The 72089-nt window shown below is 39.4% G+C and overlaps 3 protein-coding genes across 5 annotated transcripts in view; 1 reads left to right on the top strand and 2 right to left on the bottom strand.

The window, feature by feature from the left end:
* Selenot (selenoprotein T) overlaps positions 1 to 9835 on the bottom strand; it is a 20167-nt gene extending 10332 nt beyond the window's left edge. Inside the window, exon 1 of the mRNA XM_052731324.1 lies at positions 9622 to 9835. Within this exon, the coding sequence (XP_052587284.1) occupies positions 9622 to 9758 (137 nt within the window). The 5' untranslated portion in view covers positions 9759 to 9835. The remainder of the gene's footprint in view (positions 1 to 9621) is intronic.
* A 13631-nt stretch (positions 9836 to 23466) lies between these two features.
* On the bottom strand, positions 23467 to 54384 carry Eif2a (eukaryotic translation initiation factor 2A). 3 transcript variants are annotated; one of them, XM_052730201.1, is made up of 14 exons: positions 54255 to 54384; positions 47377 to 47446; positions 40341 to 40415; positions 37495 to 37613; positions 35271 to 35370; positions 34660 to 34742; positions 33881 to 33954; positions 33607 to 33751; positions 33351 to 33467; positions 29586 to 30157; positions 26711 to 26824; positions 25801 to 25917; positions 24649 to 24714; positions 23467 to 23838 (listed from the first exon to the last, which is right to left on the bottom strand). In XM_052730201.1, the coding sequence occupies exons 1-14, from the start codon at positions 54280 to 54282 to the stop codon at positions 23773 to 23775; spliced, it is 1746 nt and encodes a 581-aa protein (XP_052586161.1). In that variant the 5' UTR covers positions 54283 to 54384; the 3' UTR covers positions 23467 to 23772. The 3 variants fall into 3 exon arrangements, with proteins under 3 accessions (XP_052586161.1, XP_052586162.1, XP_052586164.1); XM_052730202.1 differs by lacking the exon at positions 37495 to 37613 and having other exon boundaries at positions 54255 to 54369; XM_052730204.1 differs by lacking the exons at positions 37495 to 37613; positions 47377 to 47446 and having other exon boundaries at positions 54255 to 54297.
* A 112-nt stretch (positions 54385 to 54496) lies between these two features.
* Serp1 (stress associated endoplasmic reticulum protein 1) lies at positions 54497 to 58382 on the top strand. Its single transcript, XM_052730205.1, has 3 exons — positions 54497 to 54931; positions 55185 to 55260; positions 56476 to 58382. The coding sequence occupies exons 1-3, from the start codon at positions 54848 to 54850 to the stop codon at positions 56514 to 56516; spliced, it is 201 nt and encodes a 66-aa protein (XP_052586165.1). The 5' UTR covers positions 54497 to 54847; the 3' UTR covers positions 56517 to 58382.
* The last annotated feature ends 13707 nt before the right edge of the window (positions 58383 to 72089 follow it).

Genomic DNA, 72089 nt, shown 5'->3' with positions numbered 1-72089 from the left:
GAGCCAGATGGGAAACTAAATTTTGTGAGCCCATCAATACACATACCTGATTCCACAGTCAATTTCCTCAAAGGATGATAAAGCCAAGAATTTTCAGATTAGAAAGACTGACAAACACAAAAAATTTCATGGGCTAGTGAGATGGCTCAGCATGTAAAACTGCTTGCCACCCAAGCCTGATAGCCTGTGTTCAATCCCTGCACCCATGCTGAAGATAATCAACTCTCTAAGGTTGACCTTAGAGACCTCCACACATGTGCATGCATACCCCCCATAATAAACAAAATAAAAATCAAAAAAAAATAAAAATTATGTTTTAATTTTTCAACAGTACTACGGGAAGTACTAAGGGAGGGCTGCTAACTATGGACCGATGGATGGAGTTAGGAAATATGTTTTCCAACTAGCAACAGTGCAGGTCCATTAACTTTCTTTGTCACAGCATTCGCTCTGGTCTAATGAGGAGAACACCTGCACTATCCAACTACACCTGTATTTTCAAGATAACCATGTAAAAGTGACAGTGGGTATGTAGAAAAATGCTTATCACCATACTAGAAAAAAACAACAGTACTTTAAATGATTAAATTTCAGTCTCCTGAAGGAGTTTACAGTCTAGTTTGAGAGAGACAAATATATAGCAAAAACTGGGGAACAATTATAAGGAAACACACAAGCAAGCCCACAATGCAGTGCATAAATCAAACACGTGTTAAAGTGAGAATGTAGCTGTAATTTCACTATTATATACAACTTTCTACCACTCTTTTCCCAGGTCATAATCTATCTGGATTTAACCTTTTTTAGAAAATAATCTCTATTCTCTCCTCTTTATGAGCAAACTTGGCAATAATAAACATGGGCTCATGTACTAGCTTAACTGGACATTAGGGCTGAACGGAGTAGTGAAGTCACAACATGAAGACAACTCGACACAGACTACACAACTATCTTCCAAATGAACTAGTCAAGGTGAACGACTGAGTGACACATACCTAAGGGAGAGCCTGCCTGTGTGCAGCGGATGCTAAGTTTAACAAAAGAAGTTCTGTGGCCTCTGAAAGCAAGCACTGTGATTTCAGGACACAGAACAATGACAAAACATCTAGGCTTCGTTTTCATTCTTACAAGAACCACTATAGGAATCTTTAACCTATTTACTCTCCGATTCTTATTTTCTTCTACCAGTCAAAATTACCTAAAATATTAAACTACTACTATGCTGAGCAAGCACTGTGGTACAGAACAGCACCCTAATCTTTTTCTCTTTGGAGACAGGGTCTCATTAAATTGCTTAGGCTGTCTTCACACTTGCCTTCACACTGGGATGGTAAGTATGTTCTATCACACCTAGCCTGAAAATGTTTAAGATCAATTTTAGTTCATAAATTCTTATCCAAGTCCTGAAAACACAGAAATTCACATCAATGTAGCACACTAAACACTAACAATGACCATGACTAATGGCAAGATCTAGAAGAAAATCGCAAGGTAAACAGAAAGGCCAAAATAAGAAAAATTACCTGAACTTTGCTTCTGGAAAATTCCTATTTGAAAATTCACAGAGCTAGGTCTTAAGAGAGACTGGACAGTCATCCTTCACCTCTGCAAAGTGGAAAAGGAATCACCTACCATAAAGTGCCCCATCCCTAGGTTTCTATATCCCAACAGAGGGTTTTTTTAAAAAAAATATTTAATTATGTATATGGACACTCTGCATGTTCATCTGCACGCCAGAATAGGGCATCAGATCCCATTATAGATGTTTGTGAGCCACCATGTGGTTGCTGAGAATTGAACTCAGGTATTGTGGAATATTTGTTTGCATTGTACAGATGTGTCTTTGCCAAGGTGCTTTCTGATTGATTTAATAAAGAGCTGAATGGCCAATAGCTAGGCAGGAGGTATAGGTGGTACTTCTAGGCAGAGAAAGGGATGAAGAGTAATCTAGATGCACAGGAGACACTGGGAGATGCAGAATAAGTCAGAGGTACAGAATGAAAGAAAGGTAAAAAGTAATGTAGTAGAACGTAGGTTAAAAAATATGGGCTAAGAGCACTGGCTGCTCTTCCAGAGGTCCTGAGTTCAATTCCCAGCAACCACAAGGCTCAATACCAACTACAATGAGATCTGGTACCCTCTTCTGGTATGTAGGCATATATGCAGGCAGAACACTGTATACATAATAAATAAACAAATCTTTTTAAAAATATGGGCTAATTTAAGATATAAGAGCTAATCAGGAACAAGCCTAAGCTATAGGCTGAGCTTTCATAATTAATATAAGTCTCCATGTCATTATTTGGTAGCTGGCTGGCAGGACAAAGAAAGACTCTTTACATATGGTGTCCAACATGGGGCTCAAATATCCAAACACAGGGCCTGAGAACGCTTTAAAAAAGCTTTAAGTTAACAGATGCCATTAATCCCATCTCTAAGAAGGTCGAGACACAAAATGATATGGCTGGGTGGAGAAAGGCATATAAGGCAGGAGGAGACAGGAACTCAGTCCTTTCGCCTGAGGACTCAGGAACATTCAGTCTGAGGATTCGTGGAGACAGGATCTTCAGCTTTCAACTGAGGAGATGGCGTGGTGAGAAGTGGCTGTGGCTTGTTTCCTCTGATCTTTCAGCATTTACCCCAATATCTGGCTCCAGGTTTTTATTATAAGACCAATTAGGATTCACGCTACACCAGGAACTTGAAGACAAAGACTATTCAAATCACCAAAATACAATGTAACTGCAATGCTTTATGGGTCCATGCAATTATATAGTTTTTCATAGATTAACCTGAATAGTTTCCACCAATGAAATTGCTTCATTCAATGTGGGCAAGACAGTGTTGACATCTAAGGTCCATAACAGATGGTGCATGAAACATGAGAAAACTCGTGAGCAGTACGAAATGTGTTAAAAATGTAATCAAAGTTCTAGTCCTTAAAAGCTATTACTATAAACTATTTAGTATAATTAAGAAATGCAGGTTAGTAGTTAGTCATCTATAACCAATCAAACTTGTAGTCATGTTAGGTATGTTTTTAAGGTCACACAGAAATATATTTTAGATAGATAGATGATCTTCAAATACTTCCAAGACCTACAGAATATGGCATTTAAAATGTTTTCAATAACATAAGGCTTTTCATGACAGTAAGACTTGTCTGTTCCTGGCAGCACCAATTTACTTCAAAATAGGATGATGGGCATCAAAGAACCTCCATATGGAGTTTGATTTCAATGTGACAAAGCTAGCCATTTGGGCAAGATAGTGATCTTGCTCAACTGCTGACAGCATGCTGTCCAAACTAGACAAGCCGACACAAAAGAAAGTGACAGCTGAACTTTGCCAAGACAAGATAGAACAGTCCTTCAAAAATCCTGCTTTACAGAAAAGTGCATCAGATATTCTAGGCCTGTAGGGTGAAGATGGATACCCCAATGTTACAGAGAAACCTTGGGGTGACTGTCCAGGCATCCAGATGTCTCTGTCGTTTCTATAGTTTTGGAAGTTATTTGCTTTACATTTCCTGTTTACTTAGGTAATATCCTTCTTGGGTCTCTGATAGAGTTGAAGATGAGATAGTTATAGTTTCAGTTTTTCTTGTTACCAAATTAAAAAACTCACAAAAGAAGTATAAAGTTTTTGAGGTTGAAAAACATAAAGGTTTAAGTTGTTTATCTAAGAAAATGTTTTGAGGTCTAAAAAGATAGCTTTAGGATGGTATTACAAGTTATGACAGAAAATAGTTTATGTATAAAATTTTAAGTTCATCAAGGTAAGATGGATAATAGAGTATTTTCTCCAAGTACGCTAAATGCAAATGGACTAGACATTGTGAATGTAATTCTTACCTGATAATTGTTCTTATTGTATACAATTTTGCTATGATAAAGTTAAAAAAGTCTTTCCTTTTTAATTAGACAAAAAGGGAGAAACACTGTGGAATATTTGTTTACATTATAAAGATGTGCCTTTGCCAAGATGCCTTCTGATTTGTTTAATAAAGAGCTTAATTGCCAATAGCTAGGCAGGAGGTATAGGTGGGACTTCTGGGCAGAGAGAGAGAGAGGAAGAGGAATCTGGGTACACAGGAGACACTAGGAGATGCAGAACAAGTCAGAGGTACAGAATGAAAGAAAGGTAAAAAGCCCCGTAGCAGAACGTAGATTAAAAAAAATGGGTTAAGATATAAGAGCTACTCAGGAACAAGCCTAAGCAATAGGCTGAGCTTTCATAATTAATATAAGTCTCCATGTCATTATTTGGGAGCTGGCTGGCAGGACAGGGAAAGACTTGTTACACTCAGGACCTCTGGAAGAGCAAGCCAGAAGTCTTAGCCACTGAACCATCTCTCCAGCCCCAGACATTTAAAGAGAGAAATGCTGGTGAGATTGAAGCAGTATAGGCGCCTCAGGGTCTGAGGGGAACAGGAATGATGGCAGTGGTACAATGAAATCTGGAAGCTTGGTTAGGTGGCATGGAGGCAAAAGACATAGCATGCCCCACATACAACTACTCTGAGCTAGGCAGAGGCCGGCTGGGTAACAACCTACCAGACTGGAACCATCATCTACACTCCAGCAAAGGGCTGGAGAGGACAGGCATCACAGGACCAACTATAGCAGATCAGTACAGCTCTCTAATGGATAAGTTTTCATAGCCACTGTTTCTCTTTTTAAAAAAAAGGAATAAAAAGTAAAATACAAAACTGGGTCTGTGTGGTAGCTTTGATTCCAGCACTCCAGAAGCCGAGGCAGGTGCATCTGTGTGAGTTCAAGGCCAGCCTGATCTACATAGAGTTCCATGACAGGGAGTGATAGACTGGAAACCCTGTCTCAAAACAATGAAAAGAAAGAAAAGATCTCAAAGACTATAGGGAGTAAAGTCAAAATGAAAGAGCAGAAACAGTAACCAAAAGACTCAAAATAAGAGTCTACTCTAGAAGCTGACCTGCAGGCCGGAGAGACAGCTCAGAGAGCACACACCATACTCATCACTCCACAGCTCAGCATCTGGACAACTCCTACCTCGAGGCTTGCTTCTCTCCACTGTATTTGTGGAGTCCACTGGGGAGCTCAGTGGCAGGTGCTCATCTAGATCTAATACAAAATGGCACAGCATTTAAATACATCCTGCACACATCTTCCTGTATGCATGAAAGCATCTGTGGAGTACTTTAATACTCAACACAGTGGAATAGTTATGCATACTGCTATTTGGAGAATGCCAGTACAGTGCAATACACCACCCTCTGCAGATATTTTCAATCTGAGATTGGCAAAATCCATGGATATGGATGGATCTCACAGATACAGAGGGCCAACTGAAATTCACCACCTCATGATGCTAAATTACCTATCTCTTGAAGACCTCTCTAACCTCTTGGTATTTCCACTACTACCTTTTGTTCAGAGTTCCATCACCTCTCAGTTGGACAACTCTAAAAAGCCCCTTCCCTCCTAAACATATTCCCTTCCATTCTTGCCCTCTGAAAAAAAATATCTACAATAACACTAGGTGGCCTCTCTGAGGCTAGCTGAAACCTCAAGGATCTATGCTATGCATTCTTTAAAGTCAATAAGAGCCTTGGGCTTCTCATGCAAAGTGTATTTTCTTTCAATAAGGCCACGGTTTACAAAGCCCCACAGAAAGAGATCTCATCATTAGATTTCTGTTCAAGGGGTGAGGAGATGACTCCATTTTGAAAGTGCTTGTTGCCAAGCAAGCATAGAGACCTGAGTTCAATCCCTAGCACTAACAACAGCAAAAAAGCCAGGAGTGACGACGGTATATGCCAGGTCCCAAGACCTTGTCTCAAAAAACAAGATGGGGCTCCTGAGGAGGAATGACACCCCCCGACACACAAGTTCACTTCCTCAAGGAAACCTTCCTGATCTCAGACTGGCACTCTCCTATCAGCAGACTTTCCCTAACAACACTTAGCAGAACTGCAATTTTATGTGCTAGTTTGTTCTTGCCTATAAAAACCACAAGAGGACAGAAATAAATTCCAGGCACAACATAATATACCTGCAAAGAGTAGGTAAAACAGTAGTTTGTTAAGTATGCAAATACCAAGTGTCCACTAACCAACATGACCCACAATGTCTCCAATTCAGCATTTCACTCACTAATCTTGATCAGTATCAACACATAAATCAGTTTTGGCCTTTTTAAAAGGTTCTTAAATTATGTATTTTTGTGGAGAAGAGAAGAGTACAAGCAGGTGCCTCTGAGAGTAGGCATCAAACACCCTGGAGGTGGAGTTACTGGAAGTTGTGAACTGCCTGACACAGGTGCTGGAAACTTGGGGCTGCAAGCTCTTAACTGTTGAGCATCTCTACAGCTCCCTCAGTATTTGGTCAGTTTCTTTATACTATACTATGAAAGCAAAGGCTGAGACAGCATACATTTAAATAAAAATCTAGTTTCCTAATACCTGCTTCACTTATCTCATAAAACTGTAGGCAGGAGCTGGCTATCCTAGAATTATAGCAGTAGATAACTAAATTGCTAATTTGAAAAATCAGCATATTCCAATGTTCTGAAACCTTAACTTTATTTAATCTACTATTCTCAGTAATTTAACTGTCTAATGCTCAAGGGAGTATTAACTGTAAAAAGTTATAATCAGTCACCGCTTTAAACTGTAGGAACTGTAGATCTGAGTGGATGTTAAATCACATGTGAAAGAAAATAAAGACCCATTACGCCTATGGGCAGCTCCCAGAATACAATGACCATTAAGTCAAAGGAGGGAAAGTGAGACAGAACTTTAGGCCAAGGTCTGACTAGAGTTCTTCCTTTTTAACATTCTGTATTTAAACATCCAAATACTCAGCACGAAATCACTGACACCAAAAGCATGTAACTCTACTGCTCAATCAACTAACATAACGAACCAATACAGAGATAGAAGAGAACTCAGATACAGAGAACCAAATGGTACCATTTTTTGGAAGTTTCCTGGGTGGCCCTGTCTGGCGCACTGTGAAATCTTTAGCTATGGCCACAGCAGGTACTGAATGAACACTTGTTGGGAAGGCACAAGAGCACAGAAATCGGTCAGAAGCTTCGTCTCATTATTCATTCCGTTATGCAAGGTGTTGCCATTTTGTTCTACTAGCAACTGCAAAAGTGGTAACATCAGAAGGCAGGTATACTGAGCTACAACTAGTTACGAAAAAGTACTTACAATAAGTATAAAATACAAAAATCAATTGAAATGAACTTCTTTAGTACAGGTAAGCTGAAAAGAAAAGCCAGTTTTATGGCACTGCAATTTGGAAGGAAATTTAAGGTTTTTTTTTTCATGTGTTTATGCTCAGTTGTATTAGTTTCTTCTCCCTTCACAAACTTGCAAGTAAATGTTTAAAAGAGTCTGTTAAAACCAGAAGCCTACTATTCATTTACTATGAACAGATTAATCTCTAGGGGGAGAGCAGAAAGCTAAATTTAACAACTTGGTAGGGTATTATAATAAAGCTATTTCTTTTTTTTTTTTTTTTTTCGTTTTTCGAGACAGGGTTTCTCTGTGTAGCTTTGCGCCTTTCCTGGGACTCGCTTGGTAGCCCAGGCTGGCCTCGAACTCACAGAGATCCACCTGGCTCTGCCTCCCGAGTGCTGGGATTAAAGGCGTGCGCCACCACCGCCCGGCCAATAAAGCTATTTCTAATGTATATATTCTAAAACAACAAAGGGTTTACGATGACTGCAAAACAAACTTACTTGACATTTTTTTTTTTTTTGGTTTTTCGAGACAGGGTTTCTCTGTGTAGCTTTGCGCCTTTCCTGGAATTCGCTTTGGAGACCAGGCTGGCCTCGAACTCACAGAGATCCGCCTGGCTCTGCCTCCCGAGTGCTGGGATTAAAGGCGTGCGCCACCACCGCCCGGTTTACTTGACATTTTAAACAAGTCTGAATCTAAATTACAAAAAAACACTAATCATCAAAAATAGAACGAAAACAACTACGAGGTTTCTAAAACACTTTAGTGCCTGCTTGCCATTCCATTTGTTGCTGTTGTTGTGGGTGGGTTTCAGTCATTTTGTCTTTTGAGACAGGGACTGGGGAGGCTCAGGCTGGCTTTGATCTATGTAGCCAGGGATGATCTTAAGTATTTGATCCTTCTGTCTCTGTTGAGATTACAGTTATCACCAGTATGTTTATTCTTCACAGTTATCACCAGTATGTTTATTCTTTTGGAAATCTTAAGGGAAATGCACGTAGTAAAGCTGTAACAAGAATCCAAATAAATATTGTATCAGAGAGATTTGGAAACTGGACCTGAGTTCAACGCTCCAGACCAACATGGTGGAAGGAGAGAACCAACTCCTGCAAGTTGTCCTCTGATTTCTCCAGGGGCACTGTGACGGACCACACACACACAACACACACACACAACACACACACACACACACACACACACACACACACAACACACACACACACACACACACACACACACACACGTCAATATATTTATACACATAGATATTAAAAAACTCCAATGCAAGCAAAGGCACACACAAAAAAGTACTTTGAAAACATGTGAGTTCAAATAAGAGGTCAGGAGATAGAGAAATACTACATTGAGCTGAAAACTTAAATCTTTCTAGTTAAATCCCAACTATCACAGTTAATCATTAGCCATCTTTGTCAGCTGGTAAAACAGCTACCACTTTCTTAAAAAAAAGAAAAAAAAGTATGAGGGGCTGTGGGTGTAGAGGTCAGTGGAACAGCAGCGACCTGGGATGCGATAAATTCGTGCATAAAGTTCGCAGGGAATTTTGTTAGTAACCAGAAAGAAATCACCAAATTTTCACGCCAAACTTAAAGCCCCCCCCCCAAACTTATTTTCTGATTTTCAGGTTTAAATGATCTTTTAATTTAAATTTTTGCTTCGTCTTCAGCGATTTAGCGTAACAATTAAATAAAAATCTAAACTTAAGATTAAGTGGTACACGTTTTGAGAAGTTGGCTTTAAATGGATTCTGGCCAATAACAATATTGCAAAGTATCCAGATTCTGAAAATAATTACTAATCTGACATCCCATCCCGAGAAAACACCATCTTTTGAGGTTTCACTTTCTCCAGCCTCGTGATTTTTTTTTTTTAAATCGGCGCTCTTCAAAGCTTCCCCGACCTTAGTAAAATGGATCCCTGTCCTGCTTCAACAACAAAGTCAATGACTAAGTGGCGTCGAAAACTGACGGGTTCCCTTCCTTTTTCCTAGGAATGCACAAGACCTATCAAAGTAGAAGGCTGCCGGGGAGGCGTGCGGGAGCCGCGGAGCCGGAGTCGAGCCGCTGTTTTCAGAAGCGGCGGGCTCCACCTCGCGTCCCCGGAGCGCGGCCGCACAGCCGGGCCGGGCTACCGGCGCGCAGTGATGCGGAGCCCCGCCGCGCTGCCGCCCTCGCAGGCAGCCGCCTCGGGAAGGCCTGCAGCCCCAGCCCAGCACTCCAGAGGCGGCCGAGGGCAGAGGCGGCCTGAGGAAGCGCCCCGACGCCGGGCCGCCCATGCGGAAGGGCGTCGGTACCGCGCTCTCCTGTCGGGCAGCGAGCCGGCTAGGCCGCGAAGCCGGGGCAGGGCGGCCGGGGGTCGACGCACGTACTCACCAAATCTGGAACTTGAGCAGCGGCCCCGTGGCGTACTGCATCTTTAATCTCTTGCTGGGCATGCCGCCCAGGTTGGCAGAGGCCTCGCTGCGGACCACCGCCGACGCCGCCACCAGGAGAAGCAGCAGAAGCCTCATCTTACTTGAGACAGCCGCTCCGGCCGCCGTCAGACCGAGACTGCAGCCAGCCCAGAACCTAGCCACGAACTGCTCCCCACTGCGCAGGCGCGCTCCGCCAAGGTCGGCCCGGGAAGCCGGAGTGCGCCTGCGCAGCCGGCGCCCGCGCCCATTGTGGGAAGGAGAGCTGACCTGTTTCGCTGCCTTGATCCACCACCATCTTGGATGTGTGCGAACACTGGGAGGGTGCAAGGGAGAGAGGGAGAAATTTTGCTGGTGAGATATAAAGGGGGCCCGTAATTGTCTCACTTGGCAGATATGAGTTCTACATCCTTTTTTTGTTTGTTTGTTTTTAAAGACATTCTCATATAGCCCAGCGGGCTTTTATGAGCCAACTATAAGCCTTGAATGCCTGATTCTCCTGCCTCCAGCTCCCGAGTTTTAGGATTACAGCCTGTTTAGTATAACCAACATTATTAGGGGTTGAACAATTATTTGTACGTGCTAGACATGGACTGTACTGCTACTAAGCTACATCCCCCAGCTCTTCTACCTCCAAGCCTACGTTTAATGGCTTTTCCTTTACTCTTACAATATTGATCTCTCCTAAAAGAATATTTAAAACAAATTTTATTTTTCCTGTAAGGTGATTACACCTGCTCCAAGATGCAGCTTGATCATCATAGATAATTGGCTTCATTTTGGGGTGATGGTGGTGGTTTGTCCTACAAGGTTCTTGCTGCTTCTGATGTTGGCCCTTTATCATAAAGATGTTTATTGCTTAGTCCTGTCGCTCCTGAACTCCAAGGTATCTCCAAGTTAGGACCATTTCTGGAGGCCTTCCCGTGTCGTTGTAGGAGAACATCTTAGATAAAAATCATAATGTGAACAGTTCCTTTCTGCATATGTCAGAGAAAATAGCATTTCTAAAGCATCACCTTGCAGAATGTATACTGGTATAGGAAAGAAGTTGTTGGATATAAGATACTGATTGCTGGTAATAAAATTGTGGACATGCTGGGCGGTGGTGATACACGCCTTTAATTCCAGTATTCGTGAGGCAGAGGTAGGCCGATCTTTGTGAGTTCGAGGCCAGCCTGGTCTACAGAGTGAGTTCCAGGAAAACTACACAGAGAAACGCTGTCTCGGAAAAAACAAAAACAAAAACAAAAACAAACAAACAAAAAACCAACTGTGGACATTATCTTGATGAGGCATGGTGGCCCACGCTTTTCATCCCAGCATTCAGGAAGCAAAGGCAGGTGGATCTGGTCTACATAGTGAGTTCCAGGACAGCCAGAGCTACAGAGAAACATTATCTCAAAAAACAATAGCAACAAAAAATTGTGGACATTATCTGAAATTCATTGCTGGGCAACTTTCACAGAAACGATTGTTACATAATACTTAACGTTGGAATAGAAAATGTAATTCCATAAATCATAATTTAAAGGATATTTTAATAGTGGGGGAAATGCTTATCATTTCAGTGGGAAATGGAGGATATAGAATTCTATTTGGTGTATCCCTTTATGTGTCTAAACTTACTTACATCAGCCAACAGGCCAGCGTTTTGAGTGTGGCTATTTTGAGAGCAATGTTTGTATCTTCCTCCTTATTTTTTTCTATATCTCCCTCCTTCTCCCAAACAATAGATATATTTTTATATTATCACAAATATATTCGCAAGTATTTAAAATGAGGATGGGGTAGGGAACACAAAAGCATCCTTAGGAATCTAATAAAACCCTTTCTCCTAGTTTTGCTTTGATTTAAATGATTTGGGTCTGGATGGTTTGGTCTCTTTCAGAAAGAGTTTTAGTATGAGGTATTGTATGGGAGGCCTTGGCAGATTGGGCCAAGGTGCCCCAGTGGGTGAGGGAGACATGGAGCAGTGGAGAGTTATAATAACTGTCCACATGGAAAGTTTATTATGAAAGGGAGAGAGGATGGGGGGTGGGAGGGTGGGGGTGCTGCTACCTCTAGCAAGAGGTAGGAGAGAGAGAGGGAAGGGGAAGGAGTTTTTTTCTTAAAGGGGACTTTACATAAGATGACATCAGGACACTGGGCCGGACCCCAAGGGGCGGGTCCCCAAGGGGCAGTTCAGAATACTAACAGGTCCCTGGGTCTCTCTATGTAGCCCAGGCTGTCCCAAAATTTGAGACTCTCCTGCATCTCCTTCCCAAGTGATGGGATTATAGATGTGTACCACAGTAGCCAACTGTGTGTTGTTTTTTTTTTTTTTTCTTTTTGGTTGAGATAATGTCTGGCATAGCCTAGGCTGATTTCAAGCTACTTATATAGCTTAGCCTTGAACTGCTGGTCTTCTTGCCTTCAGTTCCCAGTTCTGGGATTAGGTGTGCACTGCAAGGTCAAGGAGAAGATAGTATGCTCGAGGGTCACCAGCCTTCGCTTCCCCATGGCCGAGACTGTCTAAAATAATTACACCCAGGGCTGGAGGGATGGCTCAGTGGTTAAGAGGACTGGCTGTCTTTCTAAAGGACCTGGTTTCCATTCTCAGCATCCACATGGTGGCTAACAATTTGGAACTCACTATTTGGACCAGGCTGGCCTCTAACTCAAAGAGATTCACCTGACTCTTCCTCCTGAGTGCTGCAGTTAGAGGCATATTCCACTATGCCTGGCTTTAATTTTTTTTTTTTACATTTATTTATGGTGTGTGTGTGTTGTGTACTTCTGTGCACCATGCAAGTGTGCAGATCAGAGAACAACATATGGGGATTGGTTCTCTCCTTCCACCTTGTGACTTCTTTGAGTTCAACACAGATTATCAGGCTTGGCAACAAGAGCCATTTCACAGCACAAACAAGGACAGCCTGGGACTGAGCACTTTATCAACAAAGCCATCTTCCTGGCCCCCATTTTCTTATTTTGGCACTGATGTTTAAATATTAAGGTTTGTTTATTTGAGACAGGGTACAACAATGTTGCTGGCTGTCCTGGAACTCTCTATGAAGACCAGGCTAGCCTCAAACTAACAGAGATGTACCTGTCTCTTCCTCCTGAGTGCGAGGATTAAATGCTCAGGCTAATAGTAAGGTTCTTTTTGTTTTGTTTTTTTGGGTTTTTTTTTTGCAGCATTTTCAGATTCATATCAAATTGAACACAAGAACATCACAGACTATCTATGAAACATCTCTTGGGACTTATGAAACTTTCTCTGAATAGTTTTTTGGGACATGAATACTACTTTTCTTTAACAGAGGATGAAAACAGTGTTCAATTAAGGCTTTCTTTTTTAGTGTGTGTGTATGTACGTTGGTATGTATGCTTTCTACTATCTGTTATCAGAGTCTTTCTTAATCCCATAAAGAGATCCTTACCATCATGATTTCATCTAGCACTAATTACCTCCCAAACTTTCCATTTGCAAACACTATCCTATTACAGACTGAGTTTCAATAATGAGTATTGAGACAATACAGTCAACCTACAGCACATGCAACACAAGGGTCTTCTACCAACTGAATTTACATGTGCTGATGTGCAAATGAACACTCCAAAAACAAACTTCAAGGGGACTAAGCAGATGCTGATGGAACACCCTTCCTGCCACCACCCCCAGCACATCCCCATTCCTAAGTCTGAGGTCCCAATACTGAGAAAGACATTTTACCTGGAACCACCAGTGCTCATACCTATGAGGACCCCAAATTTTCCTACAGGCCATACACAGCCACTAAATGTTCCTAAAGACGAGAGGAAGGAGGAAACCAAGGAACAAAACACCCAAACAACAAAGACAGGACCAGATATCAGCACCTAGAATTACAATCTTCCCAATTCCAGATGTCCAGACACCAGTATAAAAACAATCAACAACAGCCAGGACAATCTGTCTCCTCTAGAGCTCAGCAACCCTACCAGAGCAGGCCCTGAATATTCCAGCTTAGCTGAAGCACAAGAAAAAGACCAAAAAATAGGCTTTATGAGTATGATAGAGGCCGTAAAAAGGAAATGAATAAATCTCTTAAAAGAATTTATGAAAACACAAACAGTGGAAGAAAATAAATAAAACCACTGAAGACCTGAAAATGAAAATAGAATCAACAAAGAAAACCCAAACTGAGGAAAATAAAAAAATTAGGAACTCAACAGGAATCACAGAGTCAAGCTTGACCAACAGAATACAAGAAAGACAGAATCACAGACATTGAAGACACAATAAAAGAAATGAATACATAAGTCAAAGAAAACATCAAATCTAAAAAGCTCTGAGCATAAAACATCCAGAAAAATCTAGGACACTATGAAAAGATCAAATTAAGAATAATAGATCTACAGGAAGAAGAAGCATCAAAGGCACAGAAAATATTCACAACAAAATCATAGAAAATTTCCTAACCTAAAGAAGAAGATGCCTACAAAGGTACAAGAAGTACACAGAACACCAAATAGACTGGACCAGAAAAGACAGTCTCCTCAACACATAATACTCAAAACACTAAATGTACCAAACAAAGAACCAAAACTAAAAACTGCAAGGGAAAAAGACCAAGCAACATATAAGGTAGACCTATTAGAATTATGATTGACTTCTCAGTGGAAACTCTAAAACCCAGAAGGTCCTGGACAGATATCCTGCAGACTCTTAAAGAGACCACAAATGCCAGCCCAGACTAGTATGCCCAGCAAAAGTTCCAATCACTATAGAAAAAAAACACTCCACTATAAGACTAAATTTAAGCAATGTCTATCTACAAATCCAGCCCTATCTATATAAGATGCTAGAACTAAACTCCAACCCCAAACTAATGAGGTTAACTATACCTAAGAAGACACAAGAAATTAATAATCTCAGACCAGCGAAGTCCAAAGAACAGAAAACACACACACACACACACACACACACACACACACACACACACACACACACACACACACACACCAACAACATAACAGGAATCAACAATCATTGGTCATTGCTATCACTCAATATCAATGGTCTCATTTCCCCAATAAAAAGACACAGATTAACACAATGGATTCAGAAACAGGATCCATCCTTCTGCTGCAGTCAAGAAACACCTCAATATCAAGGATAGACCTCAAGGTAAAGGATTTGAAAAAAATATTCCTAATAAATGGACCTAAGAAACAAGCTGGTATAGCCATTTTAATATGTGACAAAATATACTTCAAACAAAAACTCATTGGAAGAGATAAGGAAGCAGTCATTAAAAGTCTCCTAACCGAGTTCCAGGACAGCCAGGACTACATAGAGAAACCTTGCCTTGGAAAAACCAAAACCAAACAAACAAAAAACAAAACAAAGCCGGGCGGCGGCGGCGGCGGCGGCGGCGGCGGCGGCGGCGGCGGCGGCGGCGGCGGCGGCGGCGGCGCACGCCTTTAATCCCAGCACTCGGGAGGCAGAGGCAGGTGGATCTCTGTGAGTTCGAGGCCAGCCTGGACTACAGAGCAAGATCCAGGAAAAGGCGCAAAGCTACACAGAGAAACCCTGTCTCAAAAAACCAAAAAAAAAAAAAAAAAAAAAAAACAACAATCAAAAACCCAACCCAGGGCCAGATGGTTTTAGTACAGAATTCTTCTAGAATTTCAAAGAAGTTTTAATGCCAATACACCTCAAATTATTTCACAAAATAGAAACAGAAGGAACATTGCCCAATTCATTTTATAAGGCCACAGGTACCTTGCTACCCAAACTACATAAAGACCCAACAAATGAAGAGAATTACAGACCAATTTCCCTTATAAACATAGAAGCAAAAATATTCAATAAAATACTTGCAAACTGAATCCAAGAACACATCAAAAAAGATCATCCACCATGACCAACTAGGCTTAATCCAAGAGATGCAGGGATGGCTCAACAGATGTAAATCAATAAATGTAATCTACCATATAAACAAACCAAAAGAAAAAAACCATATGATCATCTCATTATATGCAAAAAAGGCCTTTGACAAAAATCCAGTACCCCTTCATGATAAAAGTCCTGGAGAGATTAGATATAGAAGGAGTGTGCCTCAACATAATAAAGGCACTTTACGGCAAGTCCATAGCCAATATCAACTAAAATTGAGAGAAACTTGCCGGGCGGTGGTGGCGCACGCCTTTAATCCCAGCACTCGGGAGGCAGAGCCAGGCGGATCTCTGTGAGTTCGAGGCCAGCCTGGGCTACCAAGTGAGTTCCAGGAAAGGCGCAAAGCTACACAGAGAAACCCTGTCTCGAAAAACCAAAAAAAAAAAAAAAAATTGAGAGAAACTCAAAGCAATTCCACTAAAATCAGGAACAAGACAAGACTGTCCACTCTCTCCATACCTATTCAGTATAGAACTTGAAGATCTAGCTACAGCAATAAGACAACTGAAGAGATCAAAGGGATGCAAATTGGAAAGGAAGAAGTCAAAGTATCTTTATTTGCAGATGATATGATAGTATACAGAAGTGACCCTGAAAATTCTACTAGGGAACTCCTACAGCTAATAAACACTTTCAGCAAAGTAGCTAGATACAAAATTAACTAAAAAGATATAATCAGTATCCTTCTTATATACAAATGACAAATGGACTGAGAAAGAAATCAGGGAAACAACACCTTTCATGACAGACTCAAATAATATAAAAATATCTCAGGGGTAACTCTAAACAAGCAAGTGAAAGAATTGTATTATAAAAACTTCAAGTCTTTGAAGAAAGAAATTAAAGAAGATATCAGAAGATGAAAAGATCTCCTATGCTCATGGATTAGTAGCAAACATAGTAGTTAACACAGTAAAAATGGCCACTCTACCACAAGCAATCTACAGATTCAATGCAATCCCCATCAAGATATCAACACAATTCTTCACAGATCTTGAAAGGACAAATCTCAGCTTCAAAGGAAAAACAAAAACCCAGAATAGCTAAAACAATGCCCAGAATAATGAAATAACTGCTGGAGGTAGCACCATTCCTGAGTTCAAGTTGTAATACAAAGCTATAGTAATAAAAACAGCATGGTCCTGGCATAAAAAGACACACTGATCAATGGAATCAACTTGAAGACCCAGACATAAATCCACACACCTATGGACACCTGAAATATACACTAGAAAACACACAGGATTTTCAACAAATGGTGCTGGTCAAACTGGAGGTCTGCATGTAAAAGAATGCAAATAGACACATACTTATCACCCTGCCCCAAACTCAACTCCAGATGGTTCAAAGACCTCAACATAAAACCAGATACACTGAACCTGACAGAAGAGAAAGTGGGGAATAGTCTTGAACTCATTGGCACAAGAAAAGAATTTCTGATCAGAACACCATTAGCACAGGCACTAGGATCAACAATTAATAAATAGGACCTCATGAAACTGATAAGCTTCTGTAAGGCAAAGGGCACAGTCATTCAGATAAAATGGCAACCTACAGAATGGAAAAAGACTTTTTTATCAACTTCAATCCAATAGAGGACTAATATTCAAAATATATAAAGAACTCAAGAAACTAAATATCAAAAACTAATAATGATAATTCAAGCCTAAAGTAGTGTTGAAAGCCTTTAATCCCAGCACTAGGGAGGCAGAGGCAGGTGGACTGCTGTGAGTTCAAGGCCAGCCTGGTCTACATAGTAAGTTGCAGGACAGCCAGAGCTATACAGTAAGTAAGACACTGTCTTGAACCCCCACAAAAAAATACAAAAACCACAAATCTAAACAGAGAATTCTCATTAGAGGAAACTCAAATATCTGAGAAATAGGTAAACAAATGTTCAACATCCTTAGCCATCAGAGAAATGCAAATCAAATCAAAACTACTTTAAGATTTCATCTTACACCTGTCAGAATGGCTAAGATCGACAAAACAAGTGGCAGCTCATGCTGGTGAGGATGCAGAGTAAGAGGACTTACCCATTGCTGGGAGGAGTGCAAACTCATGCACCACTATGGAAATAAGAATGGAGGTTCATCAGAAAGATGGGAATCCATCTACCTCAAGACCAAACTATACCACTCTTCGGCATATACCCAAAGAATACGCCATCCTCTCACAGAGACTCTTGATCAACCATGTTCTTTGCTGCTCTATTCATAATAGTCAAAATTGGAAACTTTGGGAGACTGTGGGAGTCCAGCTCCTACCTTTCCCACCTTTTCTAGGGTTCTTATGAGGAGGAGAGAGGGATAAGAAATGACAGATAGAAAGAGAGACCTAGTTGACGAGAAGATAGAAACACAGTATAATTTCAGGAGGGCCTGGATCACTACCCAACAGCCTTTTCCGTTTATTCCAAAGGGCTTTTTATAACAATGCCAAGGGGCAGGGCAAAAGACCTCCCCCTTGCAAGATCAAAGCACACCACACAGCCAAGTGTAGACCCTTCCAAATACCTGGTAACCACACCCATGATCAAATCATCCCCTTATGCAGTCCTGCTTGGTAAAGCAAGCTCAGATCTATCTCTGACCCTGAGTTCTCACTAGGAAACCTCCAGATGTCCCTCAACAGAATGGATAAAGAAAATGTGGTACATTTATAATAGACTCAGTTGTTAAAAATGAAATCATGAAACTTGTAGACAAATAGAAATAGAAAAAAAATTATCCTGTGTGGCATCCCAGACCCCAAAAGACCAATATTTGATTTTATGTGGCTATTAGCTTTTAAGTCATTGGTAACCAAGCTATAATCCAGGGAACCACAGCGGGTAGGTGTAAGAGTATGGACTAAAAAGAACAGATTGCTCTTGTTAGGATAGGGAACTAGGATAGATGAACATGGGTGGATGGGGGTGGCTGAATGGGAGGATCAAGTGGGGAGTGGGTTATAGGAGAGAATAAGGGGAAGGACAGTAAAATTAGGAGGCATTTGAGGGGTAGTATAGAAATCTAATACAGTAGAAACTTCCTAAAATATATAAATGTATCAATTCCGCCTGAATGAAATCTTCAAACACTGGCAAAGATAGAGTCCCAACTGGCCAAATGAAGCTTCCAGTACTAGGATTGGGTTACATCTAATTGAGCTGTTGGCCAAAAAGTCCCCACAGGAATCCTCAAATAGCCTAGGGTGTTGCCAAGACTATGGGTTGCTCTCTACAAACTGACAGAAAGGCCCCATTGCTGAAGACATCACCTACACAACTCATTGAAGATGGAGAGGTTGAGCTGGTGCCCACATAGAACCCTAGGGTCTTGGGTACAGTAAGGTACTCTGCAGGCAACCAAAAGAGAAATATAAACACAAAACCAGCCACAAAATCTTTGATCTACAATGTATACTACCTGCAAGATATGCTAGGGCAATGGTGGCACAAATTTGTGGGAGTAATTAACCAGTCATTGACTAGATGGAACCCACACCCAACACTGCTTGAGTGACCAAGAACCTGACAGTACATAGCCCAGGGACCTAGGGTAAAACCTAATACTACTGGTCTTAAATTAAAAAAAAAAAAAAAAAAAGACAAAAAAAAGTGGTGATAAAATGACTCCTAATAACATTCTGCTATACTCATAGATCAGTGCCTTATTCAGCCATCATCAGAGAAGCTTCCTCCTGCAGCAGATGGGATACAAATACAAAGACCCACAGCCAGACATTACATAGAGCAAGAGACCTTGAAATACCCAGCCCTAAATGGGAGGTCTCCATCAAATAACTCCCCTCAGAGCTCAGGGAACCCTGGGGAAGTTGAGCAAGAAGAGTGTAAGAGCCAGAGAGGATGGCGAACACCAATAATAGAAAGCCATCTAAATCAACATGAGCAAAGCTTCTAGGAATTCACAGACTGAAGCAACATGCACTGGGTCTGCCCATGTCTAAACCAGTCCTGTGTTTATATTATGTTTATACACACACACACACACACACACACACACACACACACACACACACATATATAGAGATACATTGTCTAAACCAGTCCTCTGTGTTTATATTATGTTTATACACACACACACACATCTATCTATCTATCTATCTATCTATCTATCTATCTATCTACATATATATAGAGAGATACATTGTCTAAACCAGTCCTCTGGGTTTATATTATGTTTATACATATATATATATATATATATATATATAGAGAGAGAGAGAGAGAGAGAGAGAGAGAGATTGTCTAAACCAGTCCTCTGTGTTTATATATATATATATATATATATATATATATATATATATATATATATAACACTATTTGTTAGTGTTTTTATGGGATTCTTGTGCCTTTTCCTGGATTCTTTTCCTTCTATTGGTTTGTCTTGTCTAACTTCAATGTGATAATTTTTGTTTTATCTTATTATTTAAAAAAAAAAAATCTAGGCCGGGCGGTGGTGGCGCACGCCTTTAATCCCAGCACTCGGGAGGCAGAGCCAGGCGGATCTCTGTGAGTTCGAGGCCAGCCTGGACTACCAAGTGAGTTCCAGGAAAGGCGCAAAGCTACACAGAGAAACCCTGTCTCGAAAAACCAAAAAAAAAAAAAAAAAAAAAAAAAAATCAACAAATGAATGAAACTAGCCATTAGGATAAAGATTAACACCTGAAGTAGCATACCTGCTGGGAGAGGGAGATCAATTTTTCCAATGGAGTGACACTGGGTGTATCAACCATTCCAGGTCAATAGTTAACCAATACCTAATGAAGTACAGTTTTTTGTGTGCTTTTTTGGTTGTTGTTTTGTGGGTTTTTTTTGGTTTTGGGGTTGTTTTTTTTTTTTTGAGAAATAATTTAAAGTTGGGAGAGTAGGAAGGGGAGAGAATCTGGAAGGACTTGAGGAGGGGAAGAATGTGATCAAAATATATTTAAATTTTGAAATTGTTTTAAAAAATAAAAATATAGCTGGGCGGTGGTGGCGCACGCCTTTAATCCCAGCACTCAGGAGGCAGAGCCAGGCGGATCTCCGTGAGTTCGAGGCCAGCCTGGGCTACAGAGTGAGTTCCAGGAGAGGCGCAAAGCTAAACAGAGAAGCCCTGTCTCGAAAAAACCAAAAAAAATAAAATAAAATAAAAATAAAAATATAATAAAAAAGAAAAAAACAAAAAGAAAATCACTGGCACATAAATGCTTTTGCTTACAAATGACACACCTCAGTTCTAAGATTTCATTAGCTGAAGCAAATCACTTACACAGAACTGGTAAGGCATAATATGAGGTATAATTCTTCGATATGCCTAGGAGATGAAATATTTGGGATGGGCAAGATAGCTCAGTGTGTAAAGGTGCTTGCTGCCAAGCCTGATGACCTGAGTTTGATGCCCAGGAACCAATCTGTCCTGATTTCCACACACATGCCTGGCATGCATGCACACATATAAGCAAGTATAATAAAAAACTAATGAAGTACTTACTAGTAGAATAGTAATACCCCACATGAATATCACTATTCATTGAATGCTTGCAGCTCTTTACAGGCCACATCTTTTTTTATCCTAGGTCTTGGGTCTTGTTTTACAGAACTTACAAATGTACAAATAGACCTATAAATAAGGAAATTTCCAAATGACACATATATCCCTTTGTAACCTACACTATACCTGAAGAACTGTTGCATAAAACCTAAAAAAAAGAAGTGGGAAAGTTATTGCTTATAGTCCAGATCTGACTCTATGGTGTTGGTGGCTGAGTACGACAGGGAACAAGGCACCTGATACAGGTTTCTTCCGCTCTTCCTTCTCCACTACAGAACAGGAGAAAACTCACCCTATAATTTTGTTAAAATTAGCATAGCATGTCACAATCATTCCTATTATTTTACTATTCACAAACTGTGTTGGTTTGGATGAGAATGGCCCTCAGAGGCTCATACATTTGAATGTTTGGTTTCTGGCTGGAGGAATTGTTTGGGAAGGATTAGGTGTCACTGTGAGTGTGTTTTGAAGTTCCAAAAGCCCACAGGAAGCCCAGTCTCTGTGTCTTGGCCCACAATTTAGGATGAGATCTGTGCTGCTCACTGCTCCAGCACCATGCCTACCGGCTTGCTGCCATGCTCCCCACGATGATCATGGACGTACCCTCTGAAACGGTAAGCACACCCCCAAGTAAAATGCTTGCTTTTCTAAGTTGCCTTGCACATGGGGTTTCATCACACAGAAGAGCTACTCAGACACAAACTCTTGCCAGTTTGCCCAGCTTTGAATACTCATGCATCAACATATTTAGCTTAAATGGCTTTGAAACCCCACTTGATAAAAACTCTTAGTAACCTTGTCCTTTCTAGTATCTTACTAACTCAAAATACACATAATACAGAAATGACCACTACACCAAGCATCAATGAAACTAACTTTCCAAAATCGAAACAAACCTGATTCTAGTATATAGATTAGCACCTCTGCTTTGTTAGTAAGCACGTGTATACATGTGCCTGAGTTTCAAGACCTAAATATGCATCTGTGTGAATTTATTTAAATGCTACATTGTACAAGATAGATTATTATAAATTACAGGTGATAGAGAGCACTGATAGGGAATGAGTTCCAAAATAGCTTAAGAGACTGGGGGATTTACTGACCTTTTCCTTTCCTTTTCATAGTTTTTGACCTCAAACTTGTGATACTCCACCCCACACCCCTCAGCTCTGGGATTACAGGCAGATGACATTACACTTGGCACAGAACAGCTTTTGTATTCCATCATTTCTTTAAAATATACATGAACATATATATCTGGATGTGCATACACTTTGTACCTTTAAAACATAAATTGATGAATTTTGCTACAGAAAACAGGTGAGAAGTGTTTTTCATTTTATGCTTTTTTTTTTTAACTCCTTGAACTGTTAAAAATGTATATGCGTGTACTTTCTAAAGAAAGAGAAAAATTAGTACTCTCAAGTACTTGTTGCCAAGCCTGACAAACTGAGTTGATGCTGGGAACCCACATGAAAGGAAAGAACTGACTTCTGCAGGTGGTCTTCTGCCCTCCACATGTGAGCCATGGCACACGCCAACCCACCTAAACACAGCCACCTAAACAACCAATAAAGAAATGCTTAAAACAACAACAAAAATTTTCAGAAAATCAAATACAGAAATATTCAAAGGAAAAACACGCCACTAAAATATGAACAACTGACAAATTTGCCAAAACACACAAACATATCCCTAATAAAAAGAAACAGATGTAATCAATAACAAAAAAAGCATTTTCACTTTCTTAATTTGGCAAAAAATTCAAAGGCCTTGTTACAGTCAACATCAATAGAAGTAAAGAACTTTACTGGAGGACGAACAAATTATTGGAGTAATTTGGCAGTGTTTATAAAAGTAAAAGTGAACACAGTTGACGACCAACAGCCACTGCCCTCCAGACACCAGCAGTGTTCCACAGGAACCTAGTGCAGAGGCTCTGGAGACAGACTACTCATGTCCAACTCCATTTCCCAACACTAGCAGGGTTCTTTCTTTTTTAAGTATTTATTTTTATTTTAAGTGCATGGATGTTCCGCTTGCATGTATACCTGTGCATGCCTGGTACCTATGAAGGCCAGAGAAGGTGAGAGATTCCCTGGAACTAGAGTTATAGACATGGCTCCATGTGGGTGCTGGGACTCAAACCAGGATACTCTGGAAGAAGAGCCAGTGTCCTTATCTGAGCAGTCATCTCTCTAGCCCCTACAGATTTCTTAATTTTCTGGACTTAAGTTTCTCTAGTTATAAAACAGACATTATAGTAACATCCACTTCATAGTTATATTGTAAGAATAATACATCCTATAAATTTATAATAAAGAACTTCTTAATTTGAAGGCAAAAATACAATTTAAAATGTATTTATTTATATAGGAAATACTGTTACCTATTAAAAGACAAATGTCTGTCCATTTGTCAAGCTTATCTGAAAAAAATCATCTCTCTTTATCACATACTGACATGATACAGGATACAGATGTAAAAGTCAACTTAATAGACATCATTAAATAATCATACATATACAACCTTAGATAAATGGTTAAAAATACAGACTGATGTTAAAGGTGGCCATGTAGAGATTCCACGAACACCGTGGATTAACAGACTTGCTTATACTGTTTCCTGCTGACAATTTGCTTTCTATGAATCTTCAAATTCCCAATTCCAAATCTTCAAGCTCCTGGAGAAGGGCTTTCTCTTTCTGAATTTTCTCCAGCTACAAACATTTCAAACATTAAAGTTATTAAATAGAAAATAATTATTGGATCTATAACCTAACAGTAGAAAGGACAAAATGCAGAGATGGAATATTCTTACATTTTATCCAATCCACTGGCAAAGCCAGGTTAGAGAGCAATTCTCACTTGCTCCTGTTATAGTCAAGGTGCAGTGCATAGAGCTGTCAGACTGTCCCTTCCAGTGGGAGAGTTCCTGCATCTACTTGTGCTTAAAGTACTGAGACCACGGGGAGGAAGAGGCAGGTGGGACAGTGCAGCAGATGGGAGGAAACCTGTTAGCTACCTAACAATTGTCATTGTGTTTCCAGTGACAGCATTAGGATACCACTTAGGAACTGTGACTCATTCACCATGACCTAGGGCTGAGCTTCCCCTATCACAGACAAAACTTTAAGAGTATTCAAAAGAGGGGGCTGGAGAGATGGCTCAGTGGTTAAGAGCACTGACTGCTCTTCCAGAGGTCCTGAGTTCAATTCCCAGGAACTGCATGGTGGCTCACAACCATCTGTAATGAGATCTGGTGCCCTCTTCTGGCCTGCAAGGACACATGCAGACAGAACACTGTATACTTAATAAATAAAAAGTAAATCTAAAAAAAAAAAAAGAAAAAGAGTATTCAAAGGAAATTTAAAAAGTATTAAAAAGAATTTTGCAAACTGTTCCCCAGACAAGTTTTTCAGTTCTGTGCTTTTTTCTCGATTGAATGATTGCTTATACTAATCCTGGGGGTGAGCTGGGGGATGGGGGGTGCTAATGGCTATGAACCCAAATGGAAAGTGAACCCTTACCTGATTTTTCTCTAGCTGTTTCCCAGCGGCTGACTGCTCTTTCAGCTGCTCTATTGCTTTTAGTTTCTGTGAAATAAATACAGGGAAGAAGGAAGTAGAAGTTATTTTCTAGTGCAAATTATTTTATCAAAAGCAACCATACTACACTTCTTCAAAGATGGTCTGGTAAAAATGCTAGGACAAGCCAGGTGGTGGTGACTCACACCTTTAATCCCAGCACTCGGGAGGCAGAGGCAGGTGGATCTCTGTGAGATCCAGCGTGAGATCCAGGACAGCCAGGCTGTTATACAGAGAAATCCTGTCTTGAAAAACAAAAATAACAACAAGAAAAAAGAAGACTAAGATAAGTTTATTATTTTTAAAGTTAACTGTAAAATTGTATGTTAAAAGCATGGGATTGGGCAAAATAGGTTTTTCTAAGTTTTTGTTTGTTTGCTTGTTTTTCAACTTATTCTGTGTGTAGGTGTGTGCTGTGGAGCATACACGGAGGCAGAGGAACACTCTGGAGTCTGGTCTCCCTCTCCTTTCACCTCTCTCTGAGTTCTGGGCTTAGACTTGGATTGTCAGGTCTGCCTAGCAAGTATTTAACTGATGTGAGTGTACCGGTGCGGACTCACAAGTACAACACAGATTTCAGCATCTATTCCAACATTCCACTGTGGCAGGACAACGCCTCACCCCCAGGGCTGCCCCCACACACCATAAGTTCCCTTCTCTGTGTGTGTTCATTTTAAAAGCTGGAATAAAGTATTTGTTCCTATCTAACTCAAAGGGAGCTACTGAAAAGCTGAGATAAGTCTTCAGGGCTGGGGATGTAGCTCAGGAGAGGAGTACTTGCTTAGCATGCATGAGCCCTGGGTTCAATCTCCAGTCCACAGCATTGATAACAATAAAAAGCGCCTTTACTACAGATATCTAATGTTCCTTATAACTTCAAAATGGACAATATAAGCAGTTTCAGTCAGCAAAGCATTTGTGAATGGAACTGAACTGAGGACTCCTCTAAGTTACACTACTTTATGGAAAGAAAGCAACAGAGGGAACTGTCACCGACTTTCAGTCCCTGCTAAACACCGCTGTCCCCTCTTAATTATGCAGTTCCCACGTACAAGCCTTCTGATGCACATATCTATTTTTCACTCAGTCTCTCACCTTCTTTAGATTCTTAATTTTTTTGTCTACTTCAGGATCACCTGAAGCAGACTGGGTAATAGTATTCCGTGGAGAACTCTGTGGGACAGGAGTAGGAGCCAAATCACTTCTTGCTTCCTAAAGGAAAAACAAATTGAAACATCTATTTATTCTGTCTGTGTGTGAGACAGCTGAGTGGGTAAGGATGCTTGTTGCCAGGGTGACAACCTGAGTTCAATTGCTGGAACACACATGGAGGAGGCTGACCACAATACATGTGTGGTCAGAAGATAGCCTGCAGGAGCTGGTTCCTTCCTTCCACTGTGTGAGCCCAGGGATCAAACCTGAATGCATATATTTACTAACTATAGACTATATACTCACTGCGAAAGGGAAAAACTTCAAATTTTAGAAGAATATAATGCAATTCTACCTTTTGAAATGACATTATTGGGCCAGTGAGATGGCTCAGTAGGTAAAGATGTTTCTTGCCGCCAGGCAGTGGTGGCACACACCTTTAATCCCAGCACCTGGGAGGCAGAGGCAGGTGGATCTCTGTGAGTTTGAGACCAGCCTGGTCTACCAAAGTGAATTCCAGGACAGGCAGAGCTGTTATACAGAGAAACCCTGTCTCAAAAAACTGAAAGAAAAAAAGAAAGAAAGAAAGAAAGAAAGAAAGAAGAAAACAAAAAAACCTTTATTATCCCAGGTACCCCCATTGTGGTGAAAGACATTCACAGTTACCCACCATATAGATATAGATACTAATTAATGGAGAGGCACAAAGAAAGCTACCTGGCTATTTACATCTAATCCCCACTACATTTTCTCACATCACAATCACATCTTTAGGAATAAAACTGTTAAACGTCAGGGGTTTAACAATAAGTAGCTCTTGGCTTGATTTTGAAGAGCTCAGCACTCCAAATACCTGTTTTGCAGCTTTTTTAGCTTCATGCTTCCTTTGATTTTTAAGGGCTGTTTTTGATAATGGCTTGTCACTTCCTGGATGTGGTTTCATATTCTGGGGAGGTTCCTCTTCATGCTATGGAAAATGTAAAACAAGTACTTCTGAAATGGAGTCCAAGGTTTGAAAAGCACACAATAGCAAATTATGTTCTTTAATTAGTATAGGATGATTCTATCAGAATTATTTAAGCAAACTGGCAAGGCACATTTCAAATGTCTTACTAGAACAGAGTTCAATAAGGGTCTTTCTACTAGCTGATATATATCTTCTAGTTACATAAGCCCAGGCAAAATTCACTTTTGGCTTACAGAAATATGAAATTTGTCTCAGGGCCGCTAGAGACATGTAGTTCTTATGAAACTGAGTAACAACCGCTTCTCTGCGGTCTTTTTGATGTGATTAGCACCATTAGGAAGCAGTGACCTCATTTATTTTCTTCCCAACAAGAATCACGTGGCAGCTCTTTACTGGCAGAGTCTGAGGTTGAAAGGTTAAGTAAGCACTGTTGAAATGGACTATCGCAATAGGATTTGAGAGGCTTTAAGAATTTTTTAGTCAAGAAGGAAGGATACTGTTTTCTTTTTGTGCAAGCCAGGAGCAGGAAGTTTTATTCTTTGAAAGTGTTACCTAATTCTCTGGGTACCTTCTTACTAGTTTATTCAGCCCCTTTAAAAGGAACATTCCGGCCGGGCGGTGGTGGCGCACGCCTTTAATCCCAGCACTCGGGAGGCAGAGCCAGGCGGATCTCTGTGAGTTCGAGGCCAGTCTGGGCTACCAAGTGAGTTCCAGGAGAGGCGCAAAGCTACACAGAGAAACCCTGTCTCGAAAAACCAAAAAAAAAAAAAAAAAAAAGGAACATTCCTACTTTTCAGCTAGGGCACAGCTCTACTTTTCTAATAACCTCAAGAACATGTAGCTCATGCTCAGATGTCCTTTATTATTAATACTATCACAGAAACTCAGACCACTGAGCAATGCTCTCCTGAGCTCTGAAATAGTTTGAAAGTATATGTGACTCCAACCAATAGTTAGGAAAGGTGAGGAACTAATGGCCTGAGGACAATAAATACTACTTCTCCAAGACCATGTCTGCCTGCATGCTGCCCTGCTTCCTGACATGATAATAATGAACTAAACCTCTGAAACTTGTAAGCAACTAATGGCCTGAGGACAATAAATACTACTTCTCCAAGACCATGTCTGCCTGCATGCTGCCCTGCTTCCTGACATGATAATAATGGACTAAACCTCTGAAACTTGTAAGCAAGCTCCAATGAAATGCTTTCTTTTATAAGAGTTGCCATGGTCATGGTGTCTCTTCACAGCAAAAGAACACCAACTAAGACAGCATTTTAAAAACTGAGACAATTTCATATATGTATTCAGATCCATTGTGTCTTGAAAAATCAATGACTTTGGCAAATTGGACCCAAGATCACCTATGGAAAATCAATTATTGCTGAATGGCTAGCTGCTCACCATTTCCTCCTGCTCACTATTGCCTTATATCATCAGCCTCAACTAATTAGCATCTGAATTTAAGTCCTGGACCTATAAAGCTAATGTAGCATGTTGAGTTATCTTTCCCAGAAATGAAACTGAATCCAAAACAACAGACTGTTGCCAATGCCCTAAGTCACCCATCATGAATACATGGTAGGGTCTTACTGCGGAAGGCACTGCACACTTTGGCTGCAGGACATAGAGAAATCAATCTCAAACTGACCAGGAAGTATCTTCCCTAATGGCTAGCATTCATGGTGCCAGACAGTGTTTCGCAGACTGCTGGGGGAAGAACAGGCATCAATGGTCTTACCTAGTATTGGACCCTGCATGGTGCAATACTGACCTTCCAGGCAAGATGTGCCTACTATTGCAACAGTTACATGGTTACTGCTTTCTGATTGGATTTGAGGCTTGTTCTACAGAAGAGAATTTCATGCTTCCTACTATATATCCTGATCAAAAGTCCCAATATTATTATTTTGCTAAATAGTCATGTCAATTGCCTTCTAAACATTTATATTTATACCCCTAGGCCTGAGCTGCTTTCAATACTGGTTAGAGAAACTTCCTTTTTCACTGGGCAGAAGTCAAGGGAGAGATTCATTACTGGTCAAAGTGCTAAAAAAGCCCTAAAAAGGAGAAGGAATCAACCTCCCACCCCAACACCAAAGCTCAGACAACATTACAGAAGAGGAGTTGCAAAGAACGTAAGAGCTGGAGGATGGGGAGGAGTGCAGTAAAACGCTGTCTTCTGGTTAGGATACGGTTATTGAACTCAGGAACTCATAGCAGCTGGGCTTACCTGCACTCGATCAAGCCAGCCAAATTCTGACATAGATTTGACAGACGATTCCTAGGCCACAGCACTTACTGAAGAATTACTGGTAAGTGACTGTTGTTGGGGAAGGCACAATTACTGCTTTTGAGGATACGGCCATCATTAGGACACAGCCATTTGTCAATAGATGGCCCCATACTATGTTCACATAGACAGTGCTAAATGGACTTAGAAGGTTATTTTTTTAAAAAAAAACATGAAGTTGGGAGAGGAATATGAGGATAGTTGGATGGGAAGATAGAGTAGATATGATCATATTTCATTGCATATGTGTATGAAATTCAAGAATAAAAAAATTGTTTTTAAACTGTAAGCCCCCTTAAATTAACCTTTGAGCCAGCTTAATATATGAGCTGCTCAGCATCTTCACCTTCTGTGGGTCTTAGGAGAGCTCTCTGGAGTATATTCTAAGTAGGTACTAAGCAACACAAGCATGGGAAAAAGGTCTACAGAGTTTCACACAAAATCACTTTCCTGTGTGCTATTACTTACCAGCTTGGAATTGGTGACGGGTTTATTTCTTAAGGCTGGAGGTCTATAAGCTGTTGCAACTTTAGGTTCCTCACTAGGTACTTCACTTGGAACTGCTTGGTACTTGATTGTTTTTGCTGGAAATAGTCCATCCAAAAATGGCTGCCAAGAAACCTGCCATAATTCTCCATTTGATGGCACATCATACTTATGCAAGAGAGAGCCAGTATAATGCCAAATCTTATACCCATTATTAACACGTAACCTGGGAGCACATGTGGCTGTTAAAATATGCTCACCATCTGGGCACCAGGCAAAATACGTAGAATCAGAAGCCACTGGTTTAGAAATTAGTTTGTAGTTTTTAACATCCCATACTTCCATTTGTCCCCGAAGATTTCCAAATCCAGCCAGTACTAATATATGTCCATGAGGGCTATAGTAGGCTGCATTGCGAGGGCCAGTCCCAAAGTCAAACACAGGATCACATTTCAGGTTGAAAACTGTCGCTTTTGCGGGCATAAAACCATAAACAGCACAAAACTCAGTAGAGCTAGAATTCCAAACTACATCATAAATTGGGCCATTTTTTGCTAGAAAAAAATGTAAGATACAAATCAACAGTAAAAAAAATTATATGAATATTAGCATAAGATATAAATATATAATACTCATAAGCATGTCAAACATTTTTTTTCAAACTTCAAAAATTAAATATTCTTGTGTGATATACTATGAGTATTAATACAAAATCGTACATTTAAGAACTCCCATAGAATTTTATTATCTTTTAAACACATTAGCAATATGGGCTCATGGAAGCCAATTATACACTTACAGTAATACTTTATTACTAGAAATAAAAAAAGATATTTTTTTAAAATGAGGTTTTGCTAGGATGTCCAGGCTAGTCAAATTCCTGAATTCAGGTGATCCTCCCAGCTCCAAAGTGCTAGGACACAGACTGCACGTGCAGACTACCATGTCCAGCAACAGTTTTTTGTTTTTTGTTTTGGAATGAGTAACATCTGCACATTGCTATACAAATACAAACTATATAAAAACACATGCCACAAAAGTGTCTGTATCAAGGTAACCCATTTCATTTCTTGAATATCCTTTTAGAATATTTTCTTGAAATAAAGCATCTTCTCTAAATACATAAAAATTACAAAGTTCTAGGCTTTTTGTCATTTCATTTAGTACCGTATTTTGGAGACTTTTCTACATTATCACATAAAAATCTGCTCGTGCTCTGCCTCTGTAACCCATTATAACCCTCCCTGATCACTTCTCCAGTCTAAGTGCAGACAAACAGGTGAGAACACAGCTATAAGGTTAATAACTGGGCAATGCACCCTCACAATGTTTCACAGTGTTCTGTGAAGTGGCTGCAACCATTTCCATGCCTATCAACAGGTTCTAATGGCATGGGTCTCCCTCATGTTCACATTATACAGTTTATTTTTACTTTTTCCAACCTACTAGGTTAAATTTAAGACTTGGTTTTATTTCCATTTGCTTAATTATTGTTATCTTTTAATAATTAAAAGTAATTCATTTGTTTTCTGGTAGAATAATTTTCTTTCCAGTTATTGAATAGGCATTTCGGTATCTTGCGAAATTAAGAAAGCTTAAGCTTACCCTTTCTTATACTCATACACCCCTTGCCTGCGTGTTATCCCTTGTTGTTATTTTTGGATTTTTTTCCCTCTGGGGGAGCAGGTAGGACAGAGTATCTTATAATTCAAGCCAGCCTTGAACTGGCTATGTAAGTGAAGATGACTTGAATCTCCAACCCTCCTCAATGTTCTAAATATTGGGATTAAAAGCATTTATTACTATGCTCAACTCTTGTCAGCTTAAAAAAAAAATCTTTTCTACTTACCTAAGTTAATCGAGTCTTCTAACAGAAACCTATAAGTTTTTATATACTACAAACTTATCATTTTTTCCCCTTAGGATTTTTGTCTTGCTTAGAAAAATCTTTTTTTTTTTTTAATTTCAAGATTAGAAAAAAGTTTTCTCATATTTTCCTTTTTAAGAGTTCCTTTGAGGTTTTATATATAATTGAAGGTCAAGTGGAATTTATTGTGGTAAAAAGAAATAACAAATTTATGTTCTAAATGACTAGCCATATATACATTAATTTTTCATAAGCCAGATCCAAATGTTCTTAATTATATTGTTTTACATTTTAATTTCTTTTAGCAGCAGAATTACCCATGTCCTCCTAATAGATTGCAAAATATTCTTGTGTGTTAACTTTTTATTACCAAATTTCAGACCAGTTTATCTAGTCTTAAAAAAAAAAAAAAACCCGACTGGCATAAAAATGTTAAATTTTAGATTAATTAGGAGAGAAATATCATCATTTGCAAAAGTTTGCTTATTAAAGTTTAGAGCTTATCTGAAGAGTTTTTAAGTTTTATTCCACAGGCTCTTAGAATTTTTATGTCTCTTGGTATGTCTTACTGTATTTAAAAGGCTGTTGCTTATACTGTGACTTCATTTATACAAAGACACAAATTCAGTGTCGTCCTTCTTTGGATCTTTTGTATTTACTTGATATTCAGGTCTATTTGTTTAACTTCTTATTTCAGTGGGAATATAGGGCTTTTTGGAGGGCAAAGTATGGACTATTTCTCTACTTACATACATTCAATTCAAAGTGAAAAAATTAGGGAGCTGCTAGAATTTAAAAACTACTATTTTGGCGCCGGGTGGTGGTGGCACACGCCTTTAATCCCAGCACTCGGGAGGCAGAGGCAGGCGGATCTTTGTGAGTTCGAGGACAGCCTGGTCTACAGAGCGAGATCCAGGAAAGGCGCAAAGCTACACAGAGAAACTGTCTCGAAAAACAAAAAAAACAAAAAACAAACAAACAAACAAAAAAAGATAAAAACTATGATTTCGTGCTGGAGAATTGACTCAGCAGTTAAGAGCCACTTGTTGCTCTTGCAAAGAACTGGAGTTCAATTCCCGGCCCCAATGGCAGGCAGCTCACAACCAATGTAACTCCAGTTGCAGAGGATCCAGTGCCCTCTTCTGACCTTCGTGTGAAACAAGTATGCACACAGTGTACACACATAGATGTAGGCAAAACTCATACACATAAAATAATAAAATAAAAAGTCTAAAAATTTTTTTAAGTAAAATAACTATTATTTTATAGTTAATTTAGCTTATCAATGTAAGAGATCAATTGGTAACATTGTTGGCTTTATTCTCATTTCCTCAGCTATTTTTAAACTTACTACATCTACTTGCTGTGTTAGTTAAGTGCTCAGAGAGATGCTATAGAAGACCACATCACCCAGAGAGTCTACTCCTACTCAGGTGCTGGCACCATGCTCGCAAACTGACTGTCTGCCTGTCAAAGTCAGGCTTGCTTGAGGATGACTTCAAGTTTCTCATGAAGAGGAATTTTATCAGCAATGTTATCATGGTATTTGGTTTTACTCACTTGATTAAGAATTTAGACTGTGCCAGGCATAAATTTTAATCCCAGCACTCAGGAGGCAGAGGCAGGCGGATCTCTGTGAGTTCAAGGACAGCCTGATCTACAGAGTGAGTTCCAGAACAGCACAGCCAGGCTGTTACACAGAGAAACTCTGTCTCGAAAAACAAAAAAGAATTTAGTTTGTATTACCTTTATGGCGTGTGTGTGTGTGTATTACCTTTATGGAGTGTGTGTGTGTGTGTGTGTGTGTGTGTGTGTGTGTGTGTGTGTGTCTTTCACTGTCACTGATTTTAACCACAGAGAAACTGTTAGGGTGTACTCACGTAATTGTACTACAGCACTTTCTCCATTTGTTGCAATGTAATGCAGCGTTTGCTCTCCATAGTAGGAAGCTCCTGTCTTGTCAACATCTGTACTAGCTATTACCAGCACAGCAGTAGCTATAACAGTGAAACAGTATTCAATTAGATTCAAAATACAAGTTAAAAATCATCTATAGATTGCTTTCTTTATATATATACATATATATGAACGTCAAAATTAATATTTGATAGCAAAAATGAAAATTATTCACCGTACCTTTTTTATTCCACAGCATTGTAACCTTATCAGCTTTAAAGAAGCTTTTATTGGCCAGTGCTGCCTGAGGTCCAGCAAAGTTAGGGTACTGGTATAATCTAACAAATGAAGGTGCACCTTTACTTCCTGGGACATAGACTGCCACCTAAAATACACACGCATAAATCAGTACTTAACTCTTAGAAGCATAAAAACTGAGATAATGTTTTTAGAATTACTTTTAAAAAAGAGAAAAGACTTAAGTTCTATATAAATAAATAAAAACAGAAATTACCTTATACGGTTGGCTTCCAGGTGATAAGTTAAAGTCATTAACTTTTTGCAAATGTAATTTATTTGCTATTGTGTCTAAAATGAGAGGAGATGGATTAGAGATTGATAATAAGTTAACAAAAACACATCAAACTCTGAATTCATTATAAAAGGCTACTGTAACTACAAACTGAACAGTTTGTAGTTTCATGTAGATGAGGCAGAGCAATCCCGTAGAAAAGGCATGGATGAGAGCCAGACAGAACTAGGCTTGAATTCCATTAACCCATTTACTGGGTGTATAAACTTGGGCAAGTAATAAGATGATACTAATTATACTACCTACTTCCCAGGGATTGATTTTAAGAACACATGCCAAGTACATGGTATATGCCCCAATAAATGCCAATCTTTTTATTAAACAATTCATAGACTCCATTAGATGGTAAAGATTGTCCTCAGCTTGCTAATGTAAAATGTGCATACAGAAATTCTATATGATAAATAATAATATAGCTGATACTGATTACCCTATCCTCAGCACTGAGAATCCATGTTAATAAGTAATAGTGCTACCCTAGTTAATGGGATAAATACATCAATAATATTTATGATGGCCCTGACCCTATAATACCACTGAGGAAAAGAAAATTCTATATTTAGATTAGGGCTAGCTTGTGGTTGAGCACTTGGCTAGCATGTGTGAAAGCCCTGGGATAGATCCTTAGCACTGAAGACAAACAAAAGACCTTTGAAAACTGTATTTAAAGTAAATAATAAAGTTATTTAGTCTTTCCATACTAAAATTGTTGTTTTCAAAGAAGTGAACTTCATTGTTAACATTCCGTGCACAAATAATTTCATCATCTGACCAGGAAGGACACCTATGGGAAAAAGTAAAACCATGTCAAAGCGCTGATGCTGTTTAAGATAAAACACTAACATTATGTCTGCTACCAACAATACTAATAGTCTTATTAAATGGTCTAGCATTAAAAATATATTGTTCCTTTCTTTTTAAAAACTAAAAGAGATAATATTTTACTATAATATACTCCTATATACTTAAAACCCCTTAAATACCAGGATTTTAGAATAATTTATTTCCAAAGTCAATACTAGAGGAACAAAGATATACAATGACATTAGCAAGACTGTGAAAATACCACTTTCCAGACTGGAGAGGTGGCTCAACTTTTAAGAGCACTTGTTCTTGCAGATGACCAGGGCTCATTTCCTAGCACCCATATGGTAGTTCATAATCATCTATAACTCTAATTCCAGAAGATCTGATGCTTCTGACCTCCAAGGCCACTAGGCATACATAAGGTGCACATACATCCATGCAGGCAAAACAGTCTTAAAATAAATCTAAATTTTTTAAAAAATAGCACTTTAAAGCATTTATTTACCAGTTTTGCATTTTTTTCTGTATGAAAGATTTCAAACATGCTCCAGTTTTCACGTCATAAAGCTGGAGGTTGGGTAGCCCCGCTGTGCCATCTTTAGAAGCTGCAATAAAAATATTTTTTATAGTGATTGTCTTCTAACACTTCTAAGATTTCATTCTCACAAAAATCTTAGAATAAGATTAAGAATATTAAATAAAATATTGCCTAAAATCAACTTTCCTTCCTGTCTTTAATTATGAAGCTAATCATTCATTACTAAAACCATGACAACATGATAGTTGTTTGAGTTAAAGCCCATCTCTGAAATGATTAAGAATACTTGAGGGATTTCTTACTAATTCTGACATATATTACTGTTAAAGGGATTAAGTCATGAAGGTTTGTACCCATCACTTATGATTCTCAATTTCCCTTCAATTTACTTGGAAAAACAAGATTCATTAGAGTCCAAGTCTCTTTCTTGGAAGAATAAAACCCTGAGGGTTATAATCCAACAATTAACTATTATCGTTTATTTATTTAAAAAGATTGTCATTGTTAGAGAATGTTTTCCCACTTTTTTTTTCTTTTTTCTTTTTTTTTTAAGGAGACAGGGTCATATATATCCTAGACTGAACTCAAATTCTTGTGTAGCTGAGAGTGACCTTGAACTTCTGATTGTGAGTACTGGAATTACAGGCATGAGATACCTTATCCAGTTTATGTAGTGTGGAGATCAAACCCAGGCCTTAGGAATGCTGGCAAGTACTCTACCACTGAGTTACATCCCAGCCCCAAATATTCTTAAAACAGTCTTTATACCATTTTCTTATATTTGTATGGATAAAGCATAGCTAGATGAAAGTTCATATATCATTACCATTAGATGGCTTTAAATGTATCAAAATAGGGCACTGTTTCCTATCCTTTTTGGTTTGGGGGACAAGGTCTCTCCAACTCACAATCTTCCTGTTTCAGCCTCCTAAAAGTACTGGAATCACAAGCATGTAGACTACATACTCTGTCATAACAAATGCTTGTTTGATATTATATCTATTATACTGTCTTTTGCTTATAGTGATTACTTTAAATGTTGACTAAATCATTATTATTCCAGACCTTTAGAGATTTTTTTCTAGCCAACAGTTATTTATTTTCTAAATTTTCTTTTGCAGTTTTTCTTCTTTATCTCATAACTTACATTTCCACTTTTCTTCCTGAAGTATGTCATTAAAAGTCAACCATGACTCAAAAATATTAAAAGTAAAATCCCAGAAATAACTCATTAATTTTAAATTGCATACCATCTTAAATGATGAAATCTTGAGCCATCCCATTCTGTTTATTGTTTGCTTGTTTATTTACTTATTTGTTTATTTTGAGTGAGACAAGGTTTCACTATGTATCTCTGTCTATCCTGGAACTCACTTTGTAGAGCAGGCTGACTTTGAACTCACAGAGATCCACCTGCCTCATTAATTATCTTTGTATCCACTGTATCCATACTACACCCATATTCTTCTACCCACCCAGTAGCCTCCTTGATTATTATATTTACTGGCAGAGGACACAGTGCTTGCAAGTAACCCTTATTTTACTTATTGAGTGGGAACACAAAAGTAGTGATGCTAGCAATTTGCTACGAAGAGTTTCCTTAAAGTGAAAAGGTCAAAGTTCTTATTTAATATAAGAAAAGGCTGCATGATTACTGATGTTAGGACTGGCAATGAGAATGAATCTTCTATCCATGAAATTATGAACAACATTTTTGGGTTACTTTTCCTGTGGAACGCTAACAGGTAAAAGTTACAGTCACAGCACAATAAGTCCCTGGTTAAGATGAAAAAGCTGGGGCTGTGGGTAGAGCTCAGTTGGTAGAGTACTTGTCTAGCATGCATGAAGCCCTGTGTTTGGTCTCTAGCACCACATGGATGGAACATGGTGGTATACACCTGAAATCCCCCCCATCCAGGAGGTGCGGACAGTAGATTAGAAGTTCAAGATCATCCACGGCTACAGAGTTTGTACAAGTAGCCCAGGCTACTTGATATGGAGACCACTTAAAGGGTGTGGCTTACTTGCAGCCTCAGTCATACACTAAGATCCTATTCCCTGCAGATGGTGGGGGTGAGGGGTGGGGGTGTCTGCTTGACCTTAAATTGCCATCTTACAGGTTATAAACTTAGTTTTTTCCCCACCAAATGTAATTGGTCCTGCTAGAATATTTTTACAGGGAAATACTTACTAGTGTAAGGCTGCCACGCTGCCAGGACAGTGTTATTTGGCGAGAATTCAAGGCAAACTGCTTTTGGGAGGTCGAAGGAGTGCAGTAGTCCCTTGTTAGTGACATTGATTATATTTACTCTGGTTTCAAAAGAAATTACTTCAGCAAAAATACCATTTTATAACAGCCAGCACTAACCAAAACATTCATGCCTCTTTTCAAACATAAAACACTCCAAATCGTTCACTTTTTATAAAAGCTACTTTTCAGAGTTTCAAAAAACACTAAGGAAACACATTAACTTTAAAAAAAAAATGTAAATTTTAACAAAAAGTATTGAGAAATAGTACAGAATTAGCAGCAAGGACCAGAAGAGCTACGACCATCTGAATGAGCATACAGCTAGGCTGCAGGGAGGCTGGGGGTCATCAAGTCAAAGGGAAGGCAGGCACGAGGCAGAATGCTGAAGCACACTTGTTACATTTGAATCAATAGAAACTGTAATAGTTGGGGAAATCAGTAAGCATGTTTATTAAGATCTCAAGAGCTGTCTAACACATAGACCTATCAAGAATTACTGTGTTACAATAACAACAAAATAGCAGTGATCATGGAATTAAAGTAGTTCAATATTGGATACTTCCTACATAATCCCATGCAGTGGCCTCACCACTTTCTGTAAATCTCTCATTTGAATCCTTACAAGCGTCATCATCTCCATTTTATAAACAAATACATTTAGACTTAAAAAAAATTAAATGAGTTGACCTGATCAGCATATTACTGATAAATGCTACAGCCAAGTTTTGGAAGTTAGCTTGTCCTGACATACTGAAGTCCCAGGGTGGGGCTGCAGAGATGGCTCAGAGGTTAAAAGTAGTGGCTGCTCTTCTCGAGACACTTGTTGGAGTCCCAGCACTCACACAATGGCTCACAACCACCTGGAACTCCAGTACCAGGTCTAAAGCCTCTTCTGGCTTCCATGGGCACTACACACATGGTGCACAGACACACATGCAGGCAAAACACCCATATAATCCATATACATGTAAATAAATAAATACATACTTTTTAATTAAAAATTGAGCTGGGCATAGTGGCATATGCCTTCAATCCCAGCACTCAGAAGGCAGAGGTAAGCAGATCTCTGTGAGTTCACAGCCAGACTGATCTACATAATGAATTACAGAACAGCCAAATGCAGAGACACTGTCTCAAAAAAAAGTTGGAGGTTGCCCAACCTTTAGACAATGCAGCATGATGTTTTGTCTAAAACTGTGCTGGAATGCATTGAAGGGTATTCTGGGAGGTATCTGGCCTGTTGGCCACAGGTTTAGGTATACCCACAATTAATCTTTTTAGGGTTAATACATACATACATATAAGATGGAATATATTTTTTTTCAAGAAATTGCTGCAATAAATTTTATTCTGCTCATGTCTGAGGAGGATACTATGGTTAGGATAAGCAGAAACCAGTAAGAAAGAGAGTATATTGCACACTTAAACAAACACACATGCATATGCATCCCCTACACACAATGATTCTTTGCAAATTATAAACAATAAACAACACATCTGAAAATGAGGCTTGCTTGTTTTTACTGTTGGTGATATTCAATAGTTATTCCTAGTTTAATAAAATTTTAAAAAATCCTATTTAAGGAAAGATCTGTTATAGTTTCTGAATTAGATGACTACAAATTGACCAAGACCACAATCAATACTCATATCTGATTGCCTTGCCCTGGAACAATATTTTATAATCACATCATTTTAAGAAAATAAAGGTTAGCATCTGATGATACTATTAAATGATGATACTATCTAAAACAGCATACAGGGATATATTAAAAAGATTTAAAAAGCTGGGCCATGGCAGCGCACAACTTTTATCCCAGCACTCAGGAGGCAGAGGCAAGCAGATCTCTGTGAGTTCCAGGCCAGCCTGATTTACATAGTGAATATGAGGATAGTCAGGGATGTATAGAGAGATCCTGTCTCAAAAACAAAACAAAAACTTTAACATTGTGGCTAAGATTCAATGTGCTTATATTGTTAATGATTTGCAATGATTTTATTGGTTAGTCAACACCCTAAAAAGCAAATCAACTAATTTAACAATCTTTAATAGTTAATTTTTAAAAAAGATCACATTTTACCTAACTTTCAGAAAAATTTAAAATATATTACCACTATAAAGAACTTTAAATTCATTATTTTCAGACTAATGCATTATTTTTCTCTCTTTTGAAAAGCCTAACAGTATATGCTTGAAAACAAAAGAAAAATAAGTAACAGATATTTGGACATTTTCTTGATCTGTGAAATAATGTAGTGACTGTAGAAAATTAGAAAGAACTGCTTTTAGGAAATCATGATCATTTAACGAAAATAATTATTTTCTTAAAAGACCAGTTTTGTAATCTGATAGTTTACATAATGTAAGTTATATTAATCATTCTTTCTATACTTTTGTACACAATAAAATTAACAGTACTAACTTAGTTACTGGTTTGACAGCAAAAATACAAAGTCTAAAGTAAACAAGCAAAAAATAATTATTTTCTAAATGTGAATTTAAGAAACCCTAACCAATAACTTAGAACACTATTTGAAATAACTTTTTGATTTCCTCAGTAATAATTTTTTCACAATTATTTTTAATTCTGAGTTACTACACAGCTCAATTTATGGCATTTATATAAGAACACCTTTGAGGGTGTTCAAAGTACTCTCATTACACATAACAACAAATGCACATGACAATGAGACTTTATCAATGATAACCAATACATGCTTTTCAAATCATGCCAGCTGTGTAATATTCATTGTGCCCATAAAATTTTCCATAAATGAGCACTAACTTTTCTCCATTGTTCCAGGCAAACAATGTCCCATCCTTACTAAAAGTGTAGACTTTGCAATTTTTTCCAGATTCCCTGAAAAAAAAAAAAGTTTAAATTAAAAGGCATTAATAATACTTTCCAAAAAATCTGATTGAAAAGTCTACAATCCATTAATTCAATGACTTGATTAATTTATACAAATTTTAGAAACTACTCCAAAATGTTGTCTATTTAAATACTTCATCTCTTAAAATGTAAATGTTAGCAACCATTGTAAAGTATGCTGGAAACTGGCTTTATGCAATCAGACAAATCTTCAGAAATAGATCATTTTTTGGTGTGGTAGTCTGAATGAGAATGGCCCGCATAGGTTCATGGATTTGAACATTTAGTCATCTGGAATGGCACTACTTGAGAAGGATTAGGAGGTGTGGCTTCTTTGGAGAAAGCATTTCACTGGGGGTGTGCTTTGGGGTTTCAAATGCTCTAGCCAGGACCAGTGACTCTCTCTTCCTGCTGCCTCTGGACCCAGATGTAGAACTCTCAGCTATTTCTCCAGTACCATGTCTACCTGCATGACACCATGCTCCCCACCATGATGACAATGGACTAAATCTCTGAAACTATAAGCAAGCCCCAATTAAAAGGTTTCTTAGAGTTACCATGGCCATGATGTCTCTTCACAGCAATAGAACACCAACTAAGAGAGTGACCACAGAAGGCAAAACAATGAAACTGAATGTGCAAGTTATTAGTTGTCACCCCTAAGCAAGCTGAGGGACTGCAGTGCAGAGGCTTTGTACAGACTGGCCCCATACTATCTGCATAACAAAACAGGAGTGGACAGAATACCCTCAAGGACTAAAGGGCTCTTGGATTTCAAAGACTAAGCTATTCTATCAATTTCCCCAGTGGAGACCTAATGTATAAAAACAAGGCCAGAGCTGGGTAGTGGTGGCCACACCTTAAAGCTCCAGGCAGATGTCTGGGAGTTCGAGGCCAGTCTGGTCTACAGAGTGAGATCCAGGACAGGCACCAAAACTATACAGAGAAACCCTGTCTCGAAAACAACAACAACAAAATTAATAATAATAATAAAAACAATACATAGATCTTAGTAAATGGTGATGCAGGCTTCTGAATATCATCCGTGGAAAAATGACCAGTGTCAACATTCTATCAAGAAATCAACACTATAAGTATTACAACTCTCTACTGGAGATGACCACTGTGAATATATCTAATAACAACGAAGACTTAGCCAGACAGAAATGCGAGTAAACATTTACATGTCTCCTGGTGTAGTGATATTAAGTGGGGAACTTTGTGGCAAACAAATATTTCAATTGCTAAGTAACAGCAAAATCAATAAGAAGTAACCAATACGCCCCTTTAAACACCACCACCTCATTAATTTACCTTAAGGTATTTTTGCTTCTGCTTTCATTAAATTATGGTAACTTATACTCATTTTATAGACAATGAAACTTACAAAATACCTTTCCCATAAAAACAGCTATGAACAAGAGGTCTCCTGCCTTATTGTAGTATAACTCGTTCTCAAACCTGAAGACAAAAGATTTCTATTCTTATTAATTCCTCCCAGGTTTTAGCTTATTCTAACCTACTCATACCTACCTACCTCATTTTGACTCTATAATCATACCCTTATTTCAATGGTTATAAATAGCATTTGTTTGTTTTATGAGATGAGGTTTCTCTGTGTAGCCCTGGCTGTCCTGGAAGCTACTCTATAGACCAGGCTGGCCTAGAGCTGAGAGATCCACTTGACTGCCTCTTAGATTCTGAAATAAAAGGCGAGAATCACCATGCCTACCTCACAAACAGTATTTTAATAACTTGTATTAGAACTGTGTTTAGGACTGATGTCAATTTTACTACATTATGGAATCCAGAGGTTAATTCTTTTCTTTCTTTTTTTTGTTGAGATTCTGTTTATTTTTATTTTATGCATATGAGTGTTTTGCCTGAATGTCAACCTGTGTACTACATGCATACAGTGCCTGGGGAAGCCAGAAGAGGTCATCAGATCTCTGGGCTGGAGTCCCAGCAGGTTATGCGCTGCTGTATGGGTACTGTGAGTTAAACCATGGTACTCTGAAGAGCAGCCAATGCTCTTAACCACTTTTCCATCTCTCATCCATCAATTCTTTTCTAAATCTTGGCAAATGAAAAATTTTGGCTATTTTCCTTGCAAATATATAATAATAGATGTAATGGATAAATTATATACATATATAATTTACTTATTTTTTGAGACAGAGTCTCACTAGGTAGCCCTGGATGTCCTGGACCTCACTATATAAACCAGGCTGACTTTTAACTCTGAGATCTTCTTGCTTCTGACTCCTGAGTGCTTGGATTAAAGAGGTGGAGCTGCCCAGTCAATGTGATTTTTTTTTTAAATAAAAAACTTTAAGTAAATACAAAATGTAGGTACTCATTGCCAACCTCAAATGCTCATTCAAATACTAAAATTAACAAAACATCAGAGGCTGAAGAGGTAGCTCAGCAGTTAAGAGCACTGGCTGCTCTTCCAGAGGACCTTGGTTCAATTCCCAGTACCCATGTGGAGAGTCACAGCTGTCTCTAACTCCAGTCCCCGGGGATCTGATGCCTTCTTCTGGCCTCTGCAGGTACGGTACACATGGGATACACAGACATTACATGTGTGCAAAAAACCCAGATACATAATGTTTTTTTAAAAATTCAATCAAATGTTACATCATTTTTTTTTTTTTTTTTTTTTTTTTTTTTTTTTTTTTTTGGTTTTTCGAGACAGGGTTTCTCTGTGTAGCTTTGCGCCTTTCCTGGAACTCACTTGGTAGCCCAGGCTGGCCTCGAACTCACAGAGATCCGCCTGGCTCTGCCTCCCGAGTGCTGGGATTAAAGGCGTGCGCCACCACCGCCCGGCCAGAATGTTACATCATTTTATGCAAATACTTCAGCATACATCTCTAACTGGTAAAGACAGTTTTAAAACATCATAATGAAAACCATGCCATATCATCTCACAAAATAACTCCTTCCTACCATGTAACATTCAGTACTTATATTGGATTTGGGTTGTTTCTTTCTTTTAGGTTTCTGTTCATTTGGTTTCCAGTATGAGAGACTAAGCCCAGTGCCCGGCATCTACAAAGCAATTACTTTTCAACTAAGTTCTATTCTTGGCCTTTTTTATTCCTCATCAAATTGCCCAGGCTGAACCCCAAGCAGGCCTGGATTGAAACCCCGGGTCATTCTAATGAAGAGCCAGAAGCATACATCTAAAATAGTGGCAAGATTCAGTTTTGAAATCTTTTAAAAAACTTTCTGAACTTGGGTTTGTTCCCCAACAATGGGGGGGGGGGGCCCTTTAATGAGAAGGGAAATTCCAATTCCCAAGGAAGCTGCTGCATCTCCTTGTTCTGCTCTCACAGAGAGTGAGGTTGTGCTGGATTCAGCCATCTATTCCTGACCCTCAACTACTAGGCTGAAAAGACTAGGCTAGCTCATCTTCTAATACCACCGCTTGTTCTCAACTATAGGGGAATGAAAGCCACACTTGAACATACTGTTTCCACGATCACTGCTCAAAGTACGGTAAGGGAGAAGTTCTGACATTTAGATTCAAAACAAACACTAAAACACACTATCTAATTACAGCTGTCTTAGGATTCCATCTTCAGGCTACGTATATAATCCACTCAGACAATCTCGGTACATCCTAAACCTTGAGAGGCACTAGTCTAAACCACAACTTCTTTCTGATTACAAAATATCCCATTATTCTTTTCTGCATTTACTAACAAATCCTATAAAGAACCTGTATTCATCAACTCTTTGGTGACTATGAAATGTGGAGTTTTTTAAGCCAGGTGTAGTGGCACATACCTTTAGTCCCAGCACTCAGGAGGCAGTGGCAGGTGGATCTCTGAGTTTGAGGCCAGCACGATCTACAAAGCAAATTCCAGGACAGCCAGGGCTACACAAAGAAACTCTGTGTGTCAGGGGGTAGGAGTGGGATTGTACCATGATATATATGGTATGGATGTGGAGAATTACTTTATTTTTCTGGAGTATTCATGTACTTAATATTTTTATTCTGCAGTATAATCCTTAATGTTCAAATTGTCCCTTCTTAGGTTGGCATTAAACTCTTTCCAGTTGATGCCTATGACCCTTTCATAAGGTCCATCATTCTTTCATCACTGCTTCCTGACTTTAAACTGGACAGAACTAGGATTCAAACGTAGGTCAAAGGTGGATGGCCCCAACATTGCAAAGGAACCTTGGGGTGACTGTCCAGGCAACCAGATATCTCTCATTCCTTATAGTTTTGGAAGCTGTTTGCTCTGCACTTCCTGTTTACTCAGGGTCTTTGATGGAGTTGAATACTAGGTCTTATAGTTGCAGTTTTCCTTAGTTATGATAGAAGGTAAATTAGGTACAGAGCTTTGGACTCATCAAGATAGAATAAATAATGGGGTATTTTCTCCAAATATGCCAATTACATTGTAAATGTAATTCTTACCTGATAAATGTTCTTATATTTTATCATTTTATTATGTTAGAGTTAAAATTTCTCCTTTTTAGCCGGGAGGTGGTGGCGCACGCCTTTAATCCCAGCACTCGGGAGGCAGAGGCAGGCGGATCTCTGTGAGTTCGAGGCCAGTCTGGTCTACAAAGTGAGTTCCAGGAAAGGCGCAAAGCTACACCTAGAAACCCTGTCTTGAAAAACCAAAAAAAAAAAACAAACTTCTCCTTTTTATTTAGACAAAAAGGGGATGGCCGGGCGATGGTGGCACACGCCTGTAATCCCAGCACTCGGGAGGCAGAGGCAGATGGATCTCTGTGAGTTCGAGGCCAGCCTGGTCTACAGAGGTAGTCCAGGACAGACTCCAAAGCTTCAGAGAAACCCTCTCGAAAAACCAAAAAAAAAAAAAAAGGGAGGGGGGATGTTGTGGAATATTCCTTTACACTGTGCGAAGGTGTGTCACTGTGACTGGTTTAATAAAAAGCTAAACAGCCAATACCTAGGCAGGATTTTGGGGGCAGAGAGAATGCTGGGAAGAAAGAAAGGCAGAGTCACAAGTGGACACAGAGGTGGTCTTCTTTCTATAGGTCTAGAAAATTCTGTCTACATGAGAGCTGTCATCTAATGAATGGCTTAATCTACTGCTGTGGGATGATCTGTATGTCAAATGTGTTGCTGATTGGTCAATAAATAAATCACTGATTGGCCCGTGGCCAGGCAGGAAGTATAGGCGGGACAAGGAGGAGAATAGAGCTGGGAAGGAAGGCTGAGTCAGAGAGACACTGCCAGCCGCCATGATGAGAAACAGCATGTGAAGATGCCAGTAAGCCACGAGCCATGTGGCAAGGTATAGATTAATGGAAATGGATTAATTTAAGCTGTAAGAACAGTTAGCAAGAAGCCTGCCACGGCCATACAGTTTGTAACCAATATAAGTCTCTGTGTTTACTTGGTCGGGTCTGAGAGGCTGTGGGACTGGCGGGTGAGAGAGATTTGTCCTGACTGTGGGCCAGGCAGGAAAACTCAAGCAACAATCTACTGATAGATTCAAAATGTGAACAGACTATTGGAAGGTGGTCAAACTGTGGAAGACAGACTCTGGTTGGGCCATAGGCCACTAGTGGGCACATGCCCTGGGGTGGGGGCTACATCTTGCCCTGGCCTCTTGTACATCTTGAACAGCCTTCCTGTTGCTGTTCAGTTCTGCTTCCTGGCCTCCATGATGTGAAGAACGTCCTCTGCAACCTGCTACTGCTACGTTCTGCCCAAGTGCAAGGGACCAGTTACCCACGGTAATCCTAATAAACTCCTTCCTTTGTTTACTCAGATATGTGGTCATACCAACATAAAGGTAGCAGAATTACTTTATCTTTTCAATAGCCTTAAGTAACAATAGCAACTTCTAGCTTATAATAACACTGCTGAATGTATTAAATAATTATGCAGATATTCATAAGATTATACTGCCACCCCAACATGAGTTAAATTCACTTGTTTTATTTAATCATTCTAATTTTTCTATTCTTATCCATTTTATTATTTAAAAGAATTATATAGACCAATGTCAAAACTATGTGTATAGCAAAGTTCATTCACAGATGTCTCCTGAATCCTATCTTTTGTCTCCTATTACAGGTTATCATTTTTATTCAGTTTTGTTTTAACCTTCCATGGTTTCTTCCTGGGAAAAAAATATACCTAGTCAGAAATATATTAAACACATATATTTTACTTTCTTCCTTTTTTATGCCATTTTCATCTCCTGGCAGCATAGTGATGACTAATAGTAACTTAATTATCATATTTGCAAATTCTTCTCATTCTAGAAGATGAAACTTTTCCAAACTAAATGTATGAACTCAATTACAGTAACATTTATACTTCTCCTTGCTAAGCCATTAATTCTTTTTTCTCTTCTTCTTTTTTTAAAAGATTTTTATTGGTGTGCACATGCACATGTAGCATATACCTATGGAAGCCAGAAGAGGGTGTTTCATCCATTAGACTCAGAATTATAGGTAGTTGTGAACCACCTGATGTAGGTGCTGGGAATCTAACTTGGATCCTCTGAAAGAACAGTACTTAACTACTGAGCCATCTATCTAGACCCTAAGTCATTGATTTTCAAATCTGAAGATTATTTTTCATGGCAAAGAATAAGTATTCTTTCCATCTTGTTAATAAAACATCCCAAGAAACTAGCTTACCTATTATTTTTCTTTTTGGTCAATGGGCTGAGAGATGGCTCCACAATTAAGAGCATTCATTGCTCCTCCAGAAGACCCAGCTTCAGTTTCCAGCATCCACTTGGTAGCTCACAACTATTTGTAACCCCACCTCCAGGGAATACAACATCCTCATCTGGATTCCATGGGCACCAGCACAGTGTTGCATAGACACATACATAGGGAAAACACCCACCCACATAAAAACTAAAACATTTTACAAAATATCAACAAAAACCTTTTGGAGTGCATTGTATGTTTCTTATATATCATTTGACAGAAGCTATACCTTGGAAGCACTGTGCTTTCTGTAAAGTGTGGTGGTCCATTCACCATGTACAGTCCTTCCGATCCTCGGACTAAAGAAAACAATGGAAAGAAGCTTGTTTACTCTGCTAAGAAATACCCAGTGATATTACTGGATGTTAATGAAAAGCAAAGGGCTTTCAAAATACAGTGAAATCATGAAACATTTCCTTATACTATAGAATGTTAACATTTCAAGTCCCCTTTCTTGCCTTTTCACTTCAAAATCATGTAACTGAATAGAAATAAATATGCAACTTGAAAACTTCAAAACAATGTAACCATCAAAACAAAAGCAACTGGGTCAGTAGAAAGGGCACAAACTTAGCTGGATACAGTTAAACAAAGAGAACAGTAAAAAATTTAAACAATCCAAGGGAAAGACAGAAAATGTCAACAAACAGAAAGAAGCTTAAAAAGAAGCTGGAAAGAAGAAAAAAGATTGAAAGAAGCTGGAAAAAGAAAATAGGCTGCAGACCTAAAAGAAAATGGATGTTAAGTTAAGCAATGTGTCTTAAGAATAAAACCTCAAGAGTTTCGGACTGATTTCTAAAACCAGATTTACATTTTGAAAAGATCAGTCTGGTACAATGTAGAAAATGAACTGGACTAGAAAGTCTGTAGTAGCTGTCAGAGAAGACTGTGGATATTTGATTCAGAGAGGAGCAATAGGGATGAAAAGCAGGAAATAAGGATGTAACATGTAGGAAAATGTAACAGGATTTAGTGATGGGTTGCTACTTCAACAGCACTTCAAGTACCCAAGAGAAGAAAATTGAACTAATGCCCAAGGCTTCCATTACATTTCCATTTCTCCTAGTCAGACTCCGACCCTTCTCTTAGTTACTAGGAAAGTAATAAATTAATACATGGGGTGGGGCTTAGCTCCAATTCTAATCCTCTCATTTCTTTCTTTCTCCAAGAACTGTTAAAGAGACAGTTACTAAAATAATACTTAGCCTGACTAAGAATTAACTAGCTCAATTTCACGTATCAGGAAGTCCAAAAGAACAGTCAATAATTTTAGTTAGAATGAAAGTAAAGGAACCATAAATGCTATCTACATCTTTATGGAGTAGCCAGTTTAGTAAATAGAAAACATGTAAGTAAACACATAAAGCCTCTTAGACATATGTAAGCAAACAGCTGGATGCCACTTTCTCATGTGCAGAATACCAGCTGGACTATTTTGGGAAGACAGCCCCCATCAGTACCCTACAATAAAATGGAGCCTAACAAGCTGCTTTGTCCATTTCAAAACTGAAAGTCTGTACACAATGACTTACAGACTATTTGATGTGCTCCTGTGTGTCTCCACTATGTGCTAAGTATTGGAGATTTGAAAAGACTTTACCACTTTCTTCAGGGTTATTTCTAGCTGGGTGTGGTGGCACTCCTATCATTCCAATACTCAGGTGGCTGAGGCAGGAACACAAAGAGTTTGAGGCCAGTTTGATCCACTGCTATAATTTGAATCAGTGCTGAAGATAATCATTTTAAAAAAACTACAATGAAATTTGTAAAATGTTCTGTGCCAAAATATGTCCTAGACTTTAACACTGTGAAGGTTTGTGAACCATTCTTTTTTTTTTTTTTTTTTTGAGACAAGGCCTCATGATGTATCCCCATCTGGCCTAGCTAGACCTCTCTGTATAAACCAGGTTGGCCTGGAACACAGAGATCAGCCTCCAATGAGGTACCATGCCCAGAGGAAGTAAACCTATTATAAACCCATTATTATTATTATTATTATTATTATTATTATTATTATTATTATTTTTACTTTGTGTGTGTGTTAATCAACCTTATATACATTAAGTGTATCTACCATTGAGCTACCTCTATAAGCCCTGAAGTTTTCTTTACAGCATTAAATTTCTGCTACTACACAGGGAAGGCAGCAGCATTTCTCAGCACCAAACCTGCTGCAATGTACATAAGATACATTAGAATTTAGAATAGGCTGTATTTTTTAATACTATAATTAATTTTTTTAAGAGTCAGTATCTCACTATGTAGCGTTGGCTAGCCTGGAACTTTCTTAAGTAGACCAGACTGGCCTTGAATTCACAGAAATCCAACTATCTCTGCCACCTAGCACTGGGGTTAAAGGCATGTCCTACCACATCCAGCATAATCCATATGGTAACAAACATTAGAGGGATAAAACAAATAAAATTTAAAACTAGGGCATTTATTAAGGCCATACCTTAGTTGTACATTACGTAGAAATTTAGCCAGTGTAAGGTCACTCTCACAAAGGTGTAGTAGAATCTAATACACTAAAGAGCTTTTTCAGAATTTATATACAAATCCAGAATAGAATAGCAAGCTGTCAGCACAGTCCTAATAAGGCTGCAATACAACTCTAAAATGCGAACGTGATCAAAGTGTTCTGTTACTCTCACTGCTAGCCCAAGCGCATGTGCTTAAACTGATGGACCAAGAACAGGAAGCTTTTCCTCACCTCACTTCAGCTGCCTATGTTCTAGAACAGGAAGCTTTCCCTCATCTCACCTCAGCTACCTATGTTCTAGAACAGGAAGCTTTCCCTCATCTCACCTCAGCTACCTATGTTCTAGAACAGGAAGCTTTCCCTCATCTCACCTCAGCTACCTATGTTCTAGAACAGGAAGCTTTCCCTCATCTCACCTCAGCTACCTGTGTTCTAGAACAGGAAGTTTTCCCTCATCTCACCTCAGCTACCTATGTTCTAGAACAGGAAGCTTTTCCTTACCTCACCTCAGCTACCTATGTTCTAGAACAGGAAGCTTTCCCTCATCTCACCTCAGCTACCTATGTTCTAGAACAGGAAGCTTTCCCTCATCTCACCTCAGCTACCTATGTTCTAGAACAGGAAGCTTTCCCTCATCTCACCTCAGCTACCTATGTTCTAGAACAGGAAGCTTTTCCTTACCTCACCTCAGCTACCTATGTTCTAGAACAGGAAGCTTTCCCCCAGCTCTAGTGACACTTTTCACTGGTAGCACTGATCCTCTACATTGTTCATTTCTAGCAACAGTACGGGATTAGACAACCATAAGGGTTTTTCTAAAATTTGTATTGAAGATTTATACTTCATACTGAAGCAGATGGTAAACCCCAAAATAGTAGCAGTAAGAAAAAACAGCAACAAGAAGAAAAACAAAACCCATGTCAAGCATACTCTTACACAGAATTGAAGTCTTAGAAAACAACATGTGCCATTTTAAAAGCCAGTGTGAAAACTGCCACGCTTTTCTGGCTCAAGTAACATTCAATGTCTCATGTAATCTATTCTTGGTATCTGCCTTTTTTAGGGACAAGCGAAATCTTGAGCCAAATTAATCAACTGCTTTTCCACATGCACATGCTCATGTTCTTATTTATTTCATTTTATTTTATTTTATTGGCTTATTTACTTTTGAAACAGAGTCTCACATTGTACTTTAGGCTGTCCTGGAACTCAGAGTAATTCTCCTGACCAAGTCTCCTGAGTGCTAGGATTATAGGTGTGAGCCCCCACATCTAGCTGTTCACGTTTACGTTCTTAAAATAGGAAACTCTGAAAACAAAATACCCAAAGTTACCTTTCATGAATGTGTATATTGAATGAAAATGAGCACATAACCTCTCCAAGGTACAGTTGAGAAGATTTTATTGTAGGTATGAGGGAGAAAACAGCCAGAGGCATCTGAAGTGTCCAGACTCTACCAGGCCGTGAGGAGGGAGAGAGTAAGGGGGAGAGAAAGAGGAAGAGAAGAGAAAGAGAGCCAAGATAACGAAGAAAGATAGCCAAGAGCATGACTGAAATGGCAGACTTTATAGGTCTTGGGAGCTATGGGAAGGGAGGGAAGTAGAGTGGCTGGGTTAGAGAGGTTTAGGGTAAGGGGTATTATGAAAAGAGCTGAGAGGTGACAGGACGCTGCAACAGGTACCTGCAACTGCTGAGAGAGCCTAGAGGTTGGCATGTGCTAACAGGCACCACAGTTAGTCATTTGTCCTGAGTTTCTTTGGAGTCTGACGTATGTGTAATAAAATCTTCTAGGAGCACACACACACACATAAACCAAAAAAACCTAAGTACGGATTGTAGTTTGGTGAACACTACTGTGTCAGTGTCAACTTCCTAGTTTTGATAAAAATTTAATGTTTATGTTATGTTATCATTGGAGAAGGCTAAGTACTTTTCTTTTTTTTAACTGTTCTGTAACTTTCATGAGTCTTAAATGATATCCAAATAAAAACATTTTTTAAAAAACTATTTTTAGTAATAATTTGATGACAGGATAACAGAAATTAAGTAAACAGAAACTTTAAGACTTCAATATTTATCAAAAATTTGTAGACTCAAAGCTTTTAAATAAATGCAACACATTATATATATAACATTCTGATAAGGAATTCGGTATATAGTGTTTGAATGTGACAAAGTGAACAGAATGTAAAATTTGCTAAAATAGTGTATTTATACTCAGTATGAATCTGTTTTTGATGATTAGGGAGTTAGTATAATGGGTATCATTTTCACATACATAACATCAAGTCATTCTTTAGGAACTACTAATTTCCTTTAAGAATATTCAAAGGTAAGAATATAATTTGGCCCTGATCTCCTGATTAACAGTTGCCTGATATAAGGATGAAGAGTGAAATCAAGGCAAAGACAGCCAGCCTTGAGATTTCTGTTGGGAATGCTGACCGAACAACAAAACACTCTTTCCTTTAGAGTTACTAAACTGGTTGACTATCTGCCTGAGAATGAATTTGTGTCCTTTAATGAAAGAAAAGCAAGAAGCAGGGAATAAAAAAAAACTTTTCATTGACACTAAAAAAAAAAAAGAAGTGTTTAAAGACTCACTTTTTACATGTTTTGGTCTTTTCTCATTTTTGACTTAGAATCATAACAATAAAATTCATTGTTAAGCTCCAAATTATTCATAGATATAAAAATCCATAAGCATAAGTTAAACAAAATTTGGGAATTTAAAAACTTAAAAATAAGAATGTTTAAAAGATTAAGCAGTGCATTTTATTGGTAGAATATAGAGTGGAAATATCTGAGTATTATCCTGACCCTGCAAATTTGTAGTGTAAATCTGTCCAAGTAATCTTTGGGCATCTAAGAATTATGAGACTATGAGAAAGTGTCAGAACAAAGACTTTAACTTTGAGCATTGTAGGAAAAATTGTCATTCTTTGTTAATTTGATTATACACAAACAATCTATTCTTCATTAACTTATTTTCCTATGTTTACTGTCTATTTTTTACTGGGTTTCCAGACTAGGTATTGAAAAGGTGTGGATGAATAAGACTCTATCCCTAATACCAAGAAGTTTACAGTCTAGCAGGGAAAAAAAATATCTAAACAGAGAATTTCCTTTGTGAAGTGTAAAAAAAAAAAATTTCCCCTAGTATATAGAAGGTATAAAAATAGCTCAGAAAGTGGCCCGGAAGTATGGGAAACTGCTTGGAAGAAGCTTGCAAAATCAACAGAAAGAATAGGATAATCCCAAAGAATAGTTTAAAGGACTTTATTGAACAGCTCAGTACTGATGGAATACAAGATAACATGGGATGGAAAAGCAATAATGTCAAGAGCTATTCCAGGATTACAAGTGATCCATATGATGGGCCAAACAGGATCTACTTCACACTGGCTCAAAAGGGCAGAATACTTAATAGATTTTTAATGTACGAATTTTTAAACAGAATTCAGATACTCATTTAGTATTAAAACCTCTATGCAACAGAGTCATCTTTATGAAGCTAGAGAAACTATTTATTTAATTTCATAATTATCCCATTTAAACAGTCTCAGAGGGCTGGAGAGACGGCTTAACATTAAGAGTACTTGCTGCTCTTCCAGAAGACTCCGGTTCAGTTTTCAACACTCCCTTAGGGTGGGGCTCACAACTGTAACTCCAGCTCCAGGGAATCCCACACCCTTTCGGGGTCTCTTAAGGCCTGCACTCCGGTGTACATGCTCACACACAGACACATAAGTTTTATAATAAATCTAAACAAAACAAAATAATCTCAGTCTGGCATAGTGTTTAGCAGATTATAGCTACCATCTTATAAATATTTGGTGAATAAATTATGGTAGTCTAAATGAATAGGAGTACGCATGGATCTTAAAACGTATTCCTAGAATGGCAAGAAGTATAAAAGCTTTAACATGCCTCAGAAGGTCATAACTCCCAATTCTCAAAAATATACTTCTTTCCTAATGATCTCGTCCTTCCCCGATGATGTCGAAGAGGTTATTTTCTTTAAAGCACTACAAACTGTGCCAGCTTCAAATTCCCAAGAGTCTTCTAATGTTCTACTTCTTAAAATGCTCACAACTGCTGCAACAGAAAATGTTAGAAAAACATTATCCTGCTCAGTGCTGCCACCCTAAGACACATCTTCCTCACGAAATCTAACCTGTACTAGCTTTTTCTCGCTCCCTATTCAGTCCTACAAAGCTCATAAAAAAAAGGGAATACATAATTTTTAATTAAGTTCAGATGAATTTGATGTGTGGAGTCGCGTTTCTTCTATCATAGAGGCAGGTGATTTAAGAAAGGTCCAAGCAACGCTAGTACTGCAGACCAGAGGTCACACATCTAACCAGCACTTTCTGTTGTCTGTCTATTCCTGTGGACGATGAAGAATGATGGACGTGGATAAGTGGGAGGAGGGAATATTAGAGGCGGAGGCTTCACTTCCCATTGCCATGCTATTATCGAATAAATCAAAAGACATTCTGGTCCTTCCGCTAGCCACGAGAAAGAGCAAGTCGGACTCCAAGGCTTGCCAGGTAATTCTCCAGCGCAAAGACACAGGAAGAAACCACCCCGAAGAAAGAGTCTCTCGCTCCTTTGGAACTCACCTGTCAACAGCGGTGTGGACGGCGCCATCTTGTCCCGGAAAGAGAAACCCACGCGCTGGGGTGAGAGTTCAATGAAGGCCGAACCCGGCCTCTACACGTCTCCCCAAGCTTAGAGACAGCAAGCTGGTGTTTCCGGCGCCGGCAGCGTCGGGGCCAATCTACTTCCGGTCCCTGCGCGCGCACGCGCAGCTCTGGGTCCTCGCTTTCCGGAGCGTGGAAGGGCCGGGCGGAGGCTGCGGCCGGTCCTCGCCCTCCCTCTCTAGAGCGGGCGGAGCCCGCACTTCCGCGGGGCGGGGTCTGCCCAGTGCTGACGTTGGCAGCCGAACCCGGAGTAGTTCGAGGCTGCCGGCTGCGCTGTCCGGTTGTTGGGCTCCTGCTTCTCGGCCCCGCGGCCCGCTCTCCCCCGGCGCGCCGCCCCTAGGAAGCTCAGACCGCTGTGGTTGGCGGCTGCCGGCCCTCCGGTGCTCCAGCGCTCGGCATCCAGGCCCAGTGGCCGTCGGTAGCGCAGGCACCGCGAGCCGAGCCTCCCGGCGGCCCGGGAGCGGCGAAAGAGCGAGTCCGAGAGGTTCCTGGGGGCAGGTGGCGCCGCGAAGATGGTCGCCAAGCAGAGGATCCGTATGGCCAACGAGAAGCACAGCAAGAACATCACTCAGCGCGGCAACGTCGCCAAGACCTCGGTAAGGAAAAGCGGGCACCCCTCTCCATTCCGACGCCGGGACCGGGGGACCGAGGCCCGCGCCGGGGCCGCGGCGAGTTCTCCCCAGACCCGCCTGACTCTGGACTCCAGCTGCGGTGGAATCTGGGGCGGGAAGAGAGATCTGTGCGATCTGTGAGATGCAGGGTCGGCGACCTGGCCCTGGGTTGCAGGCCGCGGGAACCCGGGATCCAAGTGGTTTCTCTGCATTTGAAACTGGATTTTCCTTTTTGCAGAGAAATGCCCCCGAAGAGAAAGCGTCGGTAGGACCCTGGTTATTGGCCCTCTTCATTTTTGTTGTTTGTGGCTCTGGTAAGTGTTTAGAGGCTCTCTTGGTTTAGAATGACGTGGTGACCATTCAGTGGTGAGTCCTATGCACGCTTGTTCTCAACCCACCTGCTGAGAGTTTCTCAGAATTGTTTGTGAACCAAGTTTCTTGTATCACGGAGGGTGGTGCCCCAGAAATTTCTCCCACCTTGATTTGTGCACATAAAAGATTTTTAAAAAAGAGGGAAAGAGAGATCAGATCTTCCTAATGATCATTTGGAAGAAATTAAAGACCAAACAACTCTTGGAATAAAAATGATTTGTAACCCCATTATCAATGGTGTTGCAAAAATCTTAAGAACATCGCGAACATCTGGATCCTAGAACTTGATTGAACTGTATCAGCATCTAAGGTCTCTATGTCAAAAACTAAGTCTATAAAGTAAGATAGTCCAAAGAATTGATTGTCTGTGGAGGAAACATACTTCTTTGGCAATTTAATGTATGAGACAGATGTTTTCAGGTTAATAAAATTATGTTGAGAAAACTTAGTTACTAAGACAGGCTGCTTTTACTGTGGTAGACCCTTGCCTCTGCAGATGTCTTACAGAATATCCTTCTGCCCCGTGTATTGCTTTAATATTGAGATAGATGCTTTTGTTTTCCACATTCTACAGTTACTGGGGTTTCCATTTCACATTTCGCTTTGTCTTTCTCCTAAACTTAAAAACTGGAAGCTTTCTTGATATATGGCCAAGAGCCAACCAGTTTATATAACCCAAAGATTATTGAATTTCAGCGTTGTGCGAATGAAGAAATATGCAGACATTAGAAACCAGGCCTTTAAGGATTTGTGAGAAATAAATTGAAATAAGTCTGTGGTAGAAAAACTCATTTGTTTTGGTGCTTTTAACTTCTAAAATAATTTCTGTCTGGAAGCTCTCTTGGACACCTTACAGGTAAAATTCAAGGAACCTTTGATTGAAGAAATAATTTGAGTTGGAGATGTAGCTCCACTGCAGAGGACTTACCTAGCATGCCTGGGGCCCTGGGTACCATCCCCAGCACCACAGGATAATAGTAATGTAAAGGCATTAATTATTTAATTATGGTAAACCTGCCTTCGCTTCCTGTTATAATAAAGTTAGATTAGCATTTGTAACAATATTCTGAATTCTGCAGCTACTGTAGTAGATTACTTTTCTGTTGACAGACCTGTTCTAGTCAGCTTATTTTAATATTCTCTCTTTCTCTTTACAGCAATTTTCCAGATTATTCAAAGTATCAGGATGGGCATGTGAAGTGACTGACCTTAAGATGTTTCCATTCTCCTGTGAATTTTAGCTTGAACTCATTCCTGATGTTCGATGCCCTAGTTTAAAGCAATTCAGTAAATCATCCTGCCTCAGAATGACGTTTTCATATCATCCTTCATGTGGCATTCCAAGGTTTCCTCAAGAATCATTCCAGGTTTTCTAGTCCATACCACAGTGCCTTGCAAAAGCACCACATGAATAAAGCAATAAAATTTGATTATTAAGTTCCAATAGTAGACTGTACTTATTCAGTACAGAATGGGTTTTATTGTGGTTATTAAAACTTATGGCTAATTAGATTAAATCTGTGTAGACAGGGTATAGATTTTGTTAACCCTAATGTGTAAATGCAATTAGCTTAATTTAAATTTTGGAATCTTAAGGTTTTATATAGCTAGGCACTTTATTACTCTCTTGAATTGAAAGCACACTCCATTATAGGGTTATGTGACTATCCTATAATAAGGTGCTTATAAATGGACAACTATTCAGCCTAGTTTTACCACAATCATTGTCACCTAAAACTTTTTAAAAGCTTCAAGGGCATACTATAAGTAGAGATGCTTACAGCTGCATCTGTTTTAACGATGTTTCTGTTACACAGCCTTGAATTTTGCATGAGTAAGAATAGTCACCTAAGATCCCATTTGAAACTCGGTTGAACATTTTGTAACTTAATCAGTGATTGAAGTTTCACTAAAAGCTACCATGGTGGAATGAAATTAGGGAAGGTTTGCTTATGTTATACTGATTTCACCAGAATTAACTTATCAAAGGGTTTTCTGTGCTAGACAAAACTTAAGGGGGAAAGACTATAAGAAATAAATGCCTCATCAAAACATGTTGAGTCCAGTGTGCCATAAGATATCTTAGCATGTTAATTGCACTTTTAATACCCAAAAGGCACATCAACTAAAAAGTTATGATTGAAATGCCCCTAGGGTACTGAGTAGGTCAATCTAAAGTAGCATTCGGAATTAAATGAATTTACTGAGACGGATCATTCTAGTCTTCCTTTGTATGACTTTGTAGGTTGTGATTGATCAAATTTCTTTTTACTAATAGTAAGAGTGAGAGTTATGAGGCAGGTTTGGGGCTTTCTGGTACTGTCGAAAACTACAAGTCCTGACTATGTATGTACTTAGCCAGAACTTGGTACAGAAGCCGAGCAATGTCTGTGTATGAACTGGAAGAAGCCTGCTTGTGTTTGCTTTGTTAATTGCCTCACTCCTGAGGCGATTTCTTGAAATAACCTGTTTTCAAAGGAACAGAAGGGAAATTTGCTACCTTGTTCTGTAAGCAGTGTAAACCTCACAGGGGACTTTGTCTCCCCTCAGATGTGGAGGAGAGTGAAGGAAAGGTGGTTGGGGATGTATAGGAACTTAAGTGTATTGGAACAGGAAAGAAAGCTGGCTGTGGGTCTGCAGGGTCATCACTGATGCTTACCTGCCTGTTCACCCATAAGTGAATCCCTGCACTTGATTCTCCCTCTGAAGCAAGTCTTGGTTAACTAATTCTATTTTATTATAACTTTAAAAGTGAAAGATATTCTCTAAATTTATAGCAGGTGCCTTATTTCCTTTGAATCAAATCATTCCATACCAGAATTTCCCTCAGTTTACTATAGATAATTGGCTTTAAGGTATTTTTTTTAAACATACAATATTTTAATTAATTTGTTAAATTGCTATAGCAATCATTTCACATTTGTAAAATTACATTCCCTTTGTGTCTCATGTAATTTACCTATTGAGTGCATTTTATATTCAGGTTGGATTATGCATGTTTGGGTCAATGAAAGCTGTGTCTGTTTGATTTATGGTTTAAAAATAAAGTTCCCTGGATATTTGATGTTTTTGTTGTAAAAGAAAATGATTCTGCAGAATTCTTATTTGAGTACTTTTCATAGTTCATAGAAAATTATTTTAATGAGTGCCTGTATTTAGCCAGGTGATGGTGGCACATCCTTTTAATCCAGCACTCAGGAGACAGAAACAGGCAATTCTCTGAGCTCTAGGTCAACCTGGTCTACAGAGTGAGTTCTAGGACAGCCAGGGCTACACAGAGAAAACCCTGTCTCAAAAAATTTAAGAAGAAAGAAAGGAAGAAATAGAATGCCTGTACTAATTAAGTGTCTTAGTTAGGGTTACTGCTATTGCTGTGATGAAACACCATGACCAAAAAGCAAGTTGAGGAGGAAAGACTGTATTTGGCTTACACTTCCATATTGCTATTCATCATCAAAGGAAGTCAGGGCAGGATCCTGGGGGTAGGAGCTGATGCAGAGGCCATGGAGGGGTGCTGCTTACTGGCTCGCTCCTCATGTCTTGCTCAGCTTGCTTTCTTATAGAACCCAGGACCAGCAGGCCAGTGATGGTATCACCCATAATGGGCTAGGCCCTCCTCCATCAATCACTAATTAAGAAAATGCCTTACAGCTGGATCTTATGGAGGCCTTTTCTCAATTGAGTTTCTCTCCTTTTAAGTAGCTCTAGTTTGTATGTCAAGTTGACATAAGACTAGTCAGCACTTTAAATCAAAAGAAATAGTACTGAGACGCACACATAAGGTCTGTAATTGAATGTGATAGCAAGGAAAATGTGTAAAAAGCAAGAAACACTTCCTACTTAGCATATAGTTGTTACTACCCAAGGTTGGTTCAAGGAAAAAGCACATTTTTTTGATCTCACTTTTCTACTCAGATTTTACATTATCTTGTAATGTTTAGTACAATGTGGAAATAAATTTACCCAAATACTCATAATGATTTAGCTCTAAGAGAACAAGGAGTTACCATTTCATTGTATATGCTAGGTTGTATATAATGTTGCTGGAAATAAGTAGGCTTCTAAAATTACACAAGGTTTTCATTGTAGCAGGATCACATTGTCATTGACTTAGATGTGTATACCCATATATTTCATTGCAAGGTCAACTTGGGTTCTGTGTGAGGCTACTGGTGGTTTTAGGGCACACAGGACCACGATACAGAACCGTTTTATTTTAGGACTTAGTACTAGGACTATCAATAAAGCCATAATGCTTGACATCTGTAAAACGTACATCATGAAATTCTCTGTTTAGAAAGTATACTGAATTTTGAGGTAGGAGGAAGGAGTTGGCTACAGCAGCAACTCTTCATCTGTCTGTGCCTGAGTTTCTTTCAGATTAATATGATAAAATACTCAGACCAAAGCAATATAGGGGAGGAAGTGCTAGAGAGTTCCTTTTGCCTCCTAGTTCCATGTTGTAGTCCATCATAGGAGGGAAGTCACAGCAGCAGGGACTTGAGGAAGTTGTTCCTATCACATCTGTAATAAGGAACAGAGCAATGAAGACGTATATTGCCAGTATTCAGTTTACTGCCTCCGCTCCTAAAAAGTCCAGGATCTCCTGCCTAGGAAATGGTACCACTCAGTGAATTCCATCTCAATCAAGAGATCCCTCTAGACATGCTCAGAGGCCCATCTCCCACGAGTCCTGATTTTGTCAGCTTGACAACACTAACCTTCACACTCCCTTAGCTTGTCCTAGCCAAACCCAGCTCCATTGTACCCACTATGCTCCAAATTGGATTAAGATACCATGACCTTATTTAGAATAAAGTATTAATGAGCAATGAAATACTAGAAACTAAAGAGAAAAAAAACTGGTCTTTTATGATTCAAATCCATGCATGTTACAGAAACAAGATAGAACTGTGGGAAGTTTACAAACAAAATATGCATTTATCCAGTGATTACTAAGTAACACACAGATAGAGCTGTGAATAGATCAGGTTCTACATGCAATAACCAAAGGCATGGTCATAACTGCTGCAGTAGTCCAAAGGAAACATGTAAATGATGTATGATATTGATGTATGTTATCACAGTTTTGCTGAAGAACAGAAACAAAGCCAAGATGTTCTGACTCACTGTACTCCCTCTAGAAACCACAGACCTGATCACAAAATTTATGTGCATTTCATATATGCTTTTAGAAAAGGCTTTTCTTTTTTAGGTTGCTAATTGAAAGAAGAAAAGATTGTCCTTTCATAAATGCAGTTTCTGTTGAAAGTTCAATGGACCTTTACTATTGGTTTTTCCTATAATAGAAAAATAGAAAATCAATAGTGTTATCAGCACAACATACTTACGGGTACCTCTCTAAAAATATGCTATAATTTCACTGTATTTTATTAAAATGTTTTTCATCTGTGATGTTGAGAAATAATTCCAAAATAAAATTATTTTAAAAATACTTAAGAGCTGGTGATGTATGTCTGTAACCCCAGCTCTTGGGAGGCTGATGTAGGAAAATTGCCTGCAAAGTGAGAGTCAGAAGAAAGAAGGTCTCCTTTTGTCTTTAAAGATATGAAGCCCCATGTTTTTTCCAGAGGTAAAATTTGAAGTTAGGGCTTTTCATTTCCATTGGGATGGAATAACTCTAGCCTTTGTTTTCAAGGGCACTTAACATGGCTCAATTGGCCTTTTCAGCCTTGTCCTTCACAGCTTCCCTCCATAGTTCTAGTCCTCATTTTCCAGATTTCCTGTACTTTTCACCACACACACACACACACACACACACACACACACACACACACACACACACACACACACACACACGCTGCATCACTGCCTGTCTTCCCAGATCGGTTTTCATTGCAGGTTTGTGCTGAACCTGTTAGAACTTAGTATATTGCTGTGCTTCTTAGTTTCAAGCCTTACTTTCTTAGATCAAGTGTGGGCTCCTGAAGGACAAGAGCTCTCTTTCTTTTCTCCTACTCCCACCAGTCCCAAAGCTCTGCATAGTGGGACTCAGCACATTAAATGAGTGAGACTGTACAAAAGCAGTGAATGCCTGGTGTTGATAACAGCTTCATCAGCAGGAACCTTGCCTTCCAGCTGGGCATGGTGGAGCATGCTTGTAATCCCAGCACTCACAAGGCAGAGGCAGGAAGATAGAAGGTTAGAAATCAACCTACACTATTTGGACCCTATACTCCCACCCCAAATAAAATGTAGTCCCACAATCTCAGCCACTGTGCTACAACAAGAGTTAAAGTCTAGTCTGGGCCATTGAGAAATAACCGTATTTTTAAATTTTAAGTGGGGGGGAAAAAAGCATACCTCAGTGTTAGATGACTTGCCCAGCATGCATGAAGCCTCGGGCTTAACCTCCAGTACCATCAAAGGAAAACTAATATATATATATATAGCAAAACTTGTGTGTTCCTGTAAAAATCCTGGGACACTAGAGTAACAGTCACCCATCACTTAAACCCTGGTGACCTAGTTAAGAGCTGCGCTCAGCACCAAAATGCAGTTTCTTGGAACAAACTCACCCAGGATAACCTTATAGGATTGACATTTGGAAGTACAACAACAGTGTGATATTTGTTCTTTAGTCATATTTATAAAGGTCACATTAAGTGTTTAGAAAACCAAAGAGCATTTTATCAAAGAAAGGTAATACCTTACCATACCAGTCAGTCTGGTTAGAAGAGTGAGATGCCATGTTTGCCATTTTGAGCCTGTGCCTGGGGGCTTCAAATTGTTCTCTGCTCCACTTCCATCTTCGGCTCAGGGAGGGGCAAGTATGCCCATATGTCCTCCTTGCAAGACCCCTGCAAACCCCATGGGTGTACCCCACACCAGTTCTAGCCCTTGGGAACAGTTATTGCATCCTCAGGAAGCATTCTTCACAGCCACAGCATAGTGACTAGCATTTAGGATGTAGTGTGCTTACCAAAGCAGATCTCATACACTGAGCAAAAGACTCTCTGGGTCCTTTTGGAAAATGACTTGTGTACAGAGCCCCTGACTCCGAGTACTTAGCCCTAGGCATCCTGAAATGTAGGTAGGTAAGTTTGTTTTTCTGTCAATAAGAATACAACTTCGAGTTCCAGAGCACAAATGCATCAGGAACTGAATTGGTAATTTCTGATAAAAGTTAATCATAAGGGTAAATAGCTATCCAGAGCATCAAAGCATACTAGCTCCAGCCCCGGCCACAAGAGCACAATTTTTTAGTTACTTCCAGAGGATTATGTGGAGAAGGAAGCTACCACAGAGGATGAAACCCATTTCCAAAGCTTGAAGTCACTCGTTCTTGCTTGAGAACAGGATTAAGATGTTTTCTGATGCAACAACCTTTTCTTCTGCTAAGCGTGACATGAAACTCCACCCTCATTGCCAAGTGCTCACAGGGAAAGCCAGGCCCAACCTTGTCTAATTGCCTGCCTGCCACTCAGAACAGGGTAATGCAACCATTGGTAACTTAGAAGCCCGTTGAAAATAATGTCCCACCCTGGTCAAGGCCCTCTGAATCTGAGCTTAAGTTTGCCCAGGATCTCCCATGTGTTCTGTCTGCAAACTGACAATGGAAAATGTCAAAGGAAAAAAAAAAAAAAGACTAAACTTCCTTTTTTTTAAGTATTTTAAAAAATTATTTCAATGTATGGGTGTTTTGTCTACTTGTATATATGTTCACCATGTGTGTTCAGTGCCCATGGAGGTAAGAAAAGGGTGTCAGATCCCCTGAAACTGGAGTTATAGACAGCTGTGAGCTGCCGACTGCCATGTGGGTGCTAGGAATTGAACCCAGATCCTCTGTAAGAGCAGCCAGAGTTTTTAACTGCTGAGCCATTTCTCCAGCTTCCCAGAAGACTAGATTTCTAATTCTAGCTATAACACCAAATGGCCTCATGGTCTGAGATCTCACAACCCCCTTTCTTTGCCTGACTGAGGAAAAGGAAATCCCTCTGCCTCAAACAGCTGTTATGAAATCACATGGTAAAAGCACTTTGCATAGTTAAAAATATTCAGTGCAAATAAGACACCACTGACTATGTGAACTTCAAAAACAGGGACATCTGATAGGGTGAGGGACTTTCCTCACTGAAGACAGAAGAAACAGCAGCCTTCACATCAACTTGGCGAGAACTCACTCATCCTTCAATTGCTTGCTATTCATAGATTTCCCAGTGTAATTTTACCTTTTGAGAACTTTGTCTTTAGAATAACTACTGAAAACTTGCAGGATTGTGATTTGTATTTGGCTACTTAGCCCACAACATGAAATGCGTTTTGCTTGTACTTGGTGCACTGGGAAGAGAGAGAGAGAGAGAGAGAGAAGAAAGAGAAAGAAGGAAAGAAAGAAAAATAAAATAAAGAGAGGGAGAGGGAAAAAAGGAAGGGAGGGAGGGAGGAAGGAAGGAAAGAAGGAAGAAAGGAAGAAAGGAAGGAAAAGAAAGAAACTGGCAAGGGGGGAATATCAGTTTCAACGTTTGTTCATTCAAAGGCCCTTATGATACCACTATTACTGTACAACAGACTTGCCCTCTTCATGTGAAAAAGACAGTATGCAAATATACAGACTCAAATACCTGTCCTTGGAAATGCTTAAATTCTCATTAAAACAAAGCAAAACTGTTTTGAAACAATGGATTTGATAATGTAATCATCTTAAAAATAACCGTAGATTTACAGAAAAGGTGCAGATAGGATAGAAAGTTCTTGTGTATCTTATTCAGCTTCCTTTAAGATTGACATCTTATAAATACTATGGTACATTTGTCAAATCAAGAAACTAACAATAGTAGGGCACGGCTGCAAATGTCTGTAATCCCAGCATTGTTCCAGGAAGGCTGAAGCAGGAAGATCAAGTCTGAAGCCAGCCTGAGAGCAAAGAGTTAACACTCCCATCTCAAACAAAACAAAACAAGTTAGCTCAGGAACAATGCTTTAACTCCATTTGGATTTTACAGGTGCTGATGTTCCTTTCTTTGCTTCAGAACCCAGTGTTACCAAATTGCAATTTAGCCTTCTCTCGTTTTTTTTTTTTTTTTTTTTTTTTGCCAAAGAAAACAAGTTGCTCCTAATACTGCTGTATCATTTGTCTGGTGACCAGCTTGTTATGTGATCTAATTTATGTGTTCTGCCTGATGTTTTGTCTTTAAAAAGTTGATCTAAGCAATAAGACTTGTGGTTACTTCTAAACTCACAAAAGGTTTATGCCTAATTTTAACGTGTGTAGATGAGGCTGGGCAGGGTGGCACACATCTTTAATCCCATTACTTGGGAGGTAGAGGCAGGCAGATATCTGTGCGTTTGAAGACAGCCTGGTCTACGTAGAGTTCCAGGTCGGCAAAGACTACAAAATGACACCCTATCTTGCCCCCAATCCCTGAAAAAAAAGTATAGACATGTGCAATTGTGCATGCATGAGTACGTGTGTATGTGGTTTTTTCTTTAAGTTATAAATACCATTTCTCTATGACTATACATTTTAATTATTTCAGTGATGACTCTACATTCTCTGTGTTTCAAAGCCAATTTCCTTAGTTTTCATGTAAAATGGAATTATTTTATCCAAAAGAAGAGGTGTTTTAGGAATTTAAAAATAAAACAAAAATTGGATTAAAAAGTGGTATAATTATATAAATATGAAACATACTTTTCATAAAATAGGTTAAAGGGAATGATTTTGAATGGCACAGGATTTTATATGGGGAACTTACAATTAAGGATTCCTGGGAAACACAGACAATCACATGATTTTGCTAATTAAAAATGACTACAGAGCTAGAAAGATGAGGGAAGAGCACCGTTGTGAGAGAATCTGTACACTGTAAAGCTGTGTCTTTGCCAAGGTGCCTTTCTGATTGGTTTAATAAAGAGATGAATGGCCAATAGCTAGGCAGGAGATATAGGCGGGACTTTGAGCACAGAGAGGACTTGGGGAAGAGGAGAGGCAGAGAAGCCATGGGGATATGGAACAAGTCAGACACACAGAATGGGAGAGAGGTAAAGGCTTCATGGTAGACTGTAGATTAATAAAAATATGAATTAGGCCAGGCGGTGGTGGCGCACGCCTTTAATCCCAGCACTCGGGAGGCAGAGCCAGGCGGATCTCTGTGAGTTCGAAGCCAGCCTGGGCTACCAAGTGAGTTCCAGGAAAGGCGCAAAGCTACACAGAGAAACCCTGTCTCGAAAAACCAATAAATAAATAAATAAGTAAATAAATAAATAAATAAAATAAATAAAAAAATATGAATTAAATTTAAAAATTTAAGTTATAAGAGCTAGTGGGACAAGCCTAAGCTAGGGCTGATATTTCATAATTAATAATAAGTCTCTGTGTCATTATTTGGAAGCTGGCTGGCAGGACAGAGAAAGACTCATTACAGAGCACTTCCATGGGACCAGAGTTCAGTTCCTAGCACCCACGTCATTCGGCTCATAATCACTTGTAACTCCAGCTCCAACAGATCCAATGCCCTCTTCTGGCCACCATGTACACCTATACATCTGGGGCATTCAAATTCAAACACACACACACACACACACACACACACACACACACACACACTTAAAAATACTTAGTTTTTAAAAATTTCTTGAGCCAGCTGGTGGTGCCGCACGCTTTTAATCCTAGCATTCGTGAGGCAGAAGCAGGCAGATCTCTGTGAGTTCAAGGCCAGCCTGGGCTACAGACTGAGTTCCAGGAAAAGCACAAAGCTACATAGAGAAACCCCTGTCTCAAAAAATAAAAAAAATAAATAAATAAATAAAAACTTACAAAAAATACCCCTCCAGTTGGGCTTTGCATGTCTTATGACCTCTCTCTCTCTTCTTGGTCCTTCAAAAAACAACCATTTGAATCATTTTTAAAATTACCAAGGGAAGAGAGATTTATCTGAGAACTTAAGGTAGACAAAAGCCTTATAATTTAACAATGTGTGGCTATAGGTGATCCTGACCTGATGTATCATGCTACATGTGTGTGTTTGGAACTCAACCCTCTTTTAATGGGTTGGGAAATTTTATTGCTAATGTTACTATTTCTCATGATAGTAAGGTTGATTGAAAAGTGCTTAAGATATTCTAGTCAAGACTTAGTTAGTGCCTTGCTCAGACATCATCAAAGAAGCTTCCTCCTGCAGCAGATGGGAACAAAACAGAGATCCATAACCAAATAATATACAGAGAGTGAGAGACCTCAGAACACTCAGTCCTAAACAGGATGTCTCCATCAAATCCCTCCTTTCAGGGTTCAGAAAACCTCAAAGAAGGGGAGGCAGAAAGCATGTAAGAGCCAGAGATGACAGAGGACACCAAGGAAGCAGGGACCTCTAAATCAACATGACAGACACACATATGAACTTACAGAGACTGAGACAGTATCTATCCATAGGCGCTGCACCAGATGGGGTCCTAGAGCTGAAAGAAGTGGACACATGCCCTCACCCCAACCCAGAAGCAATCTCCAATGGATAGATAAACCCTTGCAAATGAAAATTTAGTTTCCTTCAAGGGAGTCTCACCAGGGAAACAAATTACACTTAAGGGTAGGCTGCATGCCCAGAGTAGAGGGCCAACAGGAACAAACTCAATGGCATCTTTGGAGGTTTGCTGTCTCATGATGTCCTGTCAGGGCTTTTTAATTTATATATATAATTTCCCTCTCTTTTTACCCTACAGGTTCTTTGTGTATATATTATGGCTTCCAGTTTAGTGTTTTTATGGGATTCCTGAGTGCAAACAAGGGGGTTTTTGTGTCTATATCTGTTTCTTGTGCCTTTTCTTGGGTTCTTTTCCTTCTGTTGGTTTGTTTTGTTCTGTTCCAATGTGTTAGTTTTTATTTTATCATATGATATGATATGATATGATATTATATTATATTATATTATTATCCCTTAGAAGCCTGCTTGTTTTCTAATGAAAGACAAGGGGGTGGGTCCAGATGGGGAAGGGTGGGGAGGAACTGGGAATGGTAGAGGAAGAGGAAACTGTAATCAGGATATATTCACATGAGAAAAAAATCTATTCTCAATAACAGGGAAAGGGTTAAGAGAAAACATCTTAGAGATTAATATTATATGATAAAACTTAAGGATGGTTCATATGGTGGTTAACCGTTATTAACATTTTTAAGGAAAAAATTCAATACAATGGTATCAAACCTCTACTTAAATCAATGCTGCCTGTCTTTCTTCCTTCCTTCTTTCCTTCCTTCCTTTCTTCCTTCCTTCCTTCTTTCCTTTATTTATGTATTTTTTTTCCTTCTGAAACAGGGCTTCACTGTGTAGCCCTGGCTGTCCTGGAACTCACCTAGTAGACCAGGCTGGCCTTGAGCTCAGAGATCCTCCTGCCTTTGCCTCCTGAGTGCTGGGATTAAAGGCTTGTGCCACCACTGCCTGGCCAGTGCAGTGTTCTTACAAGATTGATTTGCTCTACAACACTGTCTTAAATGTGATGCACAATTGAGATAAAATTGATGCTACTGATTTTCCATTGGACAAAGACTCCACCTGCTAGATAGCAGTTCCCGGGAATCTGACGCCCTCTTCTGAACTCTATGGGAACTCGGGCTGCACATGGTTCACAGACATACTTGCTAGCGAAACACTGATATCTATATCTATCTATCTATCTATATATATATATATATATATATATATATATATTAGACAAATCTAAACAAATGTTTCTAAAACTATTTCTCCCTGAGACATTATAGTTACACTGTTTGAAACCATCTCTTCCAACCCAAGTCAAAGCACCTGCTTCCTCCATCTGCTACTTCTGCTTCTATAGGCTTGATTATTTTAATTTGAGAGATAATATTTCTATGATGTCACCAGGAATGTCTGCCTCAGTGGCTTTGGCAATCACTTCTGTACTGAAGGTGTGCTGTCCTTACTACTTTGGCATACGCACGCACGCACGCACGCACACACGCGCGCGCGCACGCGCGCGCGCGCGCACACACACACACACACACACACACACACACACACTCCTTTAATAGCTGTTTTGATTCTAGTATCTGTAATACCGCTCTAATTTGCCTTGTGATTCAATATATCCAGACAAATTCAACATGCTACACAGATTCTTATGGACCATGTCCTCCTGATACAGAAATCTGGATACCAGCCTCTTACTCGAGACCAACATCTGACTATGAACAACAAGATGAGGAGACCATACCCCAATCCTATTCCCTGATAATCAAAAAAAAAAAATCCAGAGACTCAAATTCCATGCCTGTAGCCCCACGGGTCGTCTCCTCTACCACCCTCCGTTTATAAAATCCTTCCTCTCTTTCTTCTATATAAACATAAAGGCTGGATGTTAAATTACAGATCCTCAACTGCTTTGTCTCCCACCTAAGTGTCAGACCACACCCTCCTGTAGTCTGTCCCTTAGGACAAAGAACTGACAGATACTTCATGTAATGTGACTCAGGCCTTGTTCCTGGTTGATTTTTGTTAACTCAAAACTAGCTAGAGTTATCTGAGAAGAAGAAAACTTAGTTGAGAAAATGCCTCCATAAGATTGGCCTGTAAGGCAAATCTTAGGGGTATTGTCACAGTGGGTAATGCTACCCCTGGGCAAGTGGCCCTGGGATGCCCAAGAAAGAAGGCTAGCCAGTGTGGTGGGGCAACACCTTTAATCCCAGCAGAGACAGGCCGATCCCTGAGTTCGAGACTGGTTTGTTTTTACAGAGTGAGTTCCAGGACAGTCAGGGCTACATAGAGAAACCCTGTCTCAAAAACCAGAAGGGAGGGAGGGAAAGAGGGAGGGAGGGAGGGAGGGAGGGAGGGAGGGAGGGAGGGAGGACAGGAAGGAGGGAAAGGAAGCCGGCTAAGGAGGCTGGTAAGCAGCACTTCTCCATGGTTTCCCCTTCAGTCTCCACCTCCATGTTCCTTCCTTGACTTCCTACCCTGACCCCTTTCCATGACAGAGAGTGATCTGAGATTTGTGAGATAGGAGACACCCTTAGCTCCCCGAGTTTACCACAGCAGGAGAAACCAGCTGAGACAGCCTTGATGGCCAAAGCAAGCCCAACCTCCCCATCCTGTTGCCCAGAAGCAGGGCAACTTTGAACTATGGTCCCACCTAGTACGTACCTCCAGGCACATAGACTAGGTTACAGAACCTGCCCACTGTCCTCCTTTGGAAACCCGTGAGAATCTGAAACCCCTTGGTTCTGGGGATTGAAGGCTCTTTCCTTTAGGACTCCTATCATGCTTTGTGTGGTAGTTATGCCTTCTGATGGTAGATCCTGGAGGAACCCCAGGGTCTGAAGGGAAGGTGCTCCCTTCAAGGCTCAGCTGCCTGTGGGGTGTGTGAGTGCTCTCCCTCTTCAAAGCCAGGATCATGGCCCCAGACCTGGGTAATCTCGAGCCAGCTCCTTTCCATGAACTTGTTGGTTTTCTCTTTCATCTTATTTGTAACATTGTTGTAACAACCATTTAAAAATATCTTCAGGGGCTGGAGAGACGGCTCAGTAGTTAGAAGTACTTGCTGCTCTTGCAGAGAGGATCCACCTTTGGTTCCCAGCACCCCCATGATAGTTTGTAACCATCTGTAATTCCAATTCCAGGGGATCCGACGCCTTCTGTAGTCACCAGGCATGCACATGGTACACGTACACACACAAGCGAAACATTCATAGACATAAAAAAAAATCTAAGAATATTTCAATATGTGTAAACTAATGAGATGTCAGGATGCTGCAGTTGTTAAAATGTTGCCATGTTTGCTTTAAATGTTTCCTTTTACAGGTGGAAATAAGCGTAGGGAGACAGTTCAGTGCTCCAGCTTGTATTTAGCATTCAGCAGGCTCTGGGTTTAGCTTTTGACATCATCAAAATAGCTTGATAAATACATGACTACCATATAGATACATGATAGATAGACAGACAGACTAAAATAGATATATGATAGACAAATGAGGATGCAAACACCCCTTCTTTGTCTTCTGAAGTCAGCATGGGATACTCATTCATTTTGTACTCTCACCACATGTATAACACAAACAATAAACACGTATAACACAATACATACTCTTGCACATTTTCAAAGTTCAAGTAGCTGCTATACAATGTCTATTTTCATATGCAACTTTATACTCATCATTGCATTTTGGTACTGAGGAGGGACATACAGCCTGGGATTGCCAGCATGTGCCACAGCAGCTCAGCCTTGCCTGTGCTTTTGGTGTCATATGAAAAAATCCACTGCCAAACTCTAGAACATGATGATAGACTCCTATTTTTCCTTCTGTAGGTTTTATAATTTGGGTTCTCATATTTAAGTACTCATATGAGTACTTTGGTGTCTGGTACGAGGTAAAAGTTTACTTTTATTCTTCTGTGTGTCAGACTCTAAATTACCCAGTGCAATTTGTTGATGATATTTTCCCACGATGAACTGTCTTACAGTCTTGCTGAAAACCAATTGATCATGTATACACCGGCTTGTTTCAGGACTTGCGTTTCTAACCATTGATTTATAAGTCTGGGAATATTTTAGTCCATGATGTCCTGGTTGCTTTGCTTTGTGGTAGGTTTTGAAATCAGGAAGTGTAAGTCATCCAACTTTGTTCTTCTTTTTCAAGGTTGTTTATAGCTATTTTGGGTCTCTTGAGTTTCCCTATGAATTTTCAGAACAGTCTGCCAGCTTCTACCAGGAAGCCAGTGAGCATTGACACTCTGACTTCTGTACATCAATCTGGGCTGTGTTGCAATCTTTACAACATTGTTTCCCAACCCACAAACAAGGCATTTCTTTTTGTTTATTGGGGTATTCTTTCAACAATGCAGTTTTGAGAGCATGTGTTTTATACTTTGATGACATTTGTTCCTAAGCACTTTATTCTCTTGAACTTCTTTGTAAGGAGTTTTCTTGATCTTGTTTTTGTCTGCTCAGTACTAACGTATAGATAAATACAATGTGTCCTGCATCTACCTGTATGCTGGGTACTAGTGTGTTGATAAATGTGCTGTGTGTCAATCCTGCAGCCTCACTGATTTTATTTGTTGGTTTTGGTAGGTTCTTTTTCACATATACAATTATTTTATCTGCAAACAGCCATAACTTGACTTCTTTCCCTTCCAGTTTGAGTAGTTTTTATTTCATTTACCTATGTACTCACTCTGACCTGCGCACTGTCCGATACAAGCGGCAACACTGGACATCTGTGCCCAGTTCCTGGTCTTCTACATAAGATAAGATGTCTGTTATCTGCTTCTCCAGCCACACTACCAATATCCACCACCCCTCCCCCTAAGTCCCTACCAACCATTTCTCTACTTTTTCTTTTGCCCATTTTGCACTTCTCGTAGGAACAGAATGATACAATGTGTATTCTTTTGTGTCTGACCTCTTTTACTTAGAAGAATTATTTCAAGGTTCATTTATTTTGCAACAAGACTCAACAACATTTCTTGTTGTTTTTCTACCATCAGTTGATGGACATTAGGATTGTTTCTACTTCAGGCTGTCATGAATAGTGTTGCTAAGAGGATTCAAGTACAAGTCTATATGTTAAGTGTATGGGTTTCCTTCTCCTGGGTGTGCACCTTGCAGAGGAACTAATGGGTTTTAGAGAAACGTCAACGAGACTTTTTCTTTTATTCTCTTGATATGACATAGATTGGCAGACAGGTAGCTGTGGATGTGGATACTTAAATACGCATTTTAAAGACAAATGGTAGCATTACACAGATACGTTTTTATTATTCGCTTTTCCACCTAAAGTACATCCAGATAAGGAAACAAA

The sequence above is a fragment of the Peromyscus californicus genome, unplaced genomic scaffold, assembly GCF_007827085.1.
Source record: "Peromyscus californicus insignis strain IS unplaced genomic scaffold, ASM782708v3 Scaffold_9__1_contigs__length_137607984, whole genome shotgun sequence".
Classification (NCBI taxonomy): Eukaryota; Metazoa; Chordata; class Mammalia; order Rodentia; family Cricetidae; genus Peromyscus; species Peromyscus californicus.
Note: the sequence above shows the minus strand (reverse complement) of the source record. Positions and strands in the feature narration are given on the sequence as shown.

Coding starts and splice junctions, on each gene's coding strand:
- Serp1 (XM_052730205.1), top strand. CDS start 54,848: ATGGTCGCCAAGCAGAGGATCCGTATGGCCAACGAGAAGCACAGCAAG. Junction 54,932..55,184: donor GCAACGTCGCCAAGACCTCG/GTAAGGAAAAGC, acceptor TCCTTTTTGCAG/AGAAATGCCCCCGAAGAGAA. Junction 55,261..56,475: donor TTTTGTTGTTTGTGGCTCTG/GTAAGTGTTTAG, acceptor TTCTCTTTACAG/CAATTTTCCAGATTATTCAA.
- Eif2a (XM_052730201.1), bottom strand. CDS start 54,282: ATGGCGCCGTCCACACCGCTGTTGACAG. Junction 37,614..40,340: donor GCCTGGAACAATGGAGAAAA/GTTAGTGCTCAT, acceptor TTTTGAAACCAG/AGTAAATATAATCAATGTCA. Junction 25,918..26,710: donor CTAAAAAAGCTGCAAAACAG/GTATTTGGAGTG, acceptor TTTTTCCTTTAG/GAAGCAAGAAGTGATTTGGC.